The sequence below is a fragment of the Balaenoptera ricei genome, chromosome 1 (genome assembly GCF_028023285.1).
Source record: "Balaenoptera ricei isolate mBalRic1 chromosome 1, mBalRic1.hap2, whole genome shotgun sequence".
Classification (NCBI taxonomy): Eukaryota; Metazoa; Chordata; class Mammalia; order Artiodactyla; family Balaenopteridae; genus Balaenoptera; species Balaenoptera ricei.
Window position 1 is genome coordinate 25169013 of NC_082639.1, and position 69172 is coordinate 25238184.

The 69172-nt window shown below is 57.5% G+C and overlaps 2 protein-coding genes across 9 annotated transcripts in view; both read right to left on the reverse strand.

Annotated features, from left to right (window-relative positions):
* Positions 1 to 3455: 3455 nt before the first annotated feature.
* On the reverse strand, positions 3456 to 39788 carry ADGRB2 (adhesion G protein-coupled receptor B2). 8 transcript variants are annotated; one of them, XM_059896520.1, is made up of 30 exons: positions 39671 to 39788; positions 32020 to 32827; positions 21006 to 21089; positions 20587 to 20751; positions 18441 to 18605; positions 18191 to 18358; positions 18015 to 18116; positions 17749 to 17855; positions 16763 to 16957; positions 16520 to 16588; positions 16334 to 16442; positions 15675 to 16005; positions 15203 to 15308; positions 14967 to 15010; positions 14565 to 14691; positions 14003 to 14106; positions 13793 to 13895; positions 12955 to 13105; positions 12710 to 12779; positions 12249 to 12315; positions 12029 to 12114; positions 11627 to 11725; positions 9380 to 9551; positions 8968 to 9063; positions 8589 to 8628; positions 7292 to 7911; positions 4870 to 4905; positions 4508 to 4603; positions 4352 to 4408; positions 3456 to 3936 (listed from the first exon to the last, which is right to left on the reverse strand). In XM_059896520.1, the coding sequence occupies exons 2-30, from the start codon at positions 32810 to 32812 to the stop codon at positions 3751 to 3753; spliced, it is 4548 nt and encodes a 1515-aa protein (XP_059752503.1). In that variant the 5' UTR covers positions 32813 to 32827; positions 39671 to 39788; the 3' UTR covers positions 3456 to 3750. The 8 variants fall into 8 exon arrangements, with proteins under 8 accessions (XP_059752503.1, XP_059752493.1, XP_059752476.1 ...); XM_059896510.1 differs by having other exon boundaries at positions 4508 to 4606; XM_059896493.1 differs by lacking the exon at positions 39671 to 39788 and adding an exon at positions 19209 to 19373 and having other exon boundaries at positions 32020 to 32824.
* A 26802-nt stretch (positions 39789 to 66590) lies between these two features.
* Positions 66591 to 69172, reverse strand: part of SPOCD1 (SPOC domain containing 1) — a 6873-nt gene continuing 4291 nt past the window's right edge. Inside the window, exons 5-7 of the mRNA XM_059896557.1 lie at positions 68746 to 68895; positions 68117 to 68206; positions 66591 to 66725 (exon numbers count right to left, since the gene is read on the reverse strand). Of these exons, the coding sequence (XP_059752540.1) occupies positions 66591 to 66725; positions 68117 to 68206; positions 68746 to 68895 (375 nt within the window). The remainder of the gene's footprint in view (positions 66726 to 68116; positions 68207 to 68745; positions 68896 to 69172) is intronic.

A 69172-nucleotide genomic window follows, 5' to 3' on the forward strand; every position in this document is an offset into this window, starting at 1 on the left:
GAAAGCCCACATGCAGCAACGAAGACCCAAAGCAGCCAAAAATAAATAAATAAAATAATTTAAAAAAATAGCTACTGGAAAGTTTTAAATTACATATGTAGTTTGCATTATATTTTTGTTGGACATTCCCCAGGGTCTGGTCTTATGAAAGTAGGGGTGGTCTGCTCACCGGTGACCTTGCCACAAGTCTACAAGGCATGGAAAGGCTGCAGGTGAGCTTGGGTGAGCTTCTCAGGCTGTCTCCTTATTGCTTGGGAGGGCAGCGTCCCATTCAGCACCCTGGACAGCACCCAGGGCTGGCTTCCCACCTGGGGTCCTAATATATATAGCACAGAGGCCCAAGAAGGAATAACTGGGGGAGGGGTGGATACCATCTGCAAAACTCTCCCCAGGAATAATCTCAAGTCATGTTCTGGATACCCAGTGAGGAAGGCTGGGTAAGGATTATCGGTATCCCCATTTTGCAGATGAGAAAACAAGTGTTCCGAGAGATTTGTGCATTCCATCTGTTCACTCAGTAAACAGCCACTGAGGCCTGCTCCACATGGAGCCCTCGGCTGAGTGCACAAACCCAAACCAGGCTGACATAGATGATAGCCATTCTGTGCAAGCAGTGTGAGAGTCAAAGTGTGTGCTGGGGCTGTGGAAGCCCAGCGAGTGCTGACTGCTGAGGCGGGGAGCTCAGGGGCAGCTTCACGGAGGGGGGCCACTGGGGCTAGATCTGGAAGGCTGAAGCGGAAGTTGCCAGTGTGAGCAGGTGAAAGTTCCAGGCAGAAGGAATGGCATGTGCAAAAGCATGGAGGTGAGAGAGATGGGCCAGGAGAGGTAGGCAAGGGCCACATCACTAAGGGCCTTGCATTCTAGGCTAATTCTAGGGTCCTTGGAAGCCTTCTGAGCAGGGAGAGCAGTGACCTGGCCAGATGTGCATTTTGGAAAGATAACCCCAGAGCTAGGTAGCGACTGGAGGCAGAGAGAATAAGGAGGACAATGAGATGAGAAATTCAAGTCCAGGAAAGACGTGACAGGTTGTTAGATATTAGCCCAAGCGAAAGGACAATCAGGACTACAGATAAGGAAACCCCAGTCAGACGGGGCCCCGGTGACCTGTCTGAAGAGACGCAGCAAGTCAGTGCCTAGGGAGTGGGGACTGACGGGCAGAGAGGAGCACAGCCCTCGACACAGGAAAGCTCTGCCCCTGACCATGGAAGTGGTGAGTCTCAAAGCCCTCAGGAGCCTCTGCTGCAGCTGTGGTTGCTGTCGAGCAGGATCAACAGGATGAATACTACTCACCCTCCTCCTCAAACCAGATGCAAAGCAAGAAACTACAAGCAGGGAGGGGAATGCACACTGCAGCTCATCCCGAGAGATCCTTGTGGTGGCCAGTGGAGCCCAGCGCTGGGAAGCGGGGAGGCAGAAACACAGGAAAGGCACCCAGAAGGCTTTAGGTGATGCCTCTTTTAGAAAAAGGCCTGGCCCAGATGTGGCGTGGGATCTGCTGGCAAAAGGCCAGGGACCGGGGCTTTGTTTGTATGAGCCTACTGCCCCCTTCTGGGAATAGGACCTCCCCTTTTGGAGACCTACTCCCCCTCCCCCTCCCCTGAGGTTCCCAAGGGGGCTGCCAATCACAGCGCCCCACCCCCTGGCTGGGGCCAATCAGAGCCCTTCCTTGGGGGTTTTCTGATTGGAATTCAAGAGAAAGTTTCTTTCCCTCTGGGGGCAGAGTTGAGTGATAGGGGCTGGGAGAAGGAAGCCTGGGGGGCCCAGGGGGATGAGGAAGCTTGCCTGAAAGAATGGAGCTGACATAGAGAGCAGCTGGAAGGGATGGGAGATCTGGCCACACCCTGATCCTGGCCTTCATCGCCCAAGGCTAGCCACCCACCCACCACCTACCACTCCCCTCCTGCAGCTTGCAACTCCGAAGCGAACGAAGTTCCCTTTGGCCTAAGCTGGCTGGTACTGGGGATTCTGCCACCTCCGGGCACAAGTTGCAATATACCCACTTACAAGCCGTGGGAGTTTGGGAAAGTCAGGTCCCTCTCTGAGCCTTGATTTCCTCATCTGTAAACTGGGGGAGTCACAATACCTACCTCGAAGACTCAAGTGAGACGGTGCCTGAGTGATGGCTTTGTACCCATAAGTGCTGGGGCTGCCCAAGGGGAGGGTGGGGGTCTGCTCCCTCCTCTGACCGGGCCCGCAGCTGGCAGGATTCAGAGGAGACTTAGTGAGCCAGTACCACCATGACACCCACTCCTCCAGCCCCTCCAGGAGGCCATTAGCTGTGACACCCACCCCCACCCCAGCAGCCAGTCCCTTCTTCCTTCTCCCCCATCCAGGCTCCTATAGCACCTAACCCCTCCCTCTGACATGTCCACCTCCAGAGTCAGTCAGCTCTCCAAGGGCCTGCATCTGTGTCTCAGAGTCTCTGGGGAGGGGCCCAGAGGTGCCCATGTTGCTAAATGACCAGGCCGGCAGCTGCACCTGTGGCCTCTGCTCCCATGGCTGCCTGACCACAGAAGGGCCATGGCAACATGTCTCCACACTGATTCTACCCGTTCTTTGCCTGGATTCCTGGGAACTGAGAAGGGTTCACTCACTCAGGTTTATAAAGACTACGCCCTAGAAACTGCCCTCTGGCACCCCACACCCACCCTGAGCCCTGGAACCTCCACCCCACACCCCACACCCCCCCTGAGCCCTGGAACCTGAGCTCTCCGATGCTCCTCTGCAGCCAAGAAGGTCAGGTCCCTGGAAGCTGAGCTCAAGCTTCCAGTCCTACTAGGAGGGTACTGATAAAGGTGAAGTCCCAGCCCTGTCTCTGACTGTGGCCTTGAGCAAGTCACTTCCCATCTCGGGCCTCATTTTCTTATCCACAAAATAGGCCACCTAAAACTTTCCTGCAAGGTTGTTGTGACGGGTCCAGGCCGAGGGTGTGGAACTCCTAGCACAGAGCACAGCAGGAGACCAGGTGCCTTAGACAACAGCTAATACTAAAAGAGTTTCTTCTGTGCCAGGCACTGCTAAGCTAACTTTACATATGTTAATCTGTTTCATCCTCGTAACAACCCTATGAGGTAGGTACTGTCACCATCCCCATTTCACATATGGGGAACTTGAGGTCACTAAGCTCTGCCTGGCCTCTGGGCCCCAGTGAAAGGCAGCCATGACCATCACAGCCAATGGGGAAGTCTTACTTCAAGGGGCCCCACCCTACATTCCCAATCTGCTTACCTCAGGCCCCAACAGGGGAAGGGTTGTGTCCAGGGTCACCCAGGGAGTCAGGGGCAAGGATGGAGTCAGAGCCTAGGCCACCCCCTCCCAGGTGGAGTCAGCCTGACCCCATCACAATTTGACAAGACCAAGCGAGGCGAACCAAAGAGATGGAGGAACAAAGTTGGGGTCCCAGGGCTGGGCCTTCCCCTGGGGAAAGCAAATAGCTCAGCAGCAAAGTCCACAGAGTGAAGTTTATTCCCAAGAAAGTTCCCTCCCCCTTCCCCAGCCCGGGACAGGGACAGACAGGCTGGGGGTGAAGATGGGGCTCCAGGGGCTGAGGGGCCTCTGAGAGACAAGGAAGGGCCCTGGTCCCCCGGCCACGCTGTGTCTGGCTCCCCCAGCCCAGCTGAGTCCACTGTGCCTCCCTGCCCAGCCCTCGGGAGAGGGGAGGGGGCGCTGGCTCCTGGGTAGTTCCAAAGTGGAGTGTGAAAATAGAGAGATATATAATATTTATACGCAGTGGGCAGTCCGGAGTGGCACTCACACCTCTGTCTGGAAGTCACCATCCGGTGGTTCTGTGGGCTCCCAGGCTGCTGCCCGGTGCAGGGCCAGCCGTTCTCGGGGCTTGGGGGGCAGCGAGCCCAGCGTCATAGACTTAAAGGTGCTCCAGCTCTGATGTCGCCGCTGTTGGGACAAGCCGGGACGCTCCCCTGGACTGGGTTTCTCCTGTGGCGGGGAGAGGGAAGGGCCCGTGGCGATGGGCCAATACCCTCTCACCCACTGTACAGAAGAACCAACTGAGAAGGCCCAGGGAGGGCCAGTGACGCCCAAAGTTACCGAGCAATCGGGTGCCAAAGTGGGGTTCAAATCCATACCCGCCTGGCTCCAGAGTGGGGTTCCTGATCCCTGTGCTCAGAGTGGCCCCCTGAGACCATGTCTCCTGCTGCCCACCCTCCTCAAGATCCTGATGGAGCTCCCACCAATACCCCCCATCTCCTAAAAACCCCAGACTGTTGCTTATGCCATGGGCAGGCCCTTGGTGAGGCAAGCTGAGGCTGCCCAGGCCGGGGAGGAGGGCAGGGAGGGAATGAGTGCCTCGAAGCCCACCTCCCCCCACCCCACCCCAGCCTGGGGCACTTACGCTGGACACGCTCCGTTCGGCTGCCCCACCTGAGGACACACTCCACCGCTTCTCCCTCTGCAACAGGGGCCACGGGTCAGGGTCTGACCCCAGGGGCCACTGTGCCAGGTTGGGCCCCGAGCTTCAGGCAGGGGCAGTCACAAGAGAAGCCCTCACCTTGGCCGTGGACTGGCTGCGGTAGCGGTCGAAAGTGTGGAATTTCTGGTTGAGCTCATGGTAGAGTTCCGAGTGCCGTTTCCGGGTGTGCATCACCTTCTGGGAGCCACAGGGCGTCAGGGCAGGTGCTCCCCGTGGGACGCTCAGCATCCTGGGTCCCCACATCCCTGCCTGCTAATGGCCCCTCTGGGACAAGGCCTGGCTCTTTCTTCACCCCAGAGCTACGGGCTTGGGCAGTTGAGGGACCGTCATGGGGTCAGGCTCTGCACTGGGGCTTGGGCTAATTTTAGGAGGGGACCCTCCAGGGACAAACCGCCCCCCGCAATCCCAAACCCAACACACACATACACTGTAGCACTTACCTCAAAGTCCAGGTCTGAATACCGTAACTTCTTTCGCTGGGAAGGAGCAACAAGGAAGCAGTGAAAGAGAAGAAAACTTTTGACCATGTGCAGGGGGTTTAGAGTGAGGAAATCTGCTCCCCCAGGGTCTGCCCACTGTACCTTCCCCCAGCCCAGGCTCAGGAGCTAAGAATCCTTTAAAGGACAGCCCTTGAGGTTGTGGAAATGGGCTTGGGGCCTGGGAGATGAGGCGCCAGGGCGCTACCCCACCGCAGGACTGCCAGGGGCACACAAAGGCTGGCACACGCGTAGACATGCACCTGCACGTGGACCAGATGTCACAGCGCAGACTTCCAACACGGCGGGACACAGATCCCCACATGGGATCACAGAGCAGACCCTCCTTCCTCTGTGTCCTGGATTCCACCCCTCTGTCCTGCCCCATCTTGCCCCATCCTCTCTGCCACCAACGGGCTCCTCTCTCCCTGGAAACCTCCACTTGTCCTGCAAATACAGGACGCAGGGTTACAGAAACCTTCCTTTCACCGCACTTTGCCCCTTTTCCTGCCAAATTTGGCCCTGCCTCCCTGGCCTCCCTCCCTCATGCCTCTCCCGGCTCTTACTTGCCCAAGACCACCTTCAAGGCCCCAGTGGCCTATGCAGCATTTGGTGCCACTCAAGGAGGCCTTAGAGTCTCAGAATGTTGGCGCAGGAGCACTCACGAGGTCAAGACCAACCTTCTCAGGTTACACTGGGGAAACTGAGGTCCAGGGTGAAGGGACTTGCCCCACAGTCCTCAAGAACGCCGCTAAAACCGTCATCTAGATCTCCCCAGTCCCAGGCCTGCAGACACGATAACCACCACTGGGGTGGTGACACCCCTCTCCTGGTCCTTCCACCTCCCTGCATGCTCTTTCTTCGCCATCCACCCTGGCGTCTCCAACTCTCGGCCCCCCAACTCTGCCCTGCGCTCTCCCCTGCCCTTCACCACACACACACACAAACACACACACACACACACACACACACACACACACACGTGTCCTTCCCGTTCCCAGCCACACTGCTCTTTCTGGAGGCAGTGGGACTCCTCTCCCTGCTCCCTGATGCCCACGGGCAAGGCACACACGGCTGCGCCCAAGAGAATAAACTCTAAATTCCCCCGCCCCAAACGCGCTCCTCCGCCCCATCGCAGTTGCCCACACCAGAATTCTGGACGTCATCCTTGACCCCTCAAGACTCTGCCGTGTTTTTTGCTACCTCCCACACAAGGAGCCCAGGGCTGGCCCCTCCTCAGGGGCCCAAGCATGGACAGGTGTCCCCAGAACAAAACCTGCCACGATGCTGAGCGCTCCCCTCCCCAGTTCCCGTGTCAAGTTTTCTGTCTTTGTGACGCCTTCCTGTTTCTGCCATCTGCGGCAAGAGCAGGCACCAAATGTTCAAGAAACATTTCGGGAGAAAAACTAAACTTGCAAACCTTCTAGCTGCTAACTTAGTTTTCTCTGTGGGGAGGAAGGGGAGCCGGTTTCTGGGGCCAAACATGAGCAGCCAGTGGTGCCCGAGCTGTGACTCCTGACCCTGTCCTCATCCACACCCTCCTCATCCCTCCAACGAAAGTTCTAGAGTTCTACAGTGGGCCATGACCAACTGCTTGTTGCCAGTGATTCCCTGCAGGGAGCAGGCCTGAGGAGGTCAGAGAGAAGGTGGGACAGCCACAGAAAACACACAGGCAGGGAAAGAGATGGGCTGACATTTTCTCAGGAAGAGAGGGGCAATTACCACAGGCCTACGGGCAGTGCCTGAGGCTGATTTCAGGAATGATACCAGTAGCAATCCCCAATCATCTAGCACCTTCTACCTGCTCCACACAGAGATAAATATTTTATATCAATTAGTCCTCGCAACAACTCTACCAAGAGGCTGCTCCTGTGTTATCCCCACTTTACAAATGAGGAGACTGAGGCTCGGAGAGATTAAGGCGAAGAGAGACTACGTGAGCCTCAGGGGAAGATTATGCTCCAAATCTCACTGATCAGCAGCGTCCAGATCTGAAGTTGGGGACTCAGAGACCCAGGCTCTCATCCCCTATGATGTGGCTTCCCTAGCAATACAGCACCGGGCCTGAGCCACAGGCCCCTTAAAGGAGGGCCCATCCTAACCGGTCACCCCAAAACAGGCACTAAAGCAAGTGTGAGCACCTTCGAGAAGTGCACCCTCAGCGCGTGGCGTCCAAGCCCATTTGAGGAGCTCAGAGGAGCCAGGATTCCCTTGGAGCCGCCGTGGGCACAAACGGAGGAGAAACGCACAGCAGATATACTCCCCAGGACTTTGTATGAGGAGGCTGCCGGCTGTCCGTTCCCGGCTGCTGCCAGACATAGTCACAGGCACCCGGGGGCAGGCCTCCCACCCCCTCACCCCCAGCCCGTGCCCAGCAGCCCCTCACCTCCAGGGAGCCCAGCTTCATGGTGGAGCCGGGCACGGTGCGGGGCATGGTCCGGCTGCGCTCCCCCGGCTCGGGCACTTGGCGGGCGCTGGGTGTCGGCGGTGGTGGTTGGAAGGTCATCCCGTAGGGGTTCTGTAGCGACCCGTAGGCAGGGCCCAGCCCCAGGCCCGAGTGGTCCACAGACAGGAAGCTGGGGTAGCCTTCGGCATGGCCCAGTGCCTTGGCAGCCCGCCGGGGGGTGCCCTCGGGCCGGGCCCGCGGGGCGTCCTCGCCACCTCCGCCCCCGCCGCCGGGCTGCAAGCTCAGAGTCCTCCGGGGCAGCACCATGTAGTCCCCGTCGGAGCCCGGCTCGGCAGGCTGCAGCCACGTGAGGTCCAGCTGCCGCAGGCCACCCTCCCCACACATGTACACGGGGTTGGCCTCCTGGGGGGGCGGTGGCTCCCCCAGCCCTGGTGAGGCTGCCATGGGCACCAGGAGATTGCCAGGCAGCGGTGAGAAGCTGAGGCTGCCCTCGGGACCCACGAGGCAGGACTTGGGCTCCTCGTCCTCGTCGAGGGACAGGCGGGACAGTGTGCCCGTGATGGTGGACGGGTTACAAGTGTTGACCTCCTTGAACAGCACTGGGGGCAGGAGTGGAGGGAGGTAAGTCCGGGGGAGGAGGAGCCCCCAGAGGCCCTTGCCCAGGCTGAGCAGGTACCAAGCCCCTGAGCTTGGACAGCGGGGGAAACTGACTCCTGGCGTGATGGCTGGGTGGTTAACACAGGGGTTAAGAAGGTGTCTATCCCAGAGGCCCACAGCAAGGGAGGGAGAGGAACAAAGCCAAGGCCCAGCTCCCACAGTGCCCAGGTGCGGGTCCTGACCTCTGACCCGACAGCCCCAAGGCTGTCAAAAGAGCCTTGCTCCTCCCCGCTCCCTGGGCAGCTCCTCCCCAGGAGACAGAACTTGAAGGAGGTTCTGGTAAGAATCATGGAAATGACACAATGATATAACAGCCACTTTGTGCTGAGCACCCGGCTAGGCACTTGACGTCCCCCAGTTCACGTAAGGCTCCCACCCACCCTGGGAGGACAGATTTCTCTCCTTTATAGGTGTGTTAACTGAGGCTCCAGGGGTAAGGTGTTTGCCCAAAGTCATACAGTGAGTGGTGTTCACAGCCTTGAATCCAACTCAGGGTTGCCTGACTCAAAAGTTGGACCCCGCAGCCAGACACCTGTCAGGGCCTTCCTTGGTGCGGCTGGGGGCCCTCCCTTCTTGCCCCTCTCTGGGGCCATTCTCGGCTCTGCCCTGGCCCACTCACCTGTCTGACAAGCCAGATCCACATCTTTTTCAAAGTCTGACTATAGGCAGAGAGGGAGAGAGCAGACAGGCAGAGAGAGGACCCATGTATCAGGGTGGGGGGGATGCAGGCCCCTCCCGACCCACCCAGAGGGTCTGCCTCTGTTGGGCACACTGCCCAACAGAGCAGAGGGGCCCCAGGCGTGGTCTCCTCCAGCCACACCTGACAGCAGGAAGACTGAAGGGGGGAAGGACTTGCCCAAGGCCACCCAGCTGTCAGTGGCTGAGCCTGAATCAAACCCAGTCTCTGTTCCTTCCCTGCCATAGATGAGGCAGGTGAGGGGTCTAGGGCAGGGGGCACTCAGAATGCACCTGTGCCCTGCCCGGGCCTCCTCACTCACCAGGATCTGCAGCTGCCCGTTCTTACACGAGTCGGGGGAGTCTTCACTCTCATCGGCCCGGCACACGCCCATCTGGCACTTCACCACATCCTGGACCTGGGGGCAGCAGGTGCCTGCTGGGCCTGAGGCTGCCACAGGGCCCCCCGCCACGGTTGGCTGTGCCTCCCATCCCAGGCACTCAGACGGGTGTGGAAGGAAAGAAGCGCATCCAGCCTAGGGGAGGGGAGAAGGAGCCCCAGGGGGCCGAGGCCAAGGCCAAGGCTGCCCAAGCTATCAGCGTGCACATCAAGGGCTGCCCAGCTGGGGACCCGGTCGGGCCTCAATCTTCCCCATCTGCACCCATCTGCACCATGGGGACAAGCGAGGGACTGGCATGGTCGGGGGCGGACGGGGCAGGAGAGGCCCAGCCCACCTCTCGGCGCAGAAAGCAGTGCACAGCCGTGATGACAAAGCCCTGCGCGGAGTTGAAGACAGCAAAGAGGGCCTGGAAGAGGACGGAGCGGCGGTCTGTCATGGCCAGGACGGCGGACATCCAGGTGAGCGCCAGCAGGGGCAGCACCACGCAGGAGCTCCAGAGCGAGGCCCTGAGGACAAGGCAGAGGGTCCGTCAGGGCGACACTCCAGGGGACAGGCTGGGCGGAGCCTGGGCCTGCACTCAGCCTGGGGCCCTTAAGCTGCCCACGACTGGCAGGGCCCCAAATGCCAAGACCTCAGTAATGTCCCCAAGCAGGGGGGCTGAGGAGCCGGAGGCAGAGAAACAGAACAAAGACAAAGAGCAGAAAACTGGGGGACAAGGAGAGGGGGAGGGACAGACACACCGACACAATGGGACTGAGCCAGAGGCAGCATCAGCGGACAGAGACAAAGAAGGTGGAAAGAAACAGTGGGAGAGAAGAGGAGGAGGGAGACAGATGCAGACGCTGTGAGTTTCAGCCACAATTTGCACAGAATCACAGGCTTGGGCCACATCCCCAGAGAGTCTGGGAGGGGAGGAGAGGAAGAGGGACAAAGAGAGACGGCAGACATGGTGAGAGAGCGGATGAGACGGGCAGAGACACACAGGAAGGTTAGATCGGCAGAGAGGACGGAGGACATCACAGAGCACAAATCTTTGGGGAGAAGACGGGGGGCCAGGGCAGCAGAGGCTCCTCCCCTTCAGCTTCCCAAGGAGGAGGTGCCAGGCTCCCAGGGCCTGCTCAGAGCTGGGCAGAAAGATCATAGCTGGGGCTGGGGGTCAAAGCCAGGGTCAGGGCCAAATCCACAGATCCCCGGCCTCCTTGACAAGGGAGGGCAGAGAAAAAAGGCAGAGGGGCCCAGGCATCTGGGCACCAGTGCCAGCCTGCCCCCACCAGCAACAGCCCACGAGCGCAGAGTAGGGCAGTCTTGCCCTACTGGGCCAGGTGCCACACCCTGCCCACTCTGCCTCATGAACATCGCCGGTGGGAGAGTCAGGCAGGGGTGGGCACAGCTCTGGACAAGGCAGAAAGATGGGCAGGCGGCCAAGACCTGCCCTAGGAAGAGCGGTCCAGGGCTGTTCAGCCTGGCAGGGGGCGGGCACAGTGGTCTCCATAGGCCCCGGGGGCAGAGCCAAGACTAAAGAGAGGACCTAATCACAGCCATGAGGGCTACCACTGATTAACCACCAATTCTCTGGCAGGCCCTACACCAAATACTTTACATACATTAATCACACTGTGACCAAAACAACTCCAGTAAACAGGCATGGGGATTATTATCCCAATTTACAGATGAGGAAACTGGAGTGTGCCCAGCTGGGCAGACAGAGACAGAGCCGGGATGCAAACCCAAGTGGCACCTCGGAAGCCCAAGCTTTTAACTGCTAGTTCTGAGAGACTGAGTCAGAGAGGCAGATGGGAGTCCAAGCGAAAGGGAGCTTTCTGCTACACAGAGGTTCCCAGAGATGGTGCCAGCCGCCTCCAGAGGCAGTGAGCTCCCTGATCCTGGAGGTGTGTAAGACAGAGCTGGGCCCCCACTGCTCAGGGAGGGTCAGCTGGATTTCTGGCCCTGAGTGGGAGGTTGGGCCTGAAGCCCTGAAGTTCATTCATTCATTCTACTCTTGTGCGGCTGGGATTTTAAGAGTCTCAGCTGCCCGGGGACAGCTCAGTGAAATAATTCCCTACCTCCAAGATTCTCTGTCCTCCAACTGATTGTAAGATTCAATGCCTCTGAAATTCTAAGTCTCAGATTCTATGACAGATGATAAGACTCTATGATTCACTCATTCGAACATTCTTAGCTTCTGATTGTCTAATTCTAAGATTCTACCATTCTAATTCTAAGGTTCCATGGGCTCAAAAATTCTAAGGGTGGAAGATTCTATGAGCCTCTGTAGGTTGGGGCTATAAGGGGGAGTGTGTGTCTGTGCCTGGATAAAATGTAAGCCGGGGCTGGGGGGGCAGGGCCAGGGAGCAAGGGGTGGGCACGGGAATCCGGCATTTTCTGGAAGGCACAGACATTCATTCCCTGTGGCCTCTTTGCCATCACAATGTTGAGCCCTTGAGAGTGCATGGCAGTTGGCGGGGCAGGGCAAGCTTTCCAGGGCACTGGGCTGATATCCCTCCTCCCCCCACCACGGGCACTGCCCCCCCTTCTTTTGCCCCCTCCCACCCTCCCCCTTTCCCACGGGGGCACAACTAACATGGCGTTCCTGGCCGAGGCTGAGCTGAGCAGGGGGCTGGGGACCGCTCCACACGCTGAGCAGGGGAGGAGCAGGCTGGCCCAGGGGCACCGCTCCGACCTCGGGGGCGGCACAGACATGGGAGAAGGGGGGAGACACACGGGAAGTGGGAAGAGATGGGGCAGTGTGAGCCCCGAGTGGGGTGGGAGGGGGAGGGCAGATGAGAGAGAGAGAGGTGGGTTAGGGTGGGCGAGGGGCTGCAGCTGAGCACACCGGGTGCCCACCTTGCCTGCACCCTTGATGCACCAAGGTCAGGGAGCCCCGGTCGCATCATCAAGCCCTGAGTCTCCAAGAGTGGCTGTGGCCCACCCTCCCTACAGCATTTCCCACAAGGCCAAGTCACAGCGACCCCCCTCCCCTTACCCGGCCCTCTGCTTCTTGGACTTGTCTGAGATGCCATCACGAGCCATGAGCTTGTTGAAGACGATGATTCCGATGAGCATATTCACCTGGGGGCCCGGTGGAGTTGGGTAGGGGAAGACAGGATCACCAGATGCCCTCCTGGCAGGGAAATCCCCAGGTGGAGGAGGTAGACCCCCCCCCTGGGGCCATGCCCCTCCCAGGACGCTGCAGGGGCACATACCAGGACAATGACAGCTGCTGGGCCCACGAAGGCATAAAGCAGACCACCCTCCAGAGAGAGCCAGCAGCTGGGCAGGGCAGAAAGAGGGGGTATCAGACAACCAGTGGGCCCGCTCCCATGCTCAAACACCATCCCTCAGGGCTCCCTGAGCTGCCAGGTCACCTTACGCATGGGGCAGGGACCCAGACAGGGTGAGAGTGAGCCACTGACTGTTGCTGAGACCCTCTAACAAGGGCCCTGGGGCTACCTGGGCCCTGGGGCTACCAGGGTTGATCCCTGACCTAAATGGTTCTGAGATTATCCAATCCCAGCACAGCCTTTTATAGTCAGGGAAACAGGCTGAGACGGGAGAATTTGCCCAAAGTCCCACGGCAGGAGTGGGCCAGGATCACAGCCCGAGAAGTCTGGAGGCCTATCAGGTCCACTGACTCCCGCTTCCCACCCCGGGAAGGCCCACGTACTAGCTGGATGTACCGTATCCTTTGGTGCGGGTAAAGCCGACCGACACGGCCACCACCAGGGCAGGCAGACCTGGGGGAGCGGGGGAGCCAGAGTGAGATGGCCGCTCGTCCTCAGGGTCCTTCATCCTCCCAGACCCCCAGCCCAGCTGACCCCTGTGCCCAGAGAGCAGGGCCGGGGCCGGAAGCTCACTTGCTGCCCCTGCCCCCAAGGCCCAGTGACAGGGTCTAGCACGAGCCCTGCTCACCCCAGCCCAGGCAAAGGAAGCGCTTGCGGACGAGGCGGGTGCGCATCCGTCCGATGACAGCCAGGTAGGACTGCCAGGCCTCAGTGAGCACCCAGCAAAAGGACGAGAGGAAGAAGAAGTGCAGGAAGGCGGCTGTCATGGTGCACACACCCTGCAGGGAGAAGGAGAGGGAGGGAGTGGCCCTGAGCAGCCGCCAGGGTGGGAGGCGCCGGGCTTCCCACGTCCACTGCTGGGCGCTGCCACGGCCGCCCACCTGAGCTCCGCCTCCCACAGAACCCTGCCAGGCACCCCCGTCTTCCTGCACCCACACACAGCACGACACAGGCCCGGTGACACGCACACGGCACTCGGCATCCAGGAGGCGGGCGGGCAGGCTGCCCACGCACAGACGGGGCTGTCAGGGAGGGGGACAAACAGGAGTGCCTGCCACGTCATGGCCGGGTGGGCCCCACGTCTGGCACCAGCAGGGCTGGCGCTGTGCAGAGAGGGCCGAGGGGGCATAAGGGACAGCCAACACAGATCAGATGCGGGCAAGTGGCACAGGAGGCTTCGCTTGGGCTCCCACATGCCCGCAGACACGCCCAACACACGTGCGCACAGGCGCTCGGCTCACGTACACGTTCACAGATGTACACAGACATCCCTCACTGGAGTACACACACCCCCTCTCCAACTCCCTCATGTACGCTCACACACTATCTCCCACACACACCCTCACCCAACACCCAGCTCGAGTGTCTACACACATCCGGCACTTAGTTTCATACACACGAGCACACGCGCCATCCCCCCTTCGCCCCACTCTCACACCCCGGCCCCCCTGTGAGCCTGCACCTGCCTTGCTCAGCACCCGCGACTGGCCCACGAGGATCAGGATGTTGGATGCCAGGATAGATAGGCAGAAATTCAGCAGGATGATGGAGCGTTCCGATTTTATAAACCTGGTGGGGCACAGTGGGCAGAGACAGGGGAGCTAGCCCAACCTGGGGTGGCCGGCCACCTCCCGCCCCGCCCCTCGCCCCCCCCAACTCCCCACCGTCCCACCTACCTCCAGAAGGCGGCATAGATGGCAAGGAGGGTGAGCAGCGCCATGCAGGACACAGCACAGCCGATCACAAGGGGGACCGAGGGGGAGCCCGCCAGCTCCAGGGTCTGGGGTAGAGGGGCAGACCGTCAGATGGGTCACTGGGAGAGGGCAGCTACAGGGGTGCCATCGCCCTCCCCACCTCCTGTCTAGGACAGACTGGCACCTGCACCTGTGTCACACCCACACACATTAGGGGACTCACCACTGCCTCCACACGTGCAGAGAGCAGACCCAGTCACGTACGTGGACGTGTATTTATGCTGTCACCCGCACTCTTCCACACACAACCAGACACATGTGTGTGTGTATACGCATGCAATCACCCACTGCCACACACCCCTGGGCATGTGTCATCGCTGTGAGCACCATCCCAGGGGCACAGACTTCCACGTGCAATCCCACAAGTACACCCACGCAAACGCCACGTGGGATCACCCAGATCCCCGCCAGCACTGTCACAGATGGCCACTGGCACCCAGGAGCCTCTTCTCCGGCCCAGCCCAGGCACTTCCCTCCCACTCACCAGGTCCTTGGGCGGCTGGGCCAGCACAGCAAAGGTGGACAGGTGCTGGCACTGGCAGCGAGTGTGGGCTGCCTGGGTCTCCAGGGTCTGGCAGCTCTCAGTGTCCCAGTCCCCTGAGCTGGCATCTCTTGGGTGGAGGGAGAGGTGGAATGAGCCCCAGCCCAGCTCCACGGCCCCACTCCCAGTGCTGGCCACTGCCCAAGGACAGGTGAAACCCAGAGCAAGGCCACATCCAAGAGGCAGGCAGGCAGGCAGCGGGAGCCACAGGGTTTGCCCTTGATCCCTCAGGCCAAGGATGGTGCCAAGGCACCCTCCCTCTGGCCTTCCAGGCAGGACATCCCCTCCTGAGGGAGGAGTCCCAGGGCTGCACCCTTCCCCACACAGAGCCCCTGCCCAACTCACGCTCTGGAGTAGTCCCAGCTGGCACAGTGGGGATCCGTGGTGCCCTGAGGAGCAGAAGACCTAAGTGCAGTGTGGGGGGGAAGCTGCCCACCCGTGACCACCCCATCCTGCCATGGCAGGCCCCATGCAGGTCAGCGGTTCAGCCTGCCATCAGGGCAGACCATCTGCCCATCAGACAGGCCTTTGGCTGCCCTGGCTGGGGCATACCCAGGGTCCCCGCCCAGGGCCCCACTCACGTTGATGATATAGGAGAGCTCCACGGTGATGAGGGGCTCAGCTAGTGGCTGGGTGGGGGGCCTCACAGTCACTGTCATCACCCTGGATGTGACGGCCAGCGGGGGCCTGGGGGACAGATGCTGAGGTCAGCTCCTGCCAGCAGGTGCCCAGACCCAGTCAGGAACCCTGAAGGTGCTTTGGATCGAGGGCAGGGGGCTACCATGGTGCCAAGGCCAGGGGAAGGCCTAGAGTTCAATGGGGCCCAGGACTTTGGGTGAAGTCTAGAGCTCAGTCCAACACCCCCTGCACCTCCTCTGAAGCCTCTGGGAGCTGCATGGACGTCTTGGAGAAGCACCTGTGTCCAGAGCCAGGCGAAGGGTCCCTGAGGCTGCAGATGGCTCTCTCTGTGGCCAACACGGGCTCAGCCCTCCTTCCCTTACCTGGGCCTCCCTGGACCCGCAGCAGCCCCATCCACCCCTCCCAGGGACTCACTTGGGGGGCGGCAGGATGAGGCCGAGGGTGCGGTAGAGCACAGCACCAATCACAAAGTAGGAGGAGGACTCCTCAGGGTCTGCCGGGAGGAGGCGCTGGTGGGAGTGGCCCGGGCCAGGGGGCACGGTTCCTGGGCCTCTCCCCCTGCCAAGGCTGCCTGCTGCCCCGGATGCAGCCGGCTTCCCTGGGGAGGAGAGGCTGAGCACCTCCTTGGGTAAGAAGAGGCGGTCCTCTGAGTACCGCACCCAGTCCTTCATGCCCCGGCGGCCACGCATGGGGAACGTGATGTCGCTGGACACAGCTGAGACGGGCTCTCGCTGAATGCTGATCACTGCAGAGGACAGACAGAGACAGAAACAGAGGGGAAGGTCACAGGGGAAGAGATGAATGTGGGGGAGACAGACAGCAGGAAGGCAGATGCAGACACCAAGGTTGGTACAAACAAAGAGGCGGGGAGACACGTATACAGAGAAACAACAAAGAGACGGAGCATGGGAAGAAACATGGAGACAGAGATACAAATAAGGGGTTAAATGAAGGAAAGGCAGGGCCCAGAGAAAGAGAGGAAGATAGGAAAAGCCCTCAGAAACCATCCCTCCCCCAAGGCGTCCTGCGTTCGGCCACATCCAGCACCCCCTCCCCTGCCTGCCTCCTTGTACCCAGGTTATCTGTGACAATCAGAGAGCTCTGGAAGGCCTTGAGAGCATCGCCCACCAGGTGAATGAAGTCCTCCACGACCCGGAGCAGGTGCACAGAGCCAGGGGACACCTGGGGACAGACAGGGCGTAAGGGACCGAGGCAGGGGTGGGCCATGGGGGAACAAGCCTGGAAGCCCAGCCCCTCACCTGCTGAGCGTCATCCCACTTGTCCTTGTTCTCTGCATCCACCATGAAGCTCACCACCTGGAAGAAGCGCTGGGGAGAGAGCAGTGGGTGTTGGGAGGTCCCAGCCCCAGGGACAGTAGCTTCCCTGCCACAGCCACACCTGCCACCCCCCCCACAGACTCTGCTATAGGGGCCCGGCCTCCCCCTTCAATCTAGGGCTTCTGAACCTTCAGCCCTCCTTCCTCTTGACAGGGTAGAGGGTACCTGCACGTCATCAGCCGAGGGCACATAGGTGGCTCTCTTGAAGGTGTCAGTGACATTCCTCAGAATGTCCACGGAGAAAAGCAGGTCCCCACTGTAGTAGGTGCGCCGGGCCAGCAGCTCCTGCAGGCTCCGCACCACTTGTGACATGCCCTCGCCCGCCAGCATGCGCTGCCCCTTGGCCAGGTGTTCCCGAAGCTGCCAGTGACAGGTAGGCTGCTGTCACCAGAGTGTCAAGAGCTGGGACCCGCCCCTGGCCCATCCCACTCCAGTCCACCCACCACTTGCATCCAGAGGGAAAGAGTCAGATAGAGATGCTCAAAGGGATCATGGGGAGACAGAGTCTAAGAAAGAAACCCATAAAGACAGAGAATCCCCAAAGATACCTAAAGATTGAAATAGGAGCAGCAAAAGAAAGGAGGAGCTCAGATATACATATAAAAGATGACAAGCACAGTCGAGGGACAAGACACCTCCCTAATCCAAAGAGGTCATCACACGCTGGAGTGTAATGCGCTCTCTCTCTCTCTCTCAAATACAAGCTCCAAGCACAAACACAACAAATACCGGTTACAGTCAGACAAGTACACACAGGCCACGTTCGCTAACAACATTCTTACCCCATGGCAGGACCTGGGCTGGGCACTGGGGACATAAAAATAATTTCAACTTTGTCCCTGCCTTCAAGGAGCTCCCAGTCTCACAGAACACAGACATTGTGATGAGCACTCATAACACCTAATGACTGAGAAGCTCAGGGGGCTGTAGGAGCCCAGGGGGAGGCACTGGGGATAAGGGAAGACATCTGAGAGTCAGGCCTTGAGGGATGAGTAGGAGTTTGTCAGACAAGGAGAGGCACAGCCAGGCAGAAGTGGGCACATTGTATGTACGCCAAGGCACATGGGCACGAGCAAGAATCAAGCTCCCTCCACGCCCACCAGAGTCTGGGACAGATCCTGTGTCGCCCCAGCCCAGCAGGGTGCACTCACTGACAGATACAGGTAGCGGTACTCGTGGGAGATGCAGCGGGCAAAGCTGGGCAGCCCCCAGTAGGCCACGCCCTGGGCACTGAGGAGACAGCGGCGGCTGGCAGACCCTGCAGGGGGACAGGACAGAGGGTTGGGTGTGGGGGCCGAGCTCTCACCCACTTCACTCCACACCTCAGGATGGAGGCTCAAAGAGGCTGGGGGCCCGGAAGGGAGCGGCAAGAATGGCGGGTGTGGGAGGCATGCAGGGAGAGCCACCCGCCCCTCACCTGAGGCGTTGGGGGGGCACTTGTTGTAGATGATCTCTCCAGCAGCCGCCTTCTTCCACATCATCAGCATCACGTACTCGTCCCTGCACATCTCATGGAAGGCTGTTGGTACAGCGGAGGGGCTCAGCCAGGCCCAGGCACTTGCCCCCCAAGCCCCAGGGTCCGGTGGGCAATACCTGGACACCTCTTCTCACTGCAGGGCTTCACCTCCTCTCCGGTGCCCTCGCAGGGGTAGCCCTGAGCGCCTGTGGCCTGGCACATGCGGAAACGGCGCTGCCAGCCTGTGTCACATGTCTTGGAGCATAGGCTCCACGCGTTCCACGGCCCCCACTTGCCGTCTGTGGCTGCAGAGATGGGGGGCGTGAGTGGCCCCAGGCGCCCCCTGGGCCAGGGCCGCCACCTGCCCGCCCTATGCCGTGCACTCACCCGGGCACTCAAGGTTGCCACACTCCCGGGTGTCAGTGAGGGCCCCGGTACACGTGGCCCAGGCTGGGCCCGCCACACTGCACTTCCGGCTGCGCTGCTGGGTCCCATTAGCACAGGACATGGAGCACGGGCCCCAGGGACCCCATTCTAGCCACTGGCCTTCCACTGCATGGGGAGACACAAGCAGGGTTGGCTGTTGAGCAAGGGGTGTGGGGATGCGTCAGGGCAGAGCACCGCAGGGAGATGGCATTCAGATTTAAATAAGGCCAGACCCACTGGAGAGGGGTGGATGAAGCGGGGCTGGAGGGAGCTGGTGGTGCCTGGGCCTGGGCCTGCCTGCCTGCCACCAGCTCCAGGAACAGAGGACCCCTCTCCACTCAGCACTGAGGCACACGCTCTCTTCTGGCTAGGGAAACGGGCCCCGGGCCACCTTCTGATCTTTGCCCACATGTAAGCCCAGCTTTGTGTCCCCTCACAGCCCAGCTGGCCATGAGCACCAAAGTGCTATGAACAACAAGGGTAGTCCAGGGCTCAGGGGAAGGGGCACTGGCAAGCAGCCCCCTTTAGATGGAATCACAGGGTGCCAACTCCAAGTAGGCTGGGCCAGGTCACCTCCCACGCTGGCAGGTAGACTGCCAGTCTCCCCATGCTTGGTCAAAGCTCACTGGGGTTCCCCCAGGGGCAGGGCACTGGACCTGACTTCCTCCCCTTTCCCGACCCCCACCCGGCTGGGCAGCGCCCGCCTGGAAGCCCACGGGTGCTACTGACCCGGGCAGGCGGCCATACTGCAGAGCTTAGTCTGCAGCTCGGGACCCTCGCAGGCCTTGCCGCCGTGCTGGGGGGGCACGCAGGTCCGCATCCGGCTCCGGGACCCCCGCCCGCAGCTGCGGGAGCACAGGCTCCAGGACCCCCACTCCTCCCACACGCCGTGCACTGCAAGGAAGCACGTGGCCGGTGGCTGGGCGGCACCTTGGCCCCGCCCACTGCCCACCCGCCCACCAATCAGGAGCTCCGGCAGCTCTGCCACCGCTCCTCATTGGATCTGCCCTGGGCCCCAGGATTCCGCCCTTTGTGGGGGGTGGGGATGTGGAAGACACAGACTTCTAGTCCCAACTCACACAGGACACTGCCTGTGGACACCCAGACGGGGAGACTAGAATCAACCCAGGAGGGGAGCCAGGGGTCCTCCTCTCCTGGGGGCACAGGAAAGCCCAGGAAAGGGCTCAAGATCTACCCCACCTTACCCCATCCCCATCCCTCCCCACCCCAGATCCAGAGCAAGAATCCAACATGGCAGGCCTGGGGCAAGAGAATGCCCCTCCCCACCCCAAGCGCAGGGACACACAAATAGACATGACCCTCTACGTGGACACTGACACAAAGAGCTCACATTGGAACATGGCTTTGCCCCACCCCTTTGCAAGCTCCTGGCACACCCCCAGCTGCCAAGACCCCTTCCCAGGTAGCCCTACTTTAAGTTCCCAGCCAGGAGCTGATCTGGCCTAGGTACCACTTGTACTCCCTCAGGCACAAGGGGCAGGACCCGCTGAAGCTGCCGAGCCCCTCCTGACGGACAGGCAGTCCCCACAGGCACATGCACATTCTCAACAACTCCATGCTGAACTGAGGAAGGCTTCAGGGTCTAGGGGAGGCTCCCTGGGGAGTGGGATAGGGAGTCAGAGGAGGGAGGGGATGGTCAGAGAAAGCTTCATTTTTTTTTTTTTTAAGTGGCATTTCTCTTAGATCTTGAAGGACAGGCTGAATTTTAATAGCCAAGGTAGAGGTGGAGGGGATAGGATGAGAATAGGCAAGTGCAGGGTGGTGGGAAAGTGCAAGAGGTGCTGGTGTGGCCAGAGCATAGGGAACACGGAAGGCGGTGAGGGTAAAAAGACAAGCCTTGATTACCAGGACGTAGGCATCAGGGGAGTGATGTGCCCAGAACCAAGCCTGCTGGTGCGGGCCCTGGTCTGATTCATCTGTGTCCCCAGTGCCCTGTGCGGGGCTGGGCACGGTGGGGGGGTGGGGGGACAGTCAAGTTTGCTGAATGAAAGAAGGAGGCAGCCAACCATCTTTGGAAGATGAACTTGCCTGAGTCCCAGGCAGGACCCGACCCTGCAGGCAGACTGGGCGGGGAGGACGGGCATACCTGGGCAGGTGGCTGAATTGTTGCAGGGCCGGGTCTCCCGCAGGGGCCCGCTGCACAGGGTCCCATAGGGGGAGGACACGCAGGAGCGGGTCCGCACCTGCAGGCCCTGCCCACACGTCAGGGAACACACGCTCCACGGGGACCACTCCTCAGCCGCTGGGTCGCCTACGAGAGAGGGACAGCGTCGGCGGCAGGGGGCATCTCCCAAGCACTCAGTCTCATAGGAATCCTCCTACCCTGACCCCAAGTGACAGGCTCTTCAGGAGGCAATCCAGCCCTGCCCACAGGCCTCGCATGGCATAGAGACACGACTGAGCTCCAGGACATAGACACAGACGGGCACACGCCAAGCACACATGCCACCAGACGCCACAGAGTCGGGCCCCCGCCACAGAGGAAGGGAGGCGGGCCCGAGTTACCTGTCTGCGCCATGTACAGCCCAGGCTCATCTGCAGACCTTGGCCACTGGGTTTTCACCTTCGGTTCCTCTTCCGGCTCCTCACCTGGAACACGGAGGTGGTGGCAGGGGCTCAGCAGAGGCCAGCTCAGTCCCGCCAAGGTGGCACAGAGAGGGCAGCCTTGCTCGCCCTCAGCCAGAGGGTCTGGAACCAACTGCAGGTGACGCTGAAAGAGCATCACGTCCTGCCCCCTGCCCCACCACCACCATTTTACAGATAAGGAAACTGAGGCTCAGAAGGCCACACAGGGCTTGCCTACAGCCTCACGACTGTCTTTTCCTCTTGCCTCAGCCAAACTGGGGGAGACTGGAGAGGAGTGGCCGCTCATATTAATGAGCTCTGGGAGGCTTCTGTGCCAAGTGCTGTCCCTACCTATCTCCTTAACCCTCCCCTGGGAAGTAGGGACCGTCACCTCTGTTTAAAGATGAGAAAACTGAGGCCCAGAGAGGGGAAGTGACTTGTCCAATATCACACAGCTTGGAAAGCCTCAAGTCCAGTCTCTTTCCCCTCAAAGGGCTGACCCTAAGGCAGACAAACAGCCAAGGTGAGCAGTTGTGACCACTCCGTAAGCTTGGGACACGACTCATGCCAAGCCAGGGGCTGGGCCTGGGGCCCAGATTCTGCTCCCCGAGCAGCACTGGACTGTGACCCGGAGGCACAGGTCAGAACGCTGCTCCTCTGAGACCTAAGGGCCTGGGGCAGGTGCCTCCATCCAGCAGACCCTACTCCCCACCGCCCTGTGGCCAGCGAGCAGGAGGCACTCTGGGATCTGCTGCTGCCGCCTCGGCCCCCGCCTCACCGGGCTCTTGGCTGCCCGATTTCTGTGTCTGGTCTAGGCCTCGGAAGCACTGCCAGCTCTGGAGGAGAGGCTGGGAGCTCCCATTCTCCAAAGCCAGGCCCTCCTGCTCAGACGTGAGCTCATCAGGCCCTCTCCCACAGGCTGGGTAGCGGGGATGGTGGCAGACAGGAGTACAGGGGAGAAAGACCCAGCCCACGTAGAGGCTGCTGGGCAGGTGGGATCGGAACAGCATTTTGGGACAGGGCTCAGCCCACGCTGTCCCCAGACTAGAAGGTACTCCTCTCCCCCACTCCCAGGCCCTCTCCTATTTCTGAACACCAGGTCAGCACCGAACAGGCACTCTGTGTTGGAAGGAACCCAAGAAGGCTGTACTCTTCCTGCCCCCTGCCGCCCAGTCTAGGCCCTGCGTCTGAGAGAAAGCTCTTCCTCACCAGGCGTGAAGAGTGGCCACTCTGAGCAAACCTGCTGTCCAGGGGGCCCTGAGCTGCCACTCAGCCCAGTCTCTGGTCTCATCCACTCCCAGGCCCTTCCCTCCACTTCAGCCACCAGTCCCAGGACCTGACCTTCATCATCCCCGAAACTGCTCCACCATCTCTGAAACCTGCGTCTCCCCACCCCACAGGACACCTTCAGAGTCAGGCAACCCTGGTCCCAACTGGGGCGTGGACACGGACCAGCTGTGTGACCATGGGCAAGTGTCTTTGCCTCTCTGACCCTGTTTTCTGACTTCTGTAGAACAATACTCAGAATACCCCTACCCTGAGGGCTGACCTCAGGACTTCCTGACAGGAGATCATGAAGCCCTCAGCACCCTGCTTGGACATGGGGAATGCTCAGAAGGCAGCAACTATCTGGTTTATTTTCACCATCTTCCCTTCCCTCAACACCTCCACCCCTTCAGCACCCTCACGTGCCACCACCCCTCAGCCCCCTGGGCCTCCTCCCTCTGAACAGCATCTGCCATCGCTCCTGGCCTCACTTTGGGCCCTGCCTCTATCAAGACCACAGAGAAGGTGCTGGAACCATGCCTGGCAGCTCCTGAATCCCCTCACCCAGCCTTTCCACCACACCCGCTCAGCCAGTCCCCAGCCCTGGAGACTGTGACAAACCGCCTTCTCCACGCCCACCCCCAGGCTGCTAAAGAAATCTACAGCTGTGCCAACTGCCACCACGACAGATTCAGGGATGCACATCCGATGGCCGAGCAGGGCTCCCTGCCTTCCCTGTCCCCCACCTCGGCGGGCTGTGCCAGACCTTGACCTCTCTCCTCAAGCCCATCTCCGCCCACTCCCTCTCTGCAACAAGCTCCTTTACAGAGAAAGCAGAAGCTATGACACGGGAGCACCCCCATCCCGACTTCTTGCCTCACCCCTCCAACTCCCAACTTTCCTGGAGCCCTTGTCTTCACAAAGACCAGCCCCTCATCCCAGTGCTGCCTTCTATTCCTCCCGCCTACCTTCTCGGGAGGGCTCCACCCATCATCCCCTCTCATCAGCATTTCGTCAGCATTCTCCTCGTGGCAGCCTGGGAACAGATCTAGGCCCTTTCCGTTCTCAGAGGGGCCCTCCTCTGACTCTCCTGCCTTCTCTGGCTACTGCCCTCGGCTCCTCTTCACCATCAATGAGTGGTCCACAGCTGGCACTCCAGTTTCTCACCTGCCACTCACGTCCTGGCTCAGATGTCACCTTGCCTGGTAAATCCACTGCAGTCTGGCTTCTGACCACATCTTTCTGCTGAAACCATTCTTGACAGAGTCATCAGTGCCCTCCTTGTTGCTAAATCCTATGGACGCTTTGCAGGCCTCGTCCCGCCCGACCCCTTGGCAGCATTTCGCCCTGCTGACTCTCCAGCCCTGAAACACTCCCCTCCCTGACTCGCCTGGCTTCCTGCTACCTCTGCCCTGCCTCCTTGACCGGTCTGTTTTCATGCTGCTTCCCACGTCAGGCATCCACGCTTTGTCCTGTTTTCACAGGACAACACCGCCCCCCCAGGCTTCATTAACCCCCTCTGAATGGCTGCTCCGAAGTCATTGCGCCACCCACTGAACCTGTGCTTCACTCCTGTACAGCTTCCTGCCTCCTGAACAGGTCCCCTGACGAGGTGGGGGGCGGGGTGGGCCCTCAAGCTCGGCGTGTCCAAAATAGGATCATCATCTCCTCTCAAACCTCTCAAACCCACTTGTTCCCCACCTTCTTCACCTGGAAAACTCCTACTTGACCTTCAAAACCCACCTCAAATGACCTCTTGTAGGCGAAGACTTCCTTATCCCTCACTCCCCTGCAGAGTTGGCTGCCCCCTCTTCTACGTGCCCACTCATCACAGATGATTCCATCTGCTGTCTGAATTACCCCCCATCCGAGAACCCTTTGAAGAAAGGCTGTGTGAGCCATCTCCCTGACCACATGAACACCAGCACAGAATCCGGCCCAGAGAAACAGCAATAAACACCAATGAACATGTTGCTCCTAGCTTCCCCCACCCCATGCGGGTCATTGGAAATGGTCGTTTGTCATCTTGAGTATCAGCTCTGACCTGCAGCCCGCCACCTAGACCACCCCAAGCTTGACATCCATTTATTAATAAACACTCTGGAGATGCCATTTGACCTGTTGCAAATCCAGTCAAGAGTCTTCTCATCCAGCTCCTTTTTGGCGTCTTGGCCATTACTGTTGTGGGTGGCAACCCCTCCCATCCCTGGCCTGGCATCCAGTAAGCCCATCAAATGCGGCCACGTGAGAGACCAGCCTGACTTGCTTGTCGTGGACTCACACTGCTTCCTGTGGTGCCCCCATCCTCTACTGACCACTCACCACCTGTTTGCTGGCCAGCCCCGCCATATAACCAGAGGTGGTGTCGGTGGTTTCTAGAATCCACCCCATCTGAAAATCAGAACACGTCCCAGGTCCAGCTCTTGAGCCCCTCTCCTAGCCTCCTGGGCTGGGCCAGAGAGGGGAAGGGACAAGCCCAAGGCCACACAGCCGGGGCCTGCACTGACTGCCCTCCCCTCCCCACCCCCACCTACCCCCCTCTGAGGAAGGCCAGTTCTCCCTGCAGGGGAAGAAGACAGATAAGACCAGAGGTGTCAGCCACTGAAACAAACGTTTATTCAGCATACACCACGTGCAGGCCCCTGCCAGCTCCGGGCCCAGACCAGGGCAGGTGTGAGAGAAAGATGGGCCAAGAGGACAAGGAGGGGTCCAGGAAGGGGTGTGAGCACCCCCAGACCTCCTGAGCGTCCCACTCAGTGGGCGCCGTGAGCTGACTGGACCAGGGACTCTGGTGCTCCCAGCCCTACCACCTGTCAGCTTTCCCACCTGGCTGCTTGCTGCCTGGGACCCGCTTCCCCGCTCAACCCCGGATGATCTCTAAACTGTTCTGTTTTGTTTTGAATAACCCTGTAGGAGATAATTTACTACACACCTCCTATGTGCCAGTCACTGCATGCTCTACATTACCTCATTTAATCCTCATTAGGGCAGGTTCTCCCATTTTACTAATGAGGTACTAATGAGGCTCCAAGGTCTCATCCTGGAGAGAGGCTGGTGTGGGATTCGAACTCCGGCCTGCCTGATTCCAGAGGCCACTTTACGCTGAACTGCGCTGGCTCTGACAAAATGCAATTCAACTTGGACCTCCTCAGAGACGGCTTCTCTGATTCCCATGGGACCCCGAGTTACTCCCTCGCCTCCCCACAGCCCCCCACGTACTTGCCTCTATTCTCGTTTTCAAATCTCTTCCTAATTGTTCCTTTGAGCATCTATGCCCTGCGTCCGCCAGGTGAGACTGATTCTCCCTTGTAGGCTCCAAAGTGGTCCTCTGGAAGCCCAGCCACACACACTCGCCTGCTGAGAAACCTTCAGTGGCTCCCCACTGCTACCACCACAGTAAACCTCTGAGCCTGGCATGCTCTGGTCCCTGCTGACCTGTCCGGTCCTGTTTTCCCCTCCCCACCAGGCAGCCAAACTGTGAGGCCGTGTGGGTCAGTGGGAAGGATGTAGATTTGGGAGCCAGACAAATGCAGGTCTGATTCCCAAGTCTGCATAGTCTTGCTGTGTGCCGTTGGGCAAGTCGCCTCACCTCTCTGAGCTTAAAATTTTCCAACTGAGAATAGAGGTGACACTTCCTAATTCATCATGAGAATTAAATGATGAGAGATACGGATCACCTGGAGCATAATAAACTCTCAATGAAAGGAGCTGCCATTCCCTTCTTGTTATCCCTTGAACATGCAAATGCTTTCCTCCTTCCACTCATCTGTTAATGGTGTTCCCTCCTCTTGGAACGCCCTTCCTCTACCTCAATCTGTCAAAATCTTCTAGATTTCAAATGCCACCTCCTCCAGGAAGCCTCCCTAGGCTGACTACACAGAGGTCTGGGTGTGCAGGTCCCTTCTTCTGCTATAGCTGTGAGTATCCTGTGCTAATCCCTCTCCTGGCCCCTGAGGGAGGGTTTCAATCTCCCTTGACCTCTTGCACAGACGGCCCAGCTCTGAGCTGCCAGACACAAGACAGGCATTCAGCAAACACCAAATATCCCTGAGGGTTCCTCCACCCTAACCACACAGGACCACTCTGGTCTCACCCCTGACACTGGCAGGCAGGGTGGGCACAGGCACTTTGCCATCTGAGCAGGACTGCACACACCTGCTACCCCATGCTCCACAGACCCTGCCCCCCAAACTCCACACAGTCCAGCCCCCTCAGCCTCCTTTGTCATGAATGTGTTAAAAACAACCATGATAATCACCACTTCCACGGGGAGAGAGCAGTGCAATTTACAAAGCAGTCCTCCCTCCCCAGGGTCTCTGCATCCTCCCTGAGGCTGGCCCTAGAGCCCCAAGTAGGCACCCACTGATCCCCCTGAAACACGGTTCTGTCATGTCCCTCCATGGCTCCCCAGCCCCAGCAGAACATCAGGACCCCAGGGGGGCCAGGGCAGAGGAAGGTGGCTCTTGTAAATTCTAGACTCTGCCTGTGCAGCCCCATGCAACTGGGTACACCCAGCCAGAACGCCAGTCCCCTTCCAATGACTTCCTCCCCAGGCTGCTGGCCTATCTGCCCAGCCTCCCAACAGAGCTAGCTGGGTCTCTGCCACCTCCCCCACGTAGCCAGGAGCTCCTCGAGAGCAGGGACCGCGTCCGACTCATCCTTCTTCCCCCACGCCGCCCAACTTCTTGCTGCCTTAAAGCCCTCGGCCAACAGGGTGAGGTCCCAGTGTCTGGGTGCAGCAGTCAGAGCCTTGGCCCCATCTCCCACCACTGGGGCTACCATCTGGTAAAGGCTAGTCTACTATAGCCCCCTGTCCCCAGCATGTTCACACTCCACGCCCTGGCACAGGCTGCTTCCTTTACCTTGAGAGCCCTTCCCCTTGCACCGGGAAATGACTTGGGGAGGCTCACAAATGTGCCATAAAATAACACTGGGTCACGGACTGAGGAAGTGATCCCCTTTCCAGGTCTCATTTTAGTAGAGTGACTATTTGCCAATCTGCCTGGGATAGTCTGATTTAGGCCTATAACCCTGATGGAATTAATAGTACCCCCTCCCCCCATTTATAACCTCGAAAATGTCCCGGCTCAGATGATAAATTATATGGTCACCTCACTTTTAATCCTTCCAAGTGCATGAGAAAGAAGGTCTCTGTGCAGTCCGAGACTTTAACACATCCCCAGTACGTGCTAATTTCTCTTTCTAACAAATTGAAAGGACGGATGAACGTCTAGCTAGAATTTGTTGTTTCTTTGGTTATCTTCTATTTCAGATAAGTGATACTCTTTTTCCATTGATGATATGAAATTTCTTTGTAATGTATTAAATTTCAAAAGCGATTCGATTTAAAGAAAAAAATTCACAGGCTAGTGAATTCCTATTCACTCCTCAAAACCCAACTCAGAATCACCTTCTTTAGACCACCTTCCCACCCCTTTGTGGTTTAATCCCTCACTCTTCCTCCTCCTTTGACATCCAGCACATACATTCATACCTATTACACTAAGTTATGACAACACACAACTATTTATCAGGGATTTACCATGTGCCAGGCACTGTGCTAAGCATTAACCCACATTCTCTTGCTTAATCCTCACCATTACTCTTTAGAATAACTCCACTATCCCCATTTTACAGGTGATGATATAGGGATGAGGAAACATGCCCATTGTCACACAGCTAGTCAGTGGTGGTATCAGGGATTGAACCTGGGGCTGGGTGACTTCAGCCTGTAGCCTTGACCACCACTGTACACTAGTGGTCACTCTCCCCCACCAGAGGGCAGAAGGTGTGTCTGCTTCATCTCGGATCTCATTCACTCAGAGCTGCTCCAAGGCCTGGCATAAACTACATTCTGATAAAGAAATGAAGACGTGTGTGATGGATTGGCTGGGACTCAGTCCCCTCTGAGATGTCTGGGGGTGGTAGGGGGGTGGTCTGTGCCCCACTCCCCATCCCATGATGGAGCACACAGATTTCTAGCAGCAGAGATCTGGGCTGGAAGGATCCTCCAGGAATCGTACCACATGTGCTAGGTCTCCCCCAACCCCACTCTGAGAGAGGCCCTGCCTCCCCAATGTCTGCACCCCAAACAGTCAGGTAAGGTAGGGCCCCTCTTTCTGCCACCAGACCATGCTGGCCAAAGGAAGATAGCAGAGCCTGAGGGTCAAGGAGAAAGCCAGTCGAGGACTGGGTTAGGCAGGTGAGAGGCAGCTTCCTAGAGGAGACAGGGCTTGAGTTGTGCTTGGAAGGATAGGGCAAAGGGCATTCCAGGTGAGGGAAACAGCCCAAGCAAAGGCAGGGAAGCCAGAAAGCAGGGGGTTCTGGGGCCAGTAGGAGCCCCAGTTGAAAGGGTGGGAGAGAACCAGAGGGAAAGCAGGTAGCAGCTGGGTCAGGGGCGGGACTGGAATGCCAGGCTGAGGAGTCTGGGCCACGATGGGGAGTCCCTAGGGGCTGAATCAGGGAAGTGACACACAGAGAACGGGGGGTCCTGAGGCCCCAAGGGGGTAGCGCCTTGTCCAAGTCACACAGCAGCAGTGGCAGAGGGGGGATCTGAACCCATTCTTGCCTCCCAGGCCTGACACTCAGGGGACCACTGGCTCACCTGGCGCCCATGCCTCTGGAATGGAGCCTGGATGATGGAGATGGTGGGCTAGTAGCCACCAGCCAAGGGTGGGACAGTGCCCCTGGGGGGAGGCAGGGAGTGTGGCAGAGGAGGGAGGGGGCTGCAAGAGTGAAGGACACTTTCTCCCAGATGTCACCCCGCACAGCCACATCTCAGGATTGGAGGGTCAGCAGGCAGGAACTGCAGGTTGGCAACCAGCTCCCTGTAGCTGGGCTCTGGAGCTGGTACCAATTCTACCACCTGCCTTCCGGCCCCGGCCTCGGCCAGCCTCCGTGCCTGTCCTCCGTGGAGCTCCTTCCTGCCTTCCTTCCCTTTCTTCCTCTCCCCCCACTTAACAGATTGCGGCAGCAAGATGGCACAAATTTATGGCTCAACTCACCAAAAATAACAAGAGATTTATCAAAGGCAGTTTGCGTGAAATTAACAGGCGTCTGTACCCTCTTGTCAAACGCACTCAGCTCTGAGGCGGGCCCAGGCACTCCGCTCCCGGCCTCATCGCTCTTCCAGTACCAACCCAGCTCCACCTCGCTTGGCCTTGCGTTGATCCTACCTGGGATGCCCCAGAGAAGTTGAGCACTGCTCCCCTGCCCCAGTGCCTGGCAGAGGGGCTGGGATGAGGATCTCACCTGCTCACCACCATCCCACCAATCTTGTCCTCAAGCTAGCAGCTCCATGTGCCAGCCAGTTCTCCTGCAGCTGGTACGTGTCCAACTGGCCCAGTGGGGAGGAGGTGAAGAGAAGCATGGAGGTGAGGCCAAGGGCTTGGCCAACGTGGTGCCGCCACCAGGCACAGAGTGCTCCAGGCCCTGATGATGCCACTGGCCCTCAGATGCCCCCTGCCGCATGGAACAAACTGAGTCGTGTGCCCATCGTCTCTTGCCCCAGAGAGGGTGGGCAGAAGGTAAGAGGTGGCAAAGAGGAAGAATCTCTTGCCTGACAAGGGAGAGGAAGGGGCTGTGCCAGCCCAACTCTGGACACCAGTGTGCCCTGTGAGCCAATGGCTGATGCCACATCACCACCACCCCTGCCCCCCATAACTCCCTACAAGAGCCCTCCCTTCAGGCCATCCCATGGAGCAGCCTGGCAATATGCCAAGCAGGACAAGGGGCATGAGTTGGGAGCCCAGGGCTCCCTGCTCAGAGAAGATACCAGGCTTCATGCCCAGGAACAACCAGCATCCAATCTCCACCCATCCTCAGTCCCAGAGGCCTCTGCAGAGGCTCTGATGATGGTGGGAACAATGGTGCCCTTCCCGTCACCAGCCCCCTCTGACCCCTAAAGACACCCCGGCTACCAACCAACTCCCGCTTCCGACTTCAGCCAAGCCCAGCTGGCTGCTCCTGGCTCTGTGCTCCACATGGCAGCCTGCCCGGATGGTGCCCGCCCAGGAGGGCAGAGCCTCACTCCATCCACTGTGAACCACTGGGCTGATGGACCGCAGAGAAAGCCAGACAAAAGAACCCGCCCTCTGCCGAGCACAATGGGGGAGGCCCCCACAGAGTGACAGGCAGTGGCGGCCAGGCAGGAACAGCCATAAACCTCCTGATATACGCCTGGTGCTCTCCGCCGATGTTCAACAAAGAAGCAAAATTCAATTTCTTCCTGCAGGCACTAAATCCCAGGCCAGCCTCCAGGGCCCGTAGCCTGCCCAGGGCCTGGCTGTCACTCGGATGGCTTCATCGACTGCTGTGAGAGGCCAAGCTGGCCTAGGGGAGAGGCCAGAACAAGGCCACTGGGCATTTGCCATGGATGGGTGTGATGCCAGATGTCTCATGAGGGAGGCTGAGAAGCTCTTCCCCAAAGCCTTGGGAGAGGCTACTGTCATGATAAACACTTCCTCTAATTAAACCAGGCTATCTCCCCATTTTACAGACAAAAAAACTGATGCCAAAAAAAGGATCTACTCAACGTAACAAAGACAGTTCCCAACTTTCGGGTTCTGTCTCCAAAGCAGGCATGGGAACAGATCATACCCCTCCAATACTCCTAGCAGCCTTCACACAAGACCCCCTGTGTCCTTGTAAAAGCTCTCAGCCAGATCCAGACGCCCCTCTGACCCATCCCTGCATGACAACCTCACAATGGTAGGCGAGCATCTGTTATCCCAAATGGGAAACTGAGGCCCAGAGAGGGGCGGGAACTCCCTGTTAGTACCAGAGCTGGAAACCAGATCCCAGATCTGCCTCCCTCCCACCCCCACGTCCTGGGACCCCTGGCCAGTCCCTGGCCCAGCCCTGTTCAGCAGACACTTAGGACCCAGCCAAGGATCTTGGGGCCTTGAAGCTGCAGGAAGGAGGGTTGGCAGAAGGTGGCCGTGGCTGAGGGAGCTGGGTGGGAGCAGGAGCAGGCAGGACTCAAGGGCTTGAAGAGCTTTTGCCCAGTCAGCAGGAAGCTCTAGCAGCTGGCAGCCTTGGTCCCAGAAGACGTGGGCCCAGAGCGGGGGAGACAGGGGACGCTGGGAGCTGAGCCAGGCTAGCCCTCCAAGGCAGCCTCGAAGCTCAGGCCTCTTCACCCAGGCACATTCTTCTGTGCCTTCCTCTGCCCTGACCCTGGGGCCACAGCCAAAAACCACTGACCCGTGTGGGCAGGAAGATGTCCCTGCGCCCTGCCTACTACAGCCTCCAGGCAAACTTCTCAACTTGCAGTGCCAGCGCCCGCCGCCGTCATTCCCAGCTTTGGGCCTTGGTATACACTGCTCCCTCTGCCTGGAATGCCCTCACCACTCCTTTGGCTTGGCTTGCTTCCACTTGTCCTTCTGATCTCTGTTCTTGTATCACTTCCTTCGGGAAGCCTTCCCTGACTGCCCAGTTAGGGGGTCCCCTCCCTGGGTTTATCACACTGCATTGTCTATGGGGGTCTATGCCCCCATTCATCCACCCAGACTGCAAACTCTTCAAGAGGGAGGTCTGACCCCAATCCACTTTGGTGACCCCAACACCGGGACAAGGCTGGACCCAGTGGAGACATTGGTGAACAACCACATGAATGCCCCAGTATCCGCCAAGATGGGCACCATCAGCCCTCCAGACACACCCACCTCACCTGGGCCCTGCTCAGACTCACCATATCTCATCTCTGTGGTGAACAGGTCATTGCTGCTCCCGGAATGCAAATCGGCCTCGGCAGGTGGGGCTGGGCCCCCGGGCACCAGAGCATTGGACAGGGTGTGGGCAGCAGGAGGACCCGGAGGCGTGGTGGTAGCGGGGCTGGCCCCTGTCTCACCAGGGCAGCTGCAGCCCGGCTGGGCAAAGCCACAGGCCCTGCCAGCCGCACGGCCGCACTCCTCGCTCCAGCGACACAGGACGCCGCAGGTGAACTGGCTGGAGTTATTGTTGTTGATGAGCAAGACCTCGACGAAGCGGAAGGCCAGGGCTGCGGGCGCCAGCAGGCGTGGGGCCTCCGAGGGCTCGGCCGACAGGCACAGCTGCACAAAGTTCTTGTCGAAGTGCAGGAAGGTGAAGGGGCCCGAACCGCCGCACAGCTCCAACCCCGCGGCCTCCTCCTCCTCCTCCTCTGGCCGCCCCAACTCCGCCTGGGCCTCCGCCTCGTCGGGGCTGGGCCTCAGGCAGGTAAAGTTGACCAGGTAGTGGTCCAGGGGCAGCAGGCGGGGGGCAAAGTGGGCGCACACCTGCTCCTGGCGGTTGAAGCGCAGGTAGAGGGAGTACTTGGTCGGGTCCGGGTTCTCCAGGGTCCAGGAGCAGCCCGAGGCGATGGTAGGAAAGAGGTCCTGCAGTGAGAAGGCCCCGTAGAGCACGCCCGAGGCCAGGGCAGAGCAGGCGCTGGGGGCGGGGTCGAAGGCGGCGGCCAGGCGCAGGGACAGAATCACAGATAGTAAGAGGGGACAGGCTGGGGTCATCCTATGTCCCTTGCCCTGTGGAGAGAGACAGTGGTCAGTGGCCCTGGGTGCAGCCAGCATGGGCTCTGAATCTCCTGTGGCTAGCTGCAGGTCGTGGGCCTTGTGGTGAAGACTATGTTCTTTTAAGTCACCCAGGTCCACCTGTGTGATCTTAGACAAGGGACTTGACCTCTCTGAGCCCCTTACTTGAGAAATGAAGGCCCTCAGGAGAGCGTCTGGAATCTCGTAAACCCTTAAGAAACATTAGTTGTGACTATTATTCTGTGGTTCCTCCATCGGTCCCATCAACTGCCAGCATCTCGGCCTGACGTTCAGATCCAGCCCCAGCCCCACCACGCAACTTGTATCCTCCAGAACTGCTGCTCTCAGTCGCAATGTGTCGTGATCAGCTGTGAGGCGTGTCACACATAATCCAGAGGTAATTGTCAAAGTAGCGATGTTTGACAACGATTTGCTTTTTTATAAATCAGAGCAGTTCAAGGTTATTCCCGGAACACTGTTATTCTCACTCACTTGCTTTACTGAGTGGGAGAGAAAGGGGAGGAGTTACCGCTGGTGTGCTGGGGACTGAGCACAGCCTGAGCCATGCCCATGGGAGGGCATCACAAGTGTGAACGTCATGACTACCGCTGCTGTGGATTTCCTGCTGGAAACAAGGGGGAGAGGCATCTGCAAAATGGGTGCAGTTGTTCCCCTCTAACCCCTCTTCCCCTCCCACCATGGTGTTATCCTCCAAGGCCTGGCGCAGGGCCTGCTACCCCCGGGCAGGCCACCAAGCCATTTCCCTCCTCTTAGCTCCCACAGCCCTTTCCTGAAAGTTTGCGTCACCCAATCGTGACCACTAGCCCTTGCTATGTCCCCAGGGCTAGCTCACTCATCTCATGAGTCTTCAAGCTCCTAGGAGTGGAGACCAGCATCCGTTGATTTCTAACTGCCCCCAAAGCACTAAGCTGAGCTCCCAGCAGCTGTGCATGTACTCCAGGTGTGGAAGGGCAACCAGGACCCAAGTTGACAGACACACAAAGCAGTCACGCCAGAGTGGACAAGGGATGGGGGTGGGTGGCCCTGCAGGTGCCTCGCACCTACCAGGCCAGGGCAGAGCCACTGCCCACAGCCTCCACCCCAGCTGTCCAGGTAGCAGAGAGTAGTGCCCAGGCTCAGCCCCGCTTCCAGCCCTGCCCCCAGGCGGGGTCCACGCTGCCTCCCTCCTCCATGCCCAAAGCATAGCTCACAGCACTGGATGGGCCCTCAGAGCCTGGTTGTTCCGCATTAGAGGAGAAAAGATGAGGCTCTGAGAAGGGAGGCAATCTGCTCAAGATCACCTGAGAGAAGCCAGGCTGGGACTGGAGCCCAGGACCTGAGGCCCCAGCCCGGTCTCTCCCGTATCCACACATAGCTTCCTGCTCTGTCCCCTTCTCTGCTCCTCACGCTTCAGTCCCAAGCTATTAGCTCTGGGAACTGAATCACAAACATAGGATAATTCACAGGGTGTGGCTAGATTGTGCCAGGACACAGCTGCTCCCCAGGGACAGGTTTTCCTGTGGCTGTTCAGGAGTCTAAAGAGTGGTCAGAGGCGGGGCGGTGGGGGGGTGGGGGGGGTGGGAAAGGAATGAGAATCCCAGAATTCCAGTTCCTGCGCAGCATCCAGGGAACTCCTCGCTGCCCCAGATCCCACGTGCTGCCACTCTGAACCAGGCCCAAGCCCCAAGCGCAAACACACATTTGCCCCTCCTGGGCCACAGCGGGGTGGGGAGGCAGGCTCTAGACAGGCGCATTTACAAGGAAGGAGCCACACCACCCTCCTCCAAAGACCTGCCTGGAGTTTTTCAGCAGAAGTCAGTATAGGCTGTGTCTCCTCTGCCCCGCACAGAGCTGGAAAAGGGACCAGGCCCCTGGCCTTCCCACCCCACATCATGACTGTGCCAAACCGTTCAGCCTGCCCAGCCTGCTGCGGCACCAGGGAAGCCAGCAGCTGATGATGAGTGACATCCAATCCCCCCGCTGCCCCCAATTATTTCTAAGCAGGCTGCAAAATTCAGGCCATGGCTGTAGCTCAGTGGAGGGGAGGTGGGGCCTCATTATAACTGGCCTTGTCTCCCCCACTTAGAGCAGGGCAGGGAATCTCCACGCACAAACACACCAACACCCCTGTGCCCTGCAGACATGCACACAAAAGCATGGATGCACAGACACGTGTGTAGCCAGGCATTCAGCCTGTGAAGAGATACACGTGCACACAGACATGCACAGAGATCGGAGTAAACCACAGATGAGTGAACTCAATGCACACGAGGTGCACACACTCACATGTACCAGGCTGTCAAGAGCCAGACACTCATACACACGTGCAGAGATGCAAATATACTCTCTAGCGTGAACACACAGGTATTTGGGTTTTTGAAGCTCAGCATATGACAGCTAAGCATCAGGCAGGATCTGATCTGCTGCTCCTTCCTTGGTGTTCCTGAAACTGAGGGCTCAGGCCCCCAGTCCCATCTCCTGAGCCTCCCCTGCTCCCTAGTCCATAGCTCCAACCCATCAAGAAGCACTAGGTCCATATCCTTCAGAGCCACAGCCTGGCTTCTCCAGAATTGAGCCACCTCTAAACCCTGCCCAAGCCCCCTCCTCCACTCAGTCTCCTTCAGACACCTCCCCTCACATCAATTCTGGAATTACACCCTGGGTGTATATGACTCTCACTGTTCCTGCTGTGACATAAGACCTTCTAGGGGCCCCTTTTTATATCACTCCCCATCCACAAAATAAGGCAAGGAGCCCAATTCCAAGCTGGGTCAGAGACCGCCTCCCCTGGGAAGGGACCTAGAAGGATCCTGGCCTCACAGGCAGCTCAGGTGGTTATGAGCCGTGATCAGCCTTCCTGAGCCTGAGTGTCCCCCTCTGTGGAGTGGAGACATGATCCCTGCCCTCAGGACTGCATACACCTTCTCATTCAGCCTCCTGGTGAGTTCCCAGCACAGAGCCTGCCGCGGGGAGAGCGCTCACACCATCCTTTCCCCGTCCCCCTCCCTCTTCTCAGAACCTCACAGTCTCTCCTCTTTCCTGCTGAAGTTGAGGTCGGTACCTCTGAAGGCTCTTTGGGCTAAACCTCAGAGTAGCTTTGCCACCTGCAAGCCCAGGAAGACCACAGACCCCTCCACGCACAGAGCTAGACAGGAGGGGTATGGAGGTCACCTCCGAGGAAGAACTTCCTGGGTCAGGAGGCTGATGGAGAGGATAATCAGTAGGCCACCTCCCTCAGGACCTGTCTGGGCGGAGATGGGTGAGGAACTCAATCTCAGTCTCAGGAACCCCCTCCTCCAGCCACTGGCCCCCTTCACCGCATGCCCCCCTGACCCCCTCAAACCTGAGAATCCCACCCTCTCTCCAAACACATTCATGCCCCCTTCCTCCCAGATCCCACAGGCCTGGGCTTCCCTTCTGCACCAGTGAGGGATTCCGAGGCTTTCCAGCAGCTGGAAGGGCCAAAACAAGACTGGGGTGGGAGGAGGCATAGGGCGTAGTGCGGCGGGGAGGGGCACCTCAGGGCAAGGGCTGGGTCTCCGGGATCCCTGGGATCGACCCCTAGCCTCCCGCTAGCTGAGAGCAGGGGCGCCAGGCGGCGGGAGCCGGGAGCCCCGGCCGCGGGCGGGGGAGGGGCGGTGGGTGGGGGAGGGGGCGCGTCGGTGCGCACATCCGTCGCGTTTATCCACCTGGCAGCCCCAGTTCGCCTGCCCGTCACTCACCCACCGCCTCCCGGGCGCTCGCTGCGCGGCGGAGCCCAGACCGACACGCGGGCGGAGACCCCCGGGCCTCGAGGTCCCCTGCCCTTGCATCGGCCGGGGGCGGGGTCCTCAAGCACCCCTCTCCCGGAGCTCTGGCACCCAGGAAGGCACACACCCTCCATCCAGCCTTGGGAGCTGGTGGGCCGGACCGAGGGGAGGGGGCGAACCTCCCCAGTGCAGCCCCTCCCTCTCCGGCTGGCAGAGTGTCTCTCCGTCTGGCGAGGGGGGCAGGGGCCTCCGACACACCACTAGGATGCGGGGCCCCAGCCCCCCGGGGGGGGGGCGGTGCCGTGCGTGCGGGCGGCGGGGGAGGGGTCGGTGACTCAGCCGCCCTCCGCCCGCCTCCCCGGAACTTTGCAGCAGCTGGAGCCGCCGTTGCTACAGGAACCGAAAGCTTTTGTTCCCCAATGTCAGGGCTGCCCCAGCAGGCGGGAGGCTGGGAGGCTACCACTCCCCGGTGGGACCCAGGCCCAGCCACACTGCCCAGAGGGCTTCCAGGCCAGCAGAACGTCACGGATTCGAGCCTCCTCTCTCCCCCTTGCCCGCCAAAGCCAGGTTTCTTCAAACTCTTGGGGCCCTCTGGCCAGGTCGCCGCCTAACTCTGACCCGGAGCGCTAACTGCCCTGGAAAGTTCCTGCTGGCATCTCTCCTCCTGGGGGTAGGTAGAGGCTCTTCTGTGCCCCATGTGCTCCTCTGTGACTGATTTCCCACGTGGGCCGCCCCCCCCCAAGAGGTAGCCTACCTTTGGGGACCTTGACTTGGTTCCTCCACTTCCCCAGCTTCTACACTTGAACCATTACCTCAGAGGCCTTGGCCTTTCACTGATGCCCCTCTGATCCCGGAGGAATCTAGTGGGGTGTTGAAGGATGGGTGAGGGAGGGAGGAGACTAACAGTCAAAGGCTCCCTGGACCCATTCTGGACCTGAAGCTATTTTCTGGCTTTATTATCTTGGAGGTTGGAGCGATGTCACTAGAACTTGTTCTGCATTTCTACTCTGGGATTAGGAGTGGAGTGGAGAGGGGCCTGACCTTGGCCTTGAAGAGAAACAGCCCAACATACCTATCATTGTTGAGCATTACTAGGTGCCAGACACTCTATACAAACAACCTAATATCATTTCTCCCAGCAACTATATGAGGCAGTTATCACTGACCCATTTTATGGAGGGCCAATTGAGGCTCAAAAAGGTTATATAGCTTGCCCAGGTCACACAGCTTTTGAACCCAGGTCATCCAACAAAAAGCTGAGTTCCTAACTACTCAGCTCCATTACCTGGGGGTTGGGAGGGAGGGAAGAGGGCAGAGACTAGCTGGGACCTCACTCTGGGTTACAGAAATGCCTACCGCACACACCCACCCCAGGCTGGACCTCTTTCCTTCTGAAGAGTGATGGGGGAAGGAGAGAGAAAAGGGGAGGAGAAGAAGAGAAGGCAGAGAAGGGAAGAAGAGGGGGGAAATCTCTCTGTCAATCTTGGTCCAGAGAAGACCCTCCCTCATGCCCCCCCCCGCCAGCAAACCAGGGCAAGCCCTGCAGAGTTCATACTGACCCTCACTCACCCCTGTGGCAGCTCAGGGGATGCTCCCCAGGTCCCTGCTCTGTCCCAGGGCCAAGTGGACTCCCCCACTGCCTACTCCATGCCCAAGCCAGACAGAGCCCACCTTTGCCCCCCCACCTAGTGGGTACTGCCATGGGGTAGACAGAGGCTTCCTGGGGACACCTGCCCAAAGCCCAAACGAGCCCAACCAGAGCACCTCAAATCCAGGGGCCAGTCCTGCTGGTCTGTGCCCTGAACTGCTGCTGGGATAAGCCCTCCACCCCACCCCACACCTCATCCCCAGAGGATAAGGCCAGACAACCAGGGCTGTTCTGGCACGGCTAGCAAGAGAGGGCACCGGGCCTCGCCCACCAGCCTCCTCTCCACAGGGACTTCCCAGCGCCCCGCAGCCACCACTGCTGCTCGGGCTGCGGAAACCTAGGGTTGCCCGCGGGAGGAAAAGGGGAAGGCGGGTCCAGGGCTGCGGGCAGGGGGCGCCAGAGGACGCCCAGGGGCCCGGCCGGCAGCTGGCGAGGCGGGCAGGCGGGCAGCATCTCTTGGCCCGGGAGCCCCTCCCCCCGCGGGCACCAGACCCTTCGCCAGCTCTGCACTGGCCGTGGCGCGGAGGACTTCCCTCGGACCGAGCTGACTGCGGAAGTGGCCGCCAACTTCACGGCCTACAACCCGCCCCCCCGCCCCCGCATCATGCCAGCCCCCGGGGCTGCGGGAGGGTGCGTTTGGTGCCCAGCTCTATGCCCTGGGGTGGGAGGAGAGGGATGGGTGATGGACAGAGAGACTCCGACCAAAGATGGACAAGGGAGGCAAGGATGCGAGGCCAGTCGAGTTCCCAGACTGGAGAGGAGGGGGCTCAGAGCAGACATGGGGAGCACGGCCCCAAGTCCAGGCTGAGGGGGAGGGGACTAGCAGCAGAGACTGGCGAGGGATAGCGGGACTCCGGGTAGATATGGGGGAGGGGGCAATCAGGACAGAAATAAGAGGGGAAGCATGGTTGGGTTACCGGCGCTGGGAAAGGCAGTAACTATAGGCAGGCATGGATGGGGACAGGAAGGACTCTGTGCAGAGATGAAGTGCAGGGGAGGAGCAGGGTCCGGCTCCAGACGAGGAGGGGGAATTAAGCGGGGAGACACAGGCGAGCTGCAGGTTGGAGAGAGGAGCTCTAATCAAGGGGGAGGGCGCACCCCTGGATCCAGGCTTAGATAGGGAGAGACTCGAGACAGCGATGGGGGTAGGTGTGGGTGAGGACTGGCGGCGGGGGCGAGGGGTTTTGGCAGAGATGGGTAAGGAGGAGGGGGACAGAAAAGGGACTCGCCAGAGATGAAGGGGACCTCGGCCCCAGGCTTGTTAGTTCCCAGAGAGACGAGAGTGGGTAAATAGAGGCTGAACGAACTCAGTTGGGGCGGGGGAGAATTCAGCAGAGGTGGGTTGGGGGAGCGCCCCCAGTCCGGGCCGGTGCGGAAATCGGGACCGCGACAGGAGGGCTCGGTGCGGGGCCGGGTCGGGGTCTGGGGCCGAGCACTCACCTGGACGCCGTCAGCAGCAGGAGCGGGGGCCGGCGCTAGCGGAGGCGGCCACGGGGCGCAAGTTTGCCATCCCTAAGGCGGGGGCTTGGCGGGGCGCGGGGCAGCTTGCTGCAGCCGCGCAGAGGGCCGAGGCTCCCGCTCCGCGGAGCGGCGGGTGCAGAAAAGGCGCCGCGGAGCAGCGCGGGGCGGGCGGGCGCCGGGCCGGGCGAGGGCTCCTGCCGCCGCCTCCTCGCCACGCCGCCCCCCACCCCCCGCTCCCCACTCCCCCGCCCAGAGCACCGCCCGCGCTGCGCGCCGCCTCCTATTCGCGGGCGGCGGCCGCAGCCCCGGGCTCTGCAAGCCGGCGCCGCATCCTCCTCGGTCTCCGAGCGCCGCTGCCGCTGCCGCTGCCGCTGCCGCTGCCGCTGCCGCTGCCGCCGCCGAAACGGGTTCCTCCGGCCGCTCCGGCCGCTGCCCGCAGCCCGCGCGGGGCCGAGTGACGGCCGAGGCGGGACGCGGCGCCTGCGCCGGCCGGGCCCGGGAGGAGGCGCGCGCTGGGCCGGGCGCGAGGAGCCGCCGGAGAAGGGGCGGGGGGGGGGTGGGGGCGACGCGCGCCGCCTCCTGTTAAAGGGGGAACAGCTCCAGCCGAGCCAAGCGCACCCTCCCCCTTCCCCGCCCTGGGCCCCAGGCGCCGGCGCGGGAGAAGCCCCGGGTAAGACCCCGCCCCGCCCCCGGCCTCCCGGACCGCAGGCTGAGGCGATCCGCGACACCCCTCCAGCGATATCCCAGGCGTAAGGCATCTCGCGCAGCCAGGGTCTCGGGGCCCTGAGGGCTGAAACATTTGCCCCCCTCCCCCATGTGCACTGCAAATTGCATATCCCTGTGCATGCAGGTGCCAGTCGTGTGAGCTGAACTTTGCATATGCTTATGCATACAGGTGCCCTAGGCGTGCACTGCAATATTGCCTGACTGTGCATGCAACTGCCTCACACATGCACAGCGCTTTAACTTGTGCTCCGGTCCTGAATGCATGTTGCTTGTTTCTGTGGGTAGGGATGCTATATATGTGCCAGCTTACAAGTGCCACATGTGTGCTGAATGCTGTGCGTCACTTGTACGTAGGAACCACATATGTACACTGCAGTGTGGTATGTTTGGTGCATACTCTGGTGTCAACTCGGCAATGTTGCATGTCCCTAGGCACGGGTATGCTACACGTGTGCAGTGTGTTACATGTTTTCCTGAGCGCCTGTCTATTCCCTCAAGTGCCTTTCCCTGTGCCAGGGGCGCCCCCATGTTGCATATGTTTGTGTAGAGGCAGCAGAAACGTACAGACTCGCCCCCTCCCCATCCCGGCAGTGTGCCCAGGAACAGTTGGGTGGGGCCAGAGCCCACATGGTAAAGGCAGTACTCAGGGAGATGCCCATGGCTCAGGACCCGGCTCCGGTGGTTTGTGGCCTGGGCATGTTGCCACCAGGAAGGTGGGCAGACCAGGGACACACCACTTCCGCCAAAGAAAGACAAGTAGGTTAATCCCACGGCTCTGGTCAGAGGAGTAGCCAGCAGGGGGCAGCTTTGCAATGAGGGTGGGATGGTTTCAGGGACTCTACTTTTTGAAGGTTCTCTGGCCAGGAGGGGGCCAATCCTAGGGAGCAAGGAAGTCCCCAGTCCACCCAATCCCAATCCCAACTCTCCACTGAAGCCCCTTGAGTTGTGTCTCCCGGGAGATGGAGCAGGATAAGACCACCTCTCCCCAGGGGCAGTACCAGAGAAAAAGCCCCCGTTCCCTCCCTCTGTCTCTCGCCTCTCCAGCAGTCTCAGTGACATTTGTTGTGAGTGATTGTGAGAGATTATCCACTTTAATGGAAGGAGGTAATAAGGAGTGATGAAGGAATCTCACCCATTACCTTAAGGGAATTTATGAGGCTGGATGAGGCAGGGAGGAGGGCTGGCACTTTTCCTTTCCCAGCAGGAGCCCAAGGAGGCCTGTGCCTTGGGCCTAGCACTGGCAGGCAGGGCTCCTGGGTTCTTGCTGGGCACCCTCAAGCACACCCCGGGTCTCTGGGTTCGGAGGTTCAGCTGCTACTGAGAAAGCCAAGCCAGGCGAGCCTTGCCATCTGCATGGTGTGTTGCGAACCACCCCAAGGGCAGTGGGAGATCCCAGGCCTCCTTACTCGGGTGCTGGGAGGGGCAGTGGGGTTGCTGGGGTTGAGGTCCTAAGGAGGTGGGCAAAGGTGAGGAGAGTGGTCAGGACATGGGATACCCACAAGGATGTAAGGACAGGCCCTCAGAAGTCTCCAGGACCCTGTCCTCCACAGCTCCAGCCCCTTCCACTCCTACAGGGAGCCTGCCTTCCTCTGTATGAATATTCATGACATTAGCATACTAGAGACCCAGAGCCCAGAGAAACCCGGGCAGGTCTCTTGCAGATGTGATGCAGCTGGATCCCTGAGGCTTTCCCCCTCCCCCCAGGATCCAGCTGGGTTCAGGGTAATGGGAGGGCTGGCTCCGGAGAGACAGCAGGGTGTTGTCTGTTTCTCTGTGCCTTGGAAGCCCTCAGAGTTCTTGACCCCTTTCTTTCAGCCACAAAAACGTATGCCCTAGGAAAGACAGGTGGTCAGACAGAGTGAGGGACTGACAGAGATGGTACCCCATACCTGGGGGCTCATCGGGGCAGGGTGGGGAGATCAGTAAGGCAGGAGGGGCTGTGGGAGCTGTGTGGAGAAAGCTGGACCTCCCAGGGGTTGTGCAGGAGCAGCCTAGATTAGGTCAAACCCCTGGAAGGCTCTCCCCGAGGTGCCTCCCTGCACTGGGGCTTCCCCACCTCCTTTCCCAGGAGCCCCTGCCCTTCTAGACTCACTCTGGTGATTATGCCGCCCGGGAGGACTTGGAGTAATTACAAATCGTTTCCATATTCAAATCCAGCTGGTTGAAGAGAAATTACTTCTCTGACAGCCCTGGCAGGGGGTGGGAAGAACAAGTCTTAGCCCCAGGAGGGCTTCCAGGGAGCCTGGGGCAAAACCTGGGCAAGGTAAGGGGCACCGGCCACAGCCTGAGCACAGAGAGCTTGTGCAGAGTGAAGAAACAGCTCCCAGCAGCTCCCCACCACACAGACTGGACAAGGACAGTGACTCCAGCTCTTTATCCTCATTGGGGCCCCTTCTGGGACCTCTGAGGAGATGGCGGGGACCACTCCCACAAGGGCAACTAGAAGTCAGGCTGTCTGCTTGCTCTCATACTGCCGTGCTAGGGTACCTTGAGAAAATCCCTTCAGCTTTCTGAGCCTCTGTTTCCTTATCTGCGAAGTGGTATAAATGATATCACCTGTGCTCCAGTAAGATAAAGATATGGATTAGCAAGAGTTATGCCCCTGAAAAGGGCTTTTTAAAAATAATTGTTTGATTACCAATTAATTTGTATTTTTCTTAACAGTAACCACCACCAGTAGCCCAGTCGGGAGGCAGCCCAGCCCTTAGTGGGGCAGCACAGGAGAAGATGGCGTGTCGAGGAGGGGAGCAACCCCAGCCTTGCCCGCTTGGCCTCAGCTCTGCCTCTCGCTGGGCCAGCCACCGCTATGCTTCATTGCCCTTTAAACAGATGAGAAAATGTTCTTCTTCCCTTCGCAATGATTTATTTGGCCCACAGCCTGGGCAGGTTTCCTTCCAGCCGGTGGGACCTAGGAGCACCCCTCCCTCAGCCCCTGCCCTCCATTGCCACCCAGCCAGGCACCTACAGCAACCCAAAGCTCTGGGTACCAAGGTCTCCTTCCAGACCCCCACCCGCACTGTAGACACCTATCAGGAGCTCATAACATGTCCCCAAAGACACCCAAATCCATGTGACAGTCTTCTACAAGGGTCTGCCCCAGAGCTCAGTGCTCTGGCTGCCAGGGCGGGGTATCCTGGAAAAGATGGACTGGCGGGCCCTCTCTGCCTGCAGGAATTCCTGCATGTCTAGCTTCCTGCTGCAGATGCCAAATGGGTTAGGAGCCTGGGGCAACCCAGGCTGGATGTTTGTCATTTTCTTGGTGCTATAAATTAGGGAGAAAAGGGAGGATTAGTTGCTTCCTAGCTAAATCTTCCCAGAAGGTCAATGCCTGGTTTGTGTACAGCCCTCAGGGCAGTGCCTGCATTCTCTGGGCCCTAGCCCCTGGGGCAGAGGATAGAGAAGAACTTTAGGGTCCTGGGTGATTTTTACATACATGTCTTATACTGGAGGATGTGCACAAGACACCTGGAGGGTATGCACAAGAAGATGCCTTCACTCATTCATTCAACAAATATCTATTAAACGTTTACTATGTTCTAGGCACCAGGATACAGACCATCAGCAAGTCCCATTGCTTCTACCTCCCAAAATATCCCAAATCTATTCACTCTTCACATCCCCACTGCCAACACCAGGATCCAAGCCACCAACATCTGGTGCCCGAACTCTCCCTTATTTAATCTCCGGGTTCCCACTTCTACTTCTCCATCCCAATCCATTCTTTGGAGCCCACTGAGCCATCTTTTTAACATGTAAATTGGAGCACCCCTTCTTAAAGTCTCCAATGGCTTCCCACTGCATTTAACACCATGACCTTCCAGGCCCTGCATGACCAGGCCCTTACCAACCTCTCCAGGGCCATTACCCCACCCCCACACTATGCTCAAGTAGCACAGGTCTCCTTGCTGTTCTTGGAAAACTCCAAACCCTCCTCTTCCCAGCACTTTGCATGGCTGACTCCTTCTCAGCAGGAAGATCTCAGTTCCAATATTGCCTCCTCCTGCAGGCCTCCCTGATGACACTTCTAAAGCAGCTTCCCCCCTCCCTGCCCCGACCTGCACCGCTCCAGTCGCTCCATCCCATTGCCTTGTTGTATTTTCTTCCTAGCACACACTACTCTGAAAATATGTTGTCTATTTACACCCATGTCATCTGTTTCCCCCACTGGACCATGAGTTCTGTAAAGGCAGGGACCTTGTCCATCCATTCACCATTGGATCCCCTGGCACAAAGCGCGATGCCAAGTACACGGTAGGTGCTCAGCAAATGTTGAGGGAGTGAATGGTGAAAGGACAAGCATAGACCCTGCCCTCAAAGAGCTTCCAGTCTGCAATCCTCGATCAATGTTTGTCCAATAAAATTGTGTTTTACAGTTTCCCACGTGATGAACTGGAAAGAGTTCAGGCCCTGGGATCACACAGATCTGGACTCCTGCTTCTGTTCCTCACTGGTTGTGTGACCTTGGACAAGTCACTTATGCTCTCCAAGCCTCAGTTTTCTCTTCTGTAAAATGGAAATAATGATCCCAACCTAATAGAGCTGATGTGAGTCACATGAGACGATAAAGATGAAGTGCCTCACGCAGTGTCAGACACAGGGAGGTGTCATCTGCATGAATGTGGGCCCCTTTCAGACTTACTCGGGGCTGCAGGCTGTTCTAGGTTCTGGGGGTCATGGAGATGACTCAGAATGGGGCCCTGACCTTGAGGCCTTCCCAGTGCCCCCTACCTGAGCCCCATACCAGCTGGAGTTCTTATCTGCTGAGATCATTGAAGTGAAGGAGGCAGCGGGAGCCAAGGTGTGACCAGGACAGTGTGCGCATGTGACCCCTGCAGAGAAACTGAATCCGGATCCACTTCTCTGCAGCACCTCCTCTCCTTATTTGGAAGCCCCTCTTCCTTTTCTGCCATCCTTGTCTGTGTAAACACACACACACACACACACACACACACAGATGCATATACAGACAAACATATCCACACACTTTACACAGTCGCTGTCCCACAGACATATACACTTGACTGGGGTACGCAGGTATATAATTAACCAACACACCCAACCCCAGGACACGACCCCCTCCATTTTTCTGGTGCAGCGGGGACCTGTCTGGCTTATCTATCAGTCCTGTCACCTACTGCTCTAGACTGAGGTCACAAACAGTCCCTCTCAGTTGACAGGAGGCAGCCCAAGCACTCCCCTTGGTAAATCCTCCCACACTCCCCGCTGCTGCAGGCCTTAGGGGCTAGGAGCCCTGGCAACGACCCGGGGTCGGGTGGGGGGAATCCCTTGGGGGAGGGCCTGGGACACTCGGCAGGCACGGGGCACACTGGCAGTCAGGGGGTCAATGTGTTCCCATCGTCTGAGACGCCCCAAGTTCTCTCCCTGCCCCCAGGTGGGCTCCGTGTCACCTGGATCCTGCTGAACTGGGCTTGTGTCAAGTCGGACCCCACGAGCATAGCAGGCAGGGTGGGGGTGACCTAGAGGTCTAGAGGGACCAGCTCATCCTGTGAAGCCCTTCTGTGGGCCTGACACTGTGCCGGCTGTTTTTAACTTATCGTCACAATTAGCCCCTGGAACGACCCTTTAAGTTGGTAGGGTCACTCCCATTTCACAGATCAAGAAACTGTGGCTTAGAGAGAGGCAGAGATAGAACCCGTGCCTCCCCTCATTGAGTAAGGCCCTGCCTGAATCCTGCCTCATCCTTAGCCTCCTTGCTACCCCCCAGAGGACAGACCAAACGCCAACTGTGGAAAATAATTTATTTCAGGATTAGAGCTGATCTTTCAGAGAAGACCAGCTCCCTCAGGGTGAGAGATCTGAGAGGGGTCTGACACCCAGGGCCTCGTCCCTGAAGGGAGAGGCTGAAGCCAGACACCTAGATTTGGGGGAGACAACCAGAGTTGCTGAAGGTGTTGGGAAGGACATGGCACAGGCCTGCTGACACCCACACCCTTGCCTGGCAAGTACAACCGCCGTTGCCACAGACACCACCGCATGGGGACTCACCCCAGGAGGACATCACTCATGCTTAAGCATACGCCACCTCGTGCTGGCAGGAGAGCAATCACTGCCAGGTGAGCGGCTGGGCCTACCTCACTGCCAACCCTGGCGACTCTGACCTCTGGGGTCTCAGGCTTGGAGGTGAGGCCTGTGGCTGAGGCAGGGGTTGGGGGTCAGGGGAGGAGGGGAAAGAAGGCTCCTGAGTGCTGTGGTTGGAGGGGAGAGGCCCTGGGGTGCACCACTGAGCCAGTGTTCTGCGTGTCAGAGTGGGAGTGAGCGGGGCTGAGCTTGGGTACATGTGTGGGTGGTTGTATGCGTCAATGCGTGGGGGGAGAGTTGTGTGTGTATACGGTGTGCCTGCCTGCAGGTTCTGTGTGTGTCTGCCTAGGCCTTGTACGTCAGAAGCTGGGGCCTGGCTCCGGGGATCTCTGCTCTGTGTGTGCGTGTGTGTGTGTGTCTTTGCGTGCAGGATGTGTGGTGTATTCGTGCACTGATTTTTCTGTTTGGGTATATGTGTGGTGTGGAATGCATACTTGTGTGTGACACTGGGATTTGTGCACCCCCTCAGTGTCTGGGTGAATGTGCTGGGTGTTGACAGGGCAGTGTTTGGTGTTGTTGGAGTTTGTGTGCAACCAGAGGGTGTGGTGTTTCTGTTTAGTGTGTGCTTGAGCCTCTGTGTGTGTGTGTGTGTGTGTGTGTAGGAGAAAGTGCTTTCAGGCCTGTGCGTGTCTGTGTGTCAGTGTTTGGTACGTGTCTGTGCCAGCCTGTGGTGTGTGTTCCTGCGTGCACTTGGAGCTGTGGGCAGGCCTTCAATTCCCCAGGAGGCCTGTGTGTGTGTGATACTATTTGGTGTGTCTGTGGGCGGTTGTGGGCCTGGGTGCTTTATATATATGTATATGCCTAGATAAGGGGTGTGCATTAGTGTGTTGCGTGTGTCTGCTGATCTGTACTCATGACCTGGTGATTCTTGTCGTCGGGGATTTTTTGAACTAATTCCTGCCAGGAAGCCCCTGGGGACACACGGCACTCCCAGCCTGAGACCTTGGCGGTGCTCCCCACTCTCAACCAACTTGGTGAGCTCTGCGCCTTCCTTCTGGAGGCGGAGCCCTCCTGAGGGTACCCAGAAACTGTCGGCCACCGGGCAAGGTCACATAGCTGGAGGAACACGGCCTCCCCTCACCCCTCCGCTCACAAAGCGCACTCCCGCCGAGCCTGCCGCGCACCCCGCGCCCCGCCCAGGTCTCCCCCGAAATGAATTTTCATTTCCGCTCGGGGCGGGCGGCGGTAAGGAGTCCGAAGCCCGCCGTGGAGGCGGGGGTGCCGGGCCCGCAGGGTCGCAAAGCGGCGGAAGGCAGCGCGGATTTGAATTTCAAAGGCAGCAGGGGCCCAAGTGCGTCTGCGTTGTGCGGTTGTGTGTGCGGCGCTGGTGTGTCCTCTCACGCGCGCCTGCGTGTGTGGCGTGTGTCTGGGTGGACGTGCTTTGTGACTGGGTCTCTGCGGGGACGGGGCGAGCCCGGCGTGGGCTGCGAGCCAGTAACTGGGAGCACAGGTGTCAGGGTCTCCATCACTGCGTGAACATCCACGGGAGCGTGTCGCGCGTCTGTGCGCGCTGTGGGCAAACGTTTGCCTCTGCGAGCATGTTTCCAGGACGAGTCCGCCCGAGCGTGTCTGTGTCTGTGTGTGTCTGTGTTCCCGGTCCTGCGTGTGTCTGCGAGTGTGCCAGTGCGTCTGGGTGCTCGCTGCCTATGTCACTGCGGGTGTGTCGGTGTGTCTGCGCTCACGTGTGGACGAGCGTTTGCCCCGGCGAGGCTAGGGGGCGGGTGTTTGTAGGAAGGAGTCTGAGTGTGTCTATCCGTGTGTGTCCGCGCCCAGCCCCTGCACAAAGCTGCGATCGGGTCCCTGCGTTTGTGCACTTAGGTGTCTGTATCATAGTGTCTCCGCCGGCGTTGGCGCCCACGAGTGTCGGTGTGTCTGTGCAAGGGTGCAGGAGTGGGTGTCCGTGAGCGTGCGCTGGGGGCACAGCGCTCTAGCGAGCAGGCCCGACGCCCACAGCCGCCCGTGCCCCCAGCGCTGTGTCCTCTACACCGCCACTGGGCCTCTCTGGGCGCCCGCGGGAGGCTGAGGGAACGGCCCTCTCCTCACAGGGACCCCGGGCCGCCGGCCCCGGGCACGCCCCGGCCCTCTCCTCCCCGCCAACCCCGGCCGCCCGGCTCGCCGACCCGCGGGCGCTCAACGGGCTCTCGGAGGCAATGGCCGGAGAGGATGAGCCATTAGCCCGAAGGGCGGAGCGGTGCCCGTTTCACGCTCGCGCTCTTCTGAGGCCGTGGGGGGAGCTCATCCGTCTTGGGCAATGGGCCTGCGCTGCTCTGAGATCTTCGCCGACATGTGGCTGCACTGAGATTCAAGCTAGATTGCAGGAAGGACCACCAGGGTACCAAGGCGGTGCCGACTCCTAACAAGCACATGCGCACACGAGCCCTAACTCAGACGCGTCTGGGCACATTCCTAAGCACGCCTAACACAGCCAGGCGTGTGAGACAGGCCCCTGACACGGGGCTCAGAGGGCAGGACCACAGGTGCACAACCAGAGACCGGCAAGTGTGTGTGCACATTTCACTCACTTGAACAGCCTCAACTCTCCCTGGGTTTTGGACCCTGTGGGGTAAAGAGCACTGTGGCTCAGAAGTGCTAGAGAAGAGGGGCAGCCTGAATCACTGCATGTTCCCTTTACTCTGTCAGGCCCTAGTTTGGGCCCTGACAGGGAGGGTTCACCCTGCATCCTATCTCCCAGAAGCTGGGGGGAGGGGGCACAAAGACCCCAAATCCAGTTATTCCTGGTCATTCCAATAATGTGTGGTCCCATAGCCAAAGGCAGACAAGAGCCAGTTGCTGCCTCCTCCTGGGGGCCCTCCAGAGGCCTGACTGGGGACAGGGAGGTGACATCAGGATGCCCAAAGGACAAGAGAAGAGGAACTAGGGATGAGAAGGTGATTTCAGGTCCTCCTTCCCTGACAGATGGGGAGCATTTTGAGGAGGGGAGGGGCCGACCCCTCCCAGTAAGGCTCAACCAGGGGCCTGGCACCAAGGCGCTGCTCCAGAAACACTAGGGACAGAATGAAGAAAAGAAATGAATGAGTCAGAGAAAGCAGAGGACCACCTGAGGGCTGAGGGAGCCCTATACAAAGGCAGAAATAGTATATCCAGGCTCTGTACCTGTGTGTGTGTGTGTGTGTGTGTGTGTGTGTGTGTGTGTGTGTGTGTGTATTCAGCTGTTTGGGGGAGGACGTGTGAAGCTGGAGGTTAAGCTGGAAATATATCACTGAGGGTCTTGTAAGCTAAACTAGAGGTAGATTTTATTCTGAAAGCAAGAGATCTATGAAGAGCGTTGGACAGGAAAGAATCATAGTCAAGTTTGTTTAAGGAAGGACATTGGGCAACTGGAAGGTGGATTTGAGGAGTCAGAATTGGAGAAGGCAACTGGTTAGAGGCTCATTTGATCATTCATTCATTCATTCAACAAATATTTAGTGAGAGCTTACTAAAAATGTCTGGCACTGAGCAAGTGAAACGGATACAACCTAGGATCTCAAGGAACTTCTAGAACCCGACAACCACATAACTGCTGTGGTTATGTGGAGTTTACCTTCCAGTGGGGGAGGGGAGCCAGGCACAAAAGCATAAATACATGGCATGTGAGTGTTGCTAAGTACAAAGAAGGAAGACAGTGCTGGGTAAGGAGGCCCGAGAAGTAGAGGAGAATGGGGGTGATTTGGGGTAAGGTGGTCAGGGAAGGTGTCTCTGGGAAGGTGACATCCAAGCAGAAGGAGGTGAGGGATATTTGGAGGAAGAGCTGTCCAAATAGGGGGAACTGCAAGTGCAAAGGCCCTAAGGGGGAGTGTGCTATTTACTCAGATGGGGAAGGATTCGTGGGAAGTCAATATTTTCTATTTTGGACACACTGCATTGAGGTGCCTTCAGGACATCCGGGGATGGTGACCAAGAAACAGGAGAGATTTGGGTAAAGATAGGGATTAGAGAGAATGGAACCTTGGGAGCTAATGCAGTAGGAGAGATTAAGGATACACTGCAGGGAGGAGAATGGGAAGCAACCTGAGGCGTGAGAGTCAATTTTGGAGAGACTGGCTGCTAGGGGTGGAGAGTGGGCGTGGGGACAAGGTGACTAAAATGGCATCCCCAGAATGATCCTGGTACTAGCTGCCCCTCCTCCCAGTCCTGCCTGGGCCCACAGCCTCTCCTCTCTTGCCGAACTACCCTGCTGCCTGGGAGAGAGCCAGGGAAACAAGCTGGGTTGTTGACAGGAGCCCCTTTCGACATGACCTCCTGTGGTCCCCAGGGCTCCATCTGCCCCATCCCGGCCATCAGACCCAGCCTCTCCACCTTTAGTGCTTCCTTCCTCTCCCTTGAGGCTGAATCCTCAAGCAACTCTGCAGCCCTCTCAGATGTTATCGGTCCTGGGGAGTAGGGGAGCCTGGACTGAGAGTCTGGGGGGCCACAGACTTCTTAGGTGGCTCCCGAGCCTCAGTTTTCCCTTGTGTTGGGATTTGTAGAGACCTTCCAGCCCTAACATGATTAGAATCTCTGAGGCTCTTCCAGCACATTTCAGATGGTTTCAGTGGTGTGCTGGTAACTGTTTAACTGGCTCTGGGTAGGGAGTAGGGAGGTGTAGCCTTGATTTGTAGCATTTGTCAATTTCCATGGCGTAAAGCCTCCCATGATGGTCAATTTCAACTACTAACATGAAGTCAACTGGTTGACAAAATTCCTAAACATTTACAATGGGCTCTCATAAGCTGGGATGAGCTGGCTCCGGCACCTTTGCCAGACCCTTTCCAGAGAGATGGAAGAGGCAAAAAGCCTGGGGTGGGCATGGGGGTGTGTGCGGTATCTGCCGGCAAGTGAGGAGGGAGAAAAGCTGGGCTTTCTAGCCTCCCCATCTTCCCTCTCAACACCGAAGTCTTTCCCCAGGGAGAGGCTCAGAGCCTCTTGTCTGCCCCCATTGCTCCTCCAACTTTAACCATTTGACATCCTTCCTAGGCTTTCTACCTACTGCATTTCCTACACAAAAGGGGTCTGGTACCCACGACCCCTCCCACTTTCCCCTCCTCCCTCTCAAAGGGGCACCTTTACTAGGAAACAGAGGCCAGACAGCCACAGGCCATGTCATAAGGACCCGTAGTCAGGCCACAGCTGTGGTCACTGTAGACAGGTGACCCAGATATCTGGTCCAGCTCTGCCACCAGCTCCCAGGACGTTCCTCCCCCTACCTGTGCTCAGTTTCCCCATCTGAAAGATAGGTAACAAGTGCTGGCCTCTCCAAAGGCTCTTTCAACTGTGAGATTCTGCAGTCTCTACCTTTCCTTGTCTCAGCCCTGATGGCAGCTCAGGGCCTCCTCTCTCAGACACATTTCCCCAGCCTCCTAGACCCTCCCTGCTCCAGTGGCCCCCCACTGCTTCTGGCTCCCCAGGCTCCCCGATAAGGGGCCCAACTAATTACATTAGGATTTCATGTCAATTAGCGAACAATTACACGGGAAAATTGGTGCCTGATTTGGAGCAATAACTACAATTCCATTGGACATCTCCACTGGCCAAGGCGAGATAGCTGCAGACAAGACTGCTCAGCGGGCCTGGCCCCGTCAGAGCCCCTGCAGGACGGGAGCTGGCTCTCAGCCCTGACCTGAGCCAAAGCCTACAGTTCTCCTTTAAGGATCTTTCTTTGAACAACTTTGTGCTGATGACATGGTCTGCCCGGGCCTTTGTTAAGTGAAGGTTATAGAGGAAAGGAGGGAAAGTGGGCAGTGGGGACAGAGGGGAGCTGAGGCAGACAGGGCCTCCTTCACTGAGGAGGTGGGGAGGGTTTGGAGAGGCAGAGAGGAGGGGAGACATGGCGGGGGCGGGGGGGGGGGACAGTAATTAACATGAGCAAAGGCTTGGATGCTGGAGTGGGTGATGTGAGCTCATGACTAATGGAGAAACCGGTTGGGCCAGAGCACAGGTTGGTGAGAGGATCTGAGGCCACAGAGGTAGGTAGGGTCAGACTGGGAATGCCATTCCAGGGGATTGAAACATTCTCCTGGAGGCCTAGGGAGCCACTGGGGGCTCAGGGGAGGAGGAGGAGGAGGAGGAGACTGTGCTGAGACTCGTCTTGGGTTCCTGACCTTGGACCACCAGCAACTACCCATCTCACTCACAGCTGCTGTGGGGTCCCATCTGATCTCCCCTCTTAACATCTCTGGAATCCACTGCCTTTGTTCAGGACCACAGACATGTAACAGTAGCTGCTAGTCTTGTCCCTCATCCTCTGACAGTATTTTCCCCAAGTGATCACCCTAAAGAACAAATTCAATCATATTCCTCCTTTGCTTAAACCCCCACCGGCTCCCCAGTGCTCTCGGGATAAAGTTCAAACTCCTTACCTCAGCATTCACTGCCTTTTACCATCTGACCCCTGTAGACCCCCCAGCTTTCCCTTTCTTCCTGCTTCCACATCCACCCCGTGTCCCAGGATCTAGACCCCATTTTCTGATCGTGCCAGCCTCTTTCTCACCTCCCAGTCTTTGACCATGCTATTCCTTCTGCCTGGATTTCTCAGTGCATCTTTCCAGGCCCCCTCCTCTACCTCCCAGATTCCTCCAGAAAGCATCAGTTCTTTTCTCCTCTGGGCTCCCTTTGTAACCTCCTTCTGTGACACTGTAAACTCTGTTTCAGAGCTGTTAGCACCAGCATCTGCTTGTCCCACTGGACTCAGAGCTGCTCATGGGCAGGGCCTGGAGCTGATTTACTCCGTGTCTCCTTCCTCAGCACCAAAAGTGAACAAATAAAGAAGACAAAGGAATGGGAGAAAAACATTTTCCCCTGAGGGTGGTAGGGAAACTGAGGCAGGGACCCAGAGAAATATTCATGAATCTGGTGATGCTTCACTTAGAAAGGAAAGCTGGGTCAGCTTTCAGCCCTCTGTCTGCTAGAGCCAAGCCCTGCCCCTATCCCTCCAGGTTTTTTTCCCAAACATCCTTACAAAGCCTGGAGTACCTCACTTCAATCCACTCTTACCCAGGTGTTTTCACCTCTGCTTTCAACAAATGAGATAAAGAAAGCCCCTACTAAGCCAAGGATACCCCAACCCCAAAAAGGCAGTTCTCAGGAGGGCAATGGCACAGTAAACTGAACTGCAGCATGAAGAACTGTGGGCAGACTCAAGGAGGAACTTCCTGACCATCAGGGCTCAGCCCCTAAAGTGATCCCTAAAGGAATGACAAAGGGAAAGGGGTGGGGGGGCTTGGCCTATCCAAGAGAGACCAAACAGAGACCAGGGATGGATACGCAGACCTTACTGGAGGCAGGGGGATACCTGGCTGACTTTTCTGAGAGCTTTGTTCTCACTTGGGGGGTTGCCACTCCATCTCAAGGCCCATCATTCACATTAATTACCGAGAAAAAGCTGATTTCTCCTCATTTCCAGATCTCAAATGACAGTATCATTAGGCTGGTAATGTTCAGAGAAATTGTGTGTGTGTGTCTTGGAACGTTTCCTGAGCCAGAATGGGTGAGGGTGCCCCCAGCGAGGGCTTGTCTCCAAGACACTCCGTGTGACAAAGGGCCAATCTCAGAAAGAGATGCTGTGCCACCAGGGCAGAGGTGCTCTCCCTCTCTGGTGATGGTGATTAAACCATACCAGGCAATGGTGTGGGTAACAGCTCACAACACAAAAACCCTGCCAGATGTGAACAGAGCCAGCAATTCCCCTCTGGGACTTACACAAGGACACAAACATCCTTGACTCAGCTGAACTTGAACTCAGGCCTGACGGTTGCCACAGGTCTTCCCATTCTTACCTGGACTCTGTGCTCTGAGCTCCCTGCCCACCTCTGGACCAAGAGGCATCTGGGCACCATCTTGTCTCTGGGAAGGGGGAGTTGGCCATTGCCACACATTCCTTCCTCCCTCAGCCCCCTGAACATAAACATGAGCAGACCTCAAACAATACCTCACAGCCCTTTATATGCCTCTTCACACTCTTCATCATGTTTAACCCTCACTCAAACCCACTTATCATATGTGGAAGCTGAGGCCCAGGGAGGTGAAGTAATTTGCCCAAATTCAATCCTCCGAGCTAAAGCTTGACTCCAGGTCTTTCTTCCCAATGTCAAAGTTAAGGCTGAAGACAGAGTCTTCAGTGAAATCCATCCAGTACTCTGGGAACACCTCCTCCGTCCCTGCTCCTGGTACAGAGAATTGGACCCAACAGGCTCTGCCCTCAAGAGCTGAGGTTGGTGAGGGAGAGGCAGGATGTAAAAATATAATTATAGCTCACTGTGATCTGTGCATGACACAAAAGAGGAGATACAAAAGCTTTATCCTCACCAGTAATCAAAGACATGCAAATTAAAACAATATGATGTAGTTTTACCTATTGAAATGAATAGTTTTTTTTTAAAGATAGCACCAGTGTTGATGAAAACTGAAATCTGGGGCGCTCTCAGCCTCCATTGATGGAAGGGTAAAGGCCATCGGGCTGTGGTGTCAGGAGCTTTTAAAACAGACAGACCCCTTGGTGCTCTTAATCTACTTTTAGGAACTCAATCCAAGAAATAACCAAAGATGTTGAAAAAGAACCACACATAAGGATGCTTATTGCCATTATTTATAACTGTGAAAAATCACAACCACCATAAATGTCTAGCAACAGAGGGCTGGTTAAATAAATTATGATATCTCCATATATAAGAATATTATGCAAACATTAAAAGTCATGTTCTTGAAGAATTTTTAATAACCTGGGGAAAAGCTCATTATATAATGATAAGTGAAACAAACCAGGAAAAGAAACTGTACATACAGGATAGTCTTAATTTTATAACGAAAATATTCAATCAATTCATTTAAAGAAAGTCTGGAAGGAAATAAACAGAGAATTGAATCTGAGGAGAGGATTATCGGTGATTTTTTTGTTTCAATTAATACTTTTCTGTTTCTTCTAAATCTTCTACAAAATTTTGGGGGACAAGTCATTAGAAATATGTGCAGTGTGTGTGTAGGGGAGGAAGGGGGCAGCCCAGGATGTCATGAGAACACAGAGGCTCCTAACCCAGCCTGGGCAGTCAGGGAAGGCTTCCTGCTGGAGGTGATGCCTATGCTGAGTCTCAGAATGCGAAAGTTTATCCAAAGGAGGGAGGATTGGCTAGTATAAATGGTAAGTATAATTTTGGATATCTGGGTAATTTCTAAGTAAGATAGGATGCTCAAGATATGAGGTATAGTCTATATCTAGCTTTGCTTCTTATTTTTATATGTTATGAAGTAGTTAGATCTTTGTGTCAGTCAAACTGCCACTTAAGAAGGTATAAAAGGGATGTGTAGGGCTTCCCTGGTGGCGCAGTGGTTGAGAATCTGCCTGCTAATGCAGAGGACACGGGTTCGAGCCCTGGTCTGGGAAGATCCCAAATGCCACGGAGCAACTAGGCCCGTGAGCCACAACTGCTGAGCCTGCGCGTCTGGAGCCTGTGCTTCACAACAGGAGAGGCTGCGATAGTGAGAGGCCCGCGCACCGCGATGAAGAGTGGCCCCCGCTTGCCGCAACTAGAGAAAGCCCTCGCACAGAAACGAAGACCCAACACAGCCATAAGTAAAATAAATAAACAAAACAAAACAAAAAGTCAATTCTGGCTGACTCTAGAGTTCATAAAAAAAAAAAAAAAAAAAAAGGGATGTGTAAAGCAGTGGGGCTTATTTCATGTGTTCTTATAAACTCTTTTGGTTTGTGTGAAATTGTGATTTATAATAAGAAATATATATTTTGTCTTCCTCTTGAAAAAAAAAAAAAGGAGGGAGGATTGGTCCCAGGCTAGGAAACATTATGTGCAAAAGTACAGAGGCAAGAGAGATCCTGACCTCTTCTGGCAACTCTTAGTAGCTGTGTAGCTGAGTGAAGGGGCAACAGGTAAACCCAGTCAGTGAGCAGAGACCTAGACCAGGTTGAGGAGCTGGCGCTTTGTTGTGAGAATAAAGTGGATGGTCCTCTGCAGGGGCTGTAACATAACAAGATCCAAGTTGTGTTTTAGAAAGATCGTTGTTGTGGCCACAGAATGGGGCATGGGAGACAGGGTGAGGCCAGGAACTGGGGAGAGCCATTAGGAGTCTGTTGCATCATCTGGGTGAGAGAGGGGGTTGGCCTGGGCTGGGCGGTGGTGACAGAGAGGAAGAGAGGAGGGGCAGGCTGGAGCAGTGATCATGAGGAGATTTGACAGGAGAGGGGAGGCGGGGTGGGGGAGGGGAGGCTCTGCCTCTGACAGCGACTGTAGCGCGCACATGCAGGCACTCAGATTTAGACCGCACGGTTTCAGGAGTGGCTTTCTCCTCCATTCTCCCAAAGGGGCAGATTTGGGGCTTAGTCAATATTTGGCTGCAGACCCTGGAAGAAGCTGACCTTGGCCCAGTCACCACCTGACCTCTGGCTCGCACTGGGCACCCCTGTGCCCGTGTGTGTGTGCCCAGCCTGCTGCACCGGAACGTGGGGGTGGGCAGGGTTAAGGGGAAGCCCACATGGAAGGGGGCCATGGGGCCGTGGGGGGCAGGCCTTCCCTCATGACTCAGATACACACAGCCACACACATGGACCGGGATCCACAGAGGGAGGGCACAGTCGTCCACAGGGACTCTGAGAGTCACAGACGGCACAGGCAGAGATGCACAGAGGCACAGCCTGACGTAGGCTGTCAGACGCGGGTCTTGTCGCACACACAGCCGCATATCCACAGTCAGACAGCCTCCGACACGGTCAGCCCCAGACGGGGCTCACGCTTGAGCCACTGTGCTCAGCTGGAGCCCCCAAGGGCCTCCCGGCTAGTCCACCCCCAGCCCTACCACCCCACCTCCCTCCCCAGGAGGACGGGACAGAGGGGCCAGCAGAGGGGACTGGCACAGAGACCAGCAGCCAAACGGGGCAGCCGGGAGGGAGGCCTCTGAGAAGGGGTTGCCAAGGCAACAGGCTCCTGCAGAACCAACCAGGGGCTTAGATTCTTGACTCTTATTTTTAGAAGTTGGGCCTGGGCTGGTTGGACCAGCCAGCGGGCCAGGTTCCCCCAGGCAGCGCCTGATGGTATAGACAACAGCCTCAACCCTGTCTCCGGGGGTTCAGGTGGGCACTGCTCCTGCCGACACTTCCACACACCCGCAGCCTCCTTCCCAGGGACATGCCCTGGGCAGGATCTTCTACTTCCTTCTGTCTTCATGCAGACCCAGGATCCTTCTACCAGCACTAGCATCTAACCTCCAGGCCCCAGGAATGGGGACAGAGCCTGCCCTCCTACCACAGCCTGTTGATGTCTATGGCTTAATTTCTGGTGTGCTGGGGGAGAAAAGGGTGGGAGCTTGGCCAGATTTGTGTGGTAGTGCGGGTGACACCTGTGTCTGAATAGTGCATATGTGTGTACATCTTAAGGGTGACTCTCGCACTCAACTCTGCATGCCTGTGTGTGTGTGTGTGTGTGTGTGAATTCTCTCTTCTGCAGGGGCAAGACAGAGTTCTCCCTCTCTCTCGGTCCCACTCACAACCCTCCCCCAACCTCCACCCCTGTCTGGATGTCTTAAGAGTGGGGAGAGGGCAGAGACCTCAGCTGGAAAGGTCGTGGAGGGCCTGGGCCCTGGTGTCCCCTCTTGTCCAGACCCTCTCTGCGTCTGAGCAGATAGCTCCTGAGGGGGGTGAAAGAGTGGCGTCAAGGACGGGAGGGACCGGACACATCCAGGTGGACAGAGACTGGATGAGGGGAGCTCGGGGAAGCTCCAGTGAGCTGACTTCATGGCGACTCCTCCAGCTGCTGGGGATTTCTCTGTTAATCTGGGACTGCTCCATTTGCATCTCATTTGCCTATATTTGCATAACAAGGACCTGGCTGGCACCAGAGATTGAAATTCCTAGCCTGGGTAATTATGTGAAAAAGCCTCTGGAGACCAGCAGGAATCCTGGGGCCAGGGAAACAGAGGCAGGGAGCTGGATGTGTTGATGTTACTGGTACCCATTCAATCCCAGAAGCCTCCACTCCTTCCCTAATCCCTGCTGCAGGAGGGGTGGGGATGTCAGTGAGAATGGGATGGGAGGGGCGACAAGACTGAGAATCAAGTCATCCTTGGGAGCCCCCGAAGCCCAGATGGAGCTGGGCACAGAGCATTCCCATGGGGGGGATGGCCTGAATTTGGTCAGGGCAGGGTTGGGAGTGGGGATGGAGAAGTAAAACTTAGCAACCTCTGCCCATCCCACCAGCCCCCTGCCCCCCTCAGCCCCCATCAGTCCTTTAAGAGCTGACTCTAACCAGAGAGCCTGGGATCGTATCCTGGATCTGCCATTTACTAGCTCCAATATTTTCAGACCTGAGCAACCAAGGCCCTTGCCCTGGACACCCCACTTTAGATGACCCCACTTTGGCCCTCTTCTGCATGGGGTGAAGAATTTGAAGGTTCACAGTGCCACAGGGTTGTGCCCACCTGGAGCTCCAGCCCCCTTCTAAACTATACTCCAACCCTAAACCAGGCCCTGGCGGCCTCTTCCCATGTCCTTTCTCCTCAAGCTTGAAGGGTGGCAGAAGGGTGGCTCTTTGCCAGGAGTGTGGCAAGCAGGGTCTTGAGTGTCGGGGCATCAACAGGCATGCACACAAGGCCCCTCGTGCAGCCACAGGGAGCCCAGGGATGGGAGAGAAGGGAACCGGGTGGAGGGCTAGAGGCCTCCTTTTGTACTCTGCCCTAGGCTCTTTAAACACTTGGGGTGGCTCTGACAAGCTGTTTGACACTGGGCAAGTTACTTAACCTCCCTGTGCCCCTAAGTGGGGTTAATAATAGTAACTGCTTCATAGAGTTGTTATGAGGATGAACTGAGTTAATTCATGTAAAGCACTTAGAACGGTGCCTGGCACAGTGTAAGAGCCTGTAAGTGTTAGCCATTATTATCTATTATCCTGGGACTTCGCTTTTTTCCTTCCAGCTGCAGAAGAAACACCTTTTTTTTCACTTTGAGAGACTGAGGAAGAAGTAGGGGATGGGGGATACCCTTTCCACTCTTTCCCCTTCTCCCTCAGAGCCCAGACCCACCTTTTCTCCCTTCCCAGCAATTGCATCCCCAGGCCAGGAGGCCAGGAGGCCAGGAGGGCAGCCAGGTTATTAGCCTGAAAGTAATGATTTGTTTAACGTCCTTATTGGTTGAATGAGTGAGTGAACAAATGAACAAGTGAAAAACAAAGGTTGAATGAATAAAAGTCAAACAGAAGGCTCGACTGACTGACAGAAGGAGGGACTGACAGGCAGATGTTTTGGCTTTGGGGGCCCTCAGATCTGTTTCCTGTCTGCTTTCATTAGATGGTGGGAGGCCAAGGGGGAGTGAGGGGCCTGGCCAGGCACTCTGCAAGGTCAGCCCTGGCGTTGGCGAGTGGCTCATGCCTTGGGAGGGGGTGCCACTGCCAAGGGCTGCTAAAGGGGGAGTGCCAGACACTGCCTGTGTCTGGGTCCTTTTGTGTCCTGTAGAGGTCTGCGTCTGTGTGGGTGGTTCCGGGTGAATCCCTGTAAATGTGTGTCTCTGCTCAGAAGCTCCTCCCTGCCCAACAGTGAGAGGCCCTGGGGCAGGCCGCATCTGGGTCTCGGGTGGGCAATGGGGGATGTTGGTGAGCCTCATTACCCCCTTATTTACACCGTGCCCCCCTCTGGCAGAGCCAGGCCTCAATGTGCCTGCCTGTCAGCCGGCGGGTTAGCAGTGAGGGAGAATTCTCCTGGGGCCTGGAGGCCTCCGCCATCTGGCCAGACTAGTGTTGGGGGAAGTGGTAGGGGGACCTGTCACTAGCTCCAATATTTTCAGACCTGGGCAGACCTTGGACTCTAATTGTTCAAGTGTCCATGTTTCTCACCAACCTGTCGGTAGGGGGACCTGTCACAGGACGACCCTCTGGGCCCTCAGGCTTGGCACTAAGCTCATCTCAGAGAGGGATGGGAGTGTGGGCACGTGGGAGTGCAGGTGTGTGCGGGCATCGCTGCGTGGGAGCCCGTGTGTGTGATTTTGTGTGTGAGGTGAGACTGTGCGTGGGCAGATAGGTCTGGGTGTGACCGTGAGTAGAATTTTATGTGTTTATATTCATGACTGTCTATGTTTGTGTGTCTGCATGACTGTATCCTTGTGGTCTGGGGTTTCTGTGTATGATGGCGTATGTCCCAGGCTGTGAGCTAAGTGCATGAGTCTTGGGTCTGGGGGTTTTCCATGGGAAGCTCCAAGGTGGAGGCAGGAGTGGGAAGGGCCCGGTGGGAACTGGAGCTGTGGCCTTGAGAGGACGGTGAGCATTCTCAGTGAACTCCTGACTCGGCTTTCAACCAGGAAAAATTAACCTCCAAGTCCATTCCTTTAGAAACTGTTCTCATTTCTCTCCTCCTACCTGGGTGAGGCCCAATGGTGCTGAGTCTCACTAGAGGGGCTGGAAGTCCCTGTGAGGAAAACCAAGGAGTCCTAGAGGATGTTTGACAGTCTCTGAGCCTCGATCCCTGGAGGCAGACCCTGGGATCAGCAGAACTCGCAGGTTCCCCGGGAAGTATCCCATAGAGAATTCCCTCATCTGCCCCAGCACAGGGACAGGACACACATAAAGCCACTTTGAGGTACAGTCACACAGTGACCCAGACCTGGGCACTGACATAGCATCACACATGAACCGGAAACCCACGTGTGTAGTCACAGATCTGCTGCACACAAGCACATGTACCCGTTCCCATGCACACATCACGACACGCGGACACTCATACAGGCACTCAGATGTATAGACACATGCGTGCTTACACACAGGAACATGCCCATACATCGGTAAAACACACTCTTGCAAGGACATACATGCTTAGACTTACATGCACGCATACATGCTTGCATACATGTTCACAAATACTCTGTCCCTTCGTACCCGCACTCCGGTTCTCTCAAACCAACGCCCAGCTGCAGCTCTCACCCACTACGCACGACCCTGCGCAAGGTGGGCATCAAAGGAGGGCAGATGCCATATGCATCTGGGACCCTAGGAGTATGGAGCTGTGTGTCCATATAGCCAAACTGTATATGTGTGTAGCTGTGTGTCTATATATCCAAATTGTATATTGTATATGTGAGTGTCACATGGGGTGACACTGGTTGTCTGGTTGTCTGTGTGGCTCTAAAACAGGGAAGTGTCTGTTTATGACACTGTGGGTATTTTCCTGGGTATGTCTGCGTGTATTTCCGAACGACCAATGTGTAGCTCTGTGTTGTGTGGATGAGAGTGTGGGTGACAGTAAAGGATGTGTGTGTCTGTGTGACTGCACTTTGTGGACTATCTCTGTGAGCCTGTCTGTCTATGTATGTCTACGTTTGTGTATATGCACATTTCCCATGTATATATGACTCTGTGGTCCTGAATCCACAGGCTGGCTGGCCTGACTCCCTCCCTGCAGAGGCTGCAGCCTGGGGCGGGGCCAGGAGAGACTGCACTGAATCCCTCAGCCATTGACAGTCGTATTTACAGAGCCCCGAGTAGGACGTAATTGCTTCTATTAATCTTTCTCCGGTTGTTAATTGCTCACTTATCGGGTTGTGTATTATGCTGACTGTTGCTCTTAATTCGCCTCCATAGCTGCAGGTGTTTGCTGCCTTATTAACTGTTAATCGGCGCGGCTAGAGATGGAGACTTAATTGGCCCCCAGAGCGGGACACAAACAGGCCAACTGGGCACTGCCAGGCTCTCAGCCTGTCCGTAGAATCCTTACTTGTGGAGCACAGGTGGCTACTAGGGAAGGAACTGGCTCACTGCCATCCGCCGGCAGACAGTAGTTCTGCAAACAGTGTCAGAGTGACAACGGCAGGGTATGGCCCCCAGGTAATTCCACCTCCTCCAGGAAGCCAACCAACCAATCAGAATCCAGCTTCTATACTCCCTCTTCATCACCAATAACCTTCCTCTACCCAGGACAGGAGCCAATCTCATTTATTTTAATTATCTGAACCTAACTGAGAACTAAGAGACCAACACAGAGTGGAACTGATTCTCCTCCTTTAACACCTGCTCTGCCTCCCCTCTGACCCTAGCAGTCAAGGCTGTTAAGGTTACAGAGACACCAGCAGAAAGGAGGGAGAGAAGGAGCTTCTGCCAGAGCAGGAAGGTAAAGTTAGACCCAGGAAGGATTTCCCAGCTTTTGAAGAGGCTATCTGGAACAATTAGAGTCCAAGTAAGAACAAGAACTCCCAGGAGATCTACTGCTCCATCCCAGCCACACTAAAGGGGTACCTCGCAGCCTCTGCCCCAACAGAAAACTCACTTCCTCCATGGCACTGCTACAGAGCTGCAGCAGTGAGAGGGTTCTCCATACTGAGCCCTCCGCCCCAAATCACAGCAGAGGAGTCCCAGTTGTCCACAGTGGGGAACCTGAGGACCAGAAAGGGCAAAGGAGTGGCCCCAGGGTCCCCTAGTCCTCTCTGGTAAAGGCTCAGATATACGGCTCTTCAAGCAAAGTTTCTGACCTTAGTCTCCTGCTGGACCCTGCTCCATCCCAGACATCTCAGTCCTGGAGAGTACTTTCTCGGTCACCTTAGCTCTGGTTCTTAAGTCTCTCAACCTCCCTGCTGCCGTTTTGAGACAGAAATGCAAGGTTTCTGGAAACAGTTGGCCGCTGAGAGAGACAAGGGTGTAAAGGTGTGTGTGGTAGTGGTGGTGATGGGGGGCTGGTGTCCATGTTTCTCACCAACCTGGCCTCCAGCCTCCAAGAAGGACAAACAGGAAAACTAATAGTCCTCATCCTGTGCCTCGAACCCAGTCTGCCCTGACATCTGGAAGTTCTTCCTGGTGTTTAGTTGTCATGACATGAGCTGCAAAGAAGTCAGTTTGCTTTGGCTGGGGCCTGAGAGGAGCTGGGCTCCATGGAGGGAGGCAGAGAGCTACCACTGAGTGGATACTGTATGCCAAGAGCAGCAAGAAGTGCATGTAAAAGTGGCATCCCATTGAACCCTCACGTAACCTGATGAGTTAGGGATTAGTATCCCTATTCACAGAGAAGGAAACTGAGCCATAGAGAGGACAACTAAACTTGCCCAAGGCCACACAGACAAGAAAGGGCAGAACTGGGATTCCAACCAGGCCTGGCACTGCCCAGTGGGACTGGGTCTTTGGTCAAGGGTACCTGGACAGATTCATCCAAACAGCTCTATGAGGTGACTGGGGGGCCCAGGAACCGGTGGTCACTATTACAGTGCACCCACCCACCCCCAATCTGGGAACATTAATAAGCAAAACACTCACGCATGCGCGGCCCACGTGCCCATCAGGCGGGATGAGAAGCAAACGGAACTGTCCAGGGATACTTGCCCAAACAAGTTCCGGCTCCGCCTCTATGTTAATGACATGCAGATATATGTAAATTTGCACACGCAACCGCTCAAACCTTTGGGAGCAATGGGGTGACACTGGAGCGGTTGCTATGGAAACCCCAAAGCGACCCTCCCTCCCCCTACCGCACAAGCAAACGCGTAGGCACGTGCACAAAGACCCAGGGTTCCTCGCTCCAGAGCCCAGAGGATAACGGAGTCGCGGAGGGTGTGACCGGAAGGACCCTCCGAGACGGCGTCCTGCCCAGGGGAAGCTGAAGCCCGCAGAAAGTCGCGGGGAGAGCAGCGTCGACGGCCGCCTTCCATTAAACCGAGGGAAGTTAGCTGGCCCTTCGGGTCCCCTGATACGCCTACTCCGGCCAAGCACCGTGAGCCCCGCCCAGCGTTGCTTAGCAACCCCGAGCCCAGCAACCTCCGGTCACGCCCCCTAGCAACAGCTCGCCTAATCCGCGCTCCTGGCCTCCTGTGCCAAAAGAAAGGCAAGGGGCTTGTGGACTAGAGCCAAAAGGTGGGTGAAGGTCATGCTGTCCAGCCCCCAGCCTCGAAGCAGGCTGAGGATTTCGGGGCTCACCTATAGCCCTCTCTGCGGGGCGAGGTGCCAGAGGGCCGCATGATCACTCCCATTTACAGAGGGGAAAACTGACGCTCCGAAAGTAAGTCCCAGCCCAGAGTACGGAGCTTTTTCTTCCCTGAGTGCTCGGGAAGGCAGCAAACGGTCTCCCGTCTCCCTGGGAGGAAGTCCTGGGCTTGGAGGGAGGGGGCGCATAGCCGTCCCCCAACTGCCCTGTGTTAAGAAAATGACCCAAGTTGCTGCCGACTTAAGAGTCAAGCCGCAGGTTGCAGGTAATTTGGGTAATTTGCATATAGCACTGAGGCCCTCACAAGGCCCTCGGAGCTAACCCCCTCCCCGGTTCACCTGTCCCGTCCCCCCTCCTTGTCCCACCCCCGGCACCCCACCCCACCCCCACACACGCCCCCAATCCCTACGGCTAAATTCCCACACTTCGTCCCGCCTCCAGCTTGGCCTCCAGTCCTGCCAGCCCCGACCTCCATCCCAAGGCCTAGGGCCCCCTCTGCTGTCGGCCGCGGGTAGGGCAGCAGCACAGCTCATGGGGCAGAGAAGTGGGACTCCCCCAACTATTGCCCCATCTTCCCCAGCCCAGGGCGAGGCTGGTACATGGGTAGACTTCAGAGAAGGGGTGGGAAGAGATACACCCCTTCAGGCCGGGGCAGGGGTGAACGGTGGGGTCCTGCCAGAAGTTCTCTCCTCCAAGCCAGGCCCTGCTTCTGGACCCTGGGTTAGGTAGCGAGGAGGCAGTTAGTTCCCATGGCAATGCCTAGACTCAGCTCTCCGGAGGTACACACACACTGAGATGCCTTACAACTGTAGCTGCGGTTAAGAGCTCACTCCAGGCCCCAGGCAAAACAGCACCATCCTGCCCTATAACACCAGCCTCCAACCCCATCCTGAATGTCCACCCCCCACCCCGCACCAGGCCAAGGCCCTTGGCTTTCTCCGGTATCAGTCCCCAGGAGCGGGCAAGAGGAACAGAGAGGAGACATCCTATTTGGACCTCCCAACTTCCTCAACAGAGACCCACACACAGACATATGGTCACAGGCATGCGCACACACAGAGACCCTCAGACACACACAGAGATGCGTAGGGATTATGGCGGTAACCCCCAACTATCCAAAGGAAAAAGTCTTGGTAACTGAAAAATTTTAAATCCATTGCAACTTGCTCTCCTTTTCCTCTCTAACAATCTCTAAGTGTCTATGCCCCTTCAAAAGCCTCGTTTTTCTCTCTCTCCCCAACCTAGTGCTGCCTTCTCTCCCATCACTTCTTCCACCCAGTTCAAAATACTTGCAAAATGCTTCCAGAGCCCACCATGGCAACAACTGAACCCTGGTGCACAGTGATGGTTAAGGACCTCAGACAAGCAGCTGGCAAGGCTGCCCCCTCTATGCCTAACACTTTAGCTCTGCTGTATCTGTGCACAGAAACTCCCAGACACACCCACCCCAACCCACACGTGGCCAGGCCCAGGGTCCCTCCTGTCCAGCCAACACATGCAGTCTCAACTTTGCCAAATTCTTTACTAAACCAAAAATCAACACAAAGCAAACTGCAGAACAGGAAATTCAAACAGCTGACTGTCCCCTTCCTCTGCCCCTGTTGCTCTTTCTGGAGCACCTTAGGGTTCAGCACTGGTTAGGGAATTAAAGCCCCTCTTTTGGTGGGTAATGAGGGTAAGGTCTCTCCAGGAAGGGGACACTCAGAGCCAGCTCCATCTGTAGACCCCAAAGAGGAGTCAAGGGCTGGGCCAGGGGGCTCTGGAGCTGCAGGGGACTGGCAGAGGAGGCCAAGAATCCCAGGGGCTGCAGGAGGCTGGGCAGGAGGTCGGGGAAGTTGCTCCTGGCCTAGGGACCTCAGTGAGGCTTGGAGCTGGTGGCTCATGGCCACCAGGGATTTGAGATGCTGGAGCAGGGCTTGGTGGGGACAGGAAGCCCTGTGGAGGTGCTGGTCATGGCCAGCTGGTGAAGCTGAATAGGGATGCCAGGACTGGTACCAGCCTGGGTTTGGAGGCCGTTGCCCTCGCCCAGGACCCTGCCAGGTCTCAGGCTCTCCCCACAGTCTCCCCCTGCCTCTGGGAGGCCTCTGCCAAGCACAGATTCCCCTTGGGGCCAGGTTGCCTTTGCCCTGGCCCTGCTGCAGGGCACCCACCGGGGAAGGGGAGCCCTTCAGGGCTACGTCTGGCCCCCTGGCCTCTGGCTGGTAGTATCTCATCTCCACTTTTCTGTTGAAGGAGAGCATTTTGCGAACCTTCCCCCCGAAGGGGCTGGACTCTGCTGTGTCCAGAAGCCCTGCCTTGGGGAGCAGCACCGCCAGCAACAGGCTTGAGTGAGTGGCTTCCAGGCCTGGAGAAAGAGGGGGAAAGAGACCAAAGGCTTGGACGGAGAGAACTCATAGCCCCCAGAAGCTGCATTCTGGCTGTGGCAAGAGGTCTGGAGGTTAGACCCCAAGAAGAGCTTTCCAGTAGTGAGATGGGGCCCATGAGATGCTGGGAAAGTAAGTAGGAGGGTGTAAGATTTGCTCTCACAGTGTGTGAAAGGGTTCACTTGGCTGAGACTGGGGCATGGATGGTTTAATCTCAAGACTGTATGATTCAGTCTACCACACTGTCCCCAGGACAGGCAGCCCAGAAAGATCAAACACTACTCAGCAACAGGTACAGTCCACCCCTTGATACCCCCTCCAGCCCCCTCCCATGCTTTCCTGGATCCACGCCCTGGAGGCTATCCAGGCACAAAAGCCAAGCTTGGCCCAGGATAGCTGTGGTGAAAACATCTCTCCTTCCTCTTTTATTTAGGTCCTAATTTCAGCCAGTTGGTGGTCCTGCCTCTGTTCTGCTATGCTGGGGTCAAATGTGACTGGTTTCTCATCAAGGTGCCTGATTGGAGAGGCTGTATGTGTGGTGGTCGGGAGGCCAGTTTCTGCTACTGACTGGCTCTGTGACTCTGGACAAGTCACTTGCTTTCTCCCTACCTCAGTTTCCTCATCTATGAAGTGAAAAAATTAATAGCACCATCCTGAAGGGGTTATTTTGAGGACTAACTGAATTAATATAAGTAAAGCTTTCAGAATGTTGTCTGGCACATAGTAAACAATATACAAGTCTGAGATCTTCTTGTTTTTGTTCTCACATTTGCCCAGCTCAGAAGTTCCCTTCTGAGATGTGCCTGCCTCCATGGAGACAGGGGTGACTGTGTCTACAACGCCTGTCTGGTCACCGTGTGAGGGGAGGCAGGGTCTGGAATGGGCATCAGGCACTCACCTGGGCCTCCAAGAGGGCGCAGCCTGGAGGGCAGGGGCTGGAAGGCAGGCAGGGGCAGCAGGACCACCCCCACCTGTTCCACAGCTGCCAGGCCATGGCGCTGCTTGTCATTGAGGTAGGAATAGAGCAGGTGGCAATTCTGGGTGTCCCGAGAGCCCTGTGGGCACAGTCTGACCACGCAGACGTCCTGAGGTTGCAGGAAGGAGAGCAGATTTAGGAACAGTCATTCTTTGCTCCTGTGAACACCCCTGGTCTCATCTGAACCTCTGAGAACCCTGTGAGGAAGAGTGGCCCCATTTTCCCGAGGTGGAAACAGAGGGACTTGCCCAGGGTCACACAGTGAGTCTGCAGTCACAGTGGGAACTGGACCCGGATATCTTAAACCAGGCCTCTGCTCCAGAGCTGGAGCGAAAGAGCTCAGGGCTGGGGATATGGTGCTAGGAGGAGAGGTGGTGCCCAAGGGTGGGTGGTTACCTTGGCCTTGGCTGGGCAGATGCTGGCCAGAAAGTCCCAGACAGCACTGGGGGGGATGCAGCCTGCGGAGCGGATCACCTGGGGCAGGGCCTGGGGACAGGTAGGAGGCCAGTCAGCCTCCCAGCTTCCCACCCACTTAAGGCAGACTCAATACCGGCTACCCGGAAGCCACAGCCTGTGGCCAAGAGGATTGACAGGCAGTATATCAGGAGCCCCAGTGGCTGCTGGAAAGCCCTAACTACCCCTGGAGGCCTACAGCCTGTCCTGGCCAATCTCCTCCACTTCTCAGAAGCCCCTTACCCCCTCCTCTAACCCCCTACCCTCATCCAACACTTAGCTGATCATTCACTCACTCAACAATAACTCCTAAAACCCTTCTCTGGGCCAGGAGGCACCAGACCCTTTTCCTGGGTCCTTCCTGCTTTATGCCTTGGGTTATAGGGAGTCCTTTGCCCATGCGTCTCTGCAGGAGTGGGGCTGCATCTAGCCTAGCACAGGGCCAAGCACAGAGAGGGAGCCAATGACTTGTTTCAGAAGGAGTGAGTGGGTGAATGAATGAATGGGGGTGTGTGTAGCTGACTGGGCTGGTCAGGGTGCAAGGGAGTCTCCGGCGAGCAGGGCAGGAGTACCCGGATGAGCCGAAAGCTGTGCCCCGAGACCAGCTGGGCCTTGACCTGGAACCGCTTAATGGAGAACATGTCCAGAGACCCCTCCCAGGGCGGCTGGCTGGGCAGGGCTTTTGTGGACCCAGCAGGCATCTGGAGCCTAGAGGGAGGGACAGAGAGAACAGGGTCAGGTGAACAGGTCACCAGGGCTTCCCCAGCAGCTCCTTAGTTTTCAGAGAAGGTCCTGTGTCCCCACTGTGGGTGCTGGAACACTGGTCCAAACATGGCCTTATGTGGTGGAGACCAGTAGGCAGGGATGATTAGTTCCATTGCACAGATGGGGAAACTGAGGCCCACACAAGAGGCAGGATTTGCCTAAGGCCATATGGAAAAACCCACCCTGTGTCTGCTGCCTCCCCCACCAACCCTGCCGGTTGCCCACCTCCTTGCC

Coding starts and splice junctions, on each gene's coding strand:
- ADGRB2 (XM_059896483.1), bottom strand. CDS start 32,812: ATGACCCCAGCCTGTCCCCTCTTACTATCTGTGATTCTGTCCCTGCGC. Junction 14,692..14,966: donor AGCTGGGACTACTCCAGAGC/GTGAGTTGGGCA, acceptor CCTCCACCCAAG/AGATGCCAGCTCAGGGGACT. Junction 9,552..11,626: donor GCCTCGGCCAGGAACGCCAT/GTTAGTTGTGCC, acceptor CCTTGTCCTCAG/GGCCTCGCTCTGGAGCTCCT.